General features: G+C 35.3%; 1 protein-coding gene across 2 annotated transcripts; it reads right to left on the bottom strand.

The window, feature by feature from the left end:
- Window positions 1–1233: 1233 nt before the first annotated feature.
- Window positions 1234–24351, bottom strand: CHORDC1 (cysteine and histidine rich domain containing 1). 2 transcript variants are annotated; one of them, XM_066248509.1, is made up of 11 exons: window positions 24125–24351; window positions 20606–20655; window positions 16751–16807; window positions 15662–15819; window positions 13114–13217; window positions 12397–12452; window positions 8821–8891; window positions 7786–7891; window positions 5226–5345; window positions 4727–4789; window positions 1234–4474 (listed from the first exon to the last, which is right to left on the bottom strand). In XM_066248509.1, the coding sequence occupies exons 1-11, from the start codon at window positions 24186–24188 to the stop codon at window positions 4328–4330; spliced, it is 996 nt and encodes a 331-aa protein (XP_066104606.1). In that variant the 5' UTR covers window positions 24189–24351; the 3' UTR covers window positions 1234–4327. The 2 variants fall into 2 exon arrangements, with proteins under 2 accessions (XP_066104606.1, XP_066104596.1); XM_066248499.1 differs by having other exon boundaries at window positions 12397–12455; window positions 24125–24350.
- Between the last annotated feature and the right edge of the window lie 36597 nt (window positions 24352–60948).

Below are 60948 nucleotides of genomic sequence, written 5' to 3'. Positions count from 1 at the left end.
TAAAATAATAGAAACATATCTTATAGGGCATGAGGAACAAGTTCATATTCATTGAAGTTCTCAGAATAGGTACTAGCCCATAACAAATCCTTCGTGTCTTGGTATTTATGAAAGCCAACCAACATACCAAGTACTATATTAGAAAATGAGGATAAAATTATTGGCCAAACATAAAGCTATCTATGGTCTATGAGAAGAAACAGACATTGGCAAATTAACCATAAAAATAAGAAATATGGAACTGCAAACGAATATAAAATAAAGATTAAGCGTTTAAAAAGCATTAGTACACCTACCTAGTATCATATCTGGAGGAGGTAGGTTTCTGTGTTCCAGGCTTAAACAGCACTTTTACTTAAATTATCAAAGCATTTAAAAAGAGACAATTTAATAATATAATCATCTAGATAGTAGGTTAGTCAAGAAATGAATGGCAAGTTAAATTATTTTGATACAATCTTTAAGCAACACAGAAATGTTTAAGGCCAGAGGTTTTATTTTACTTCAATAGATAATAAAAGTGGCCTAGAAAACTAAAAAGTCATTAATTAGCATTTCATAAAAACATGCTGTTTAGAAAAACTATTCTTGAAGGAATTCTTCACAACTAAGAATTATATAAAAACTTAACATCAAACAATAACTACACAGAAGAAAAACTTTGCAAGTCTAGTATTTTAGTGATAAATGCACATGTATAAAGCCCCAGGCACGAACTCTTAATTAGGCCATGTAACAATTTCAGTTTAAGTTGTAAGATACTTGGACAATAGGAATGCAATCAGGTATAATACCAACTTCCCAACAAACCAGTAATTTAAAATATGAAAGAAAACACCAATTAACAAAACAAGATGGACCCAGCTTGCATTTTAGAACTAAGGACAAGGAATGATGATAGAAGACAGTAGTTTTCAACCATTTTACACTTGAGAACCAGTGAAAATAGATGTTGGGGACCGCTAAGGCAGAAACCATCACCACAAGCAAATTCAACTGAGATCATTTCATCTTCACATAACATCAGGGTGGTTAACTCTTTCGTAGACTGGCACTTGGACCAGCAGTTGAAAAACAGTGATATAGGCAAATGAATCAAATACCAAATCTGAGTGCTAGATCAAAATAATTTATAATGACACAAGAAAACTTATTATTGAAAGAACCTGGCTTTTAAAAAAAGTTACAGAATACAAAATCAAATGCCCTATAACTGACACCAGACCTCATAAATATGCTTTTAAAATTTTTATTATGGGTGTATGCATGACAAGCATTTTCAGGCTAGAGGACTAAATTTTTCCAAAAGCAAGGTGTGGCAAAGCAACAATCCGAAGTCACTTAAAAATATTTGCAAGAACTCTTTAAGGTTTTTTTACCATTAGATGGCTGAAGAATTGTCTAAAGAAAATCAAACAAAAGAAGTTATACAGAGTAAAAATTAAAATCTACTGCATAAAATATAAATTCTAATAAAATAGATTACAGTCCTTTGCCAGTATATGGTCAGATCAAGAAATTACCTCTTTGGCCTATAAACATTTGTCTATGGTAGACTTGATTTCAATTTATATTTTTAATGGTTTATAAATTCCTGGCTTAAATTATTAGCAAAAGTTAGGATAGGTTTCAAGAACTACTCCTTAATAGTGTACTTCTAAAATCAGATAGTCAAAATTAATGTTCTACTTTAGTTAACAGTATTGTACCAAGACTAATTCTTAGTTTTGTAAATGGTCTATGATTATGTAAGTTTTAACATAAAAGGAAGATTAACCCTTTGAGTAGTGAGAGTTTTAACCCTTTGAGTGAGGATGTACATGAACGTTCGTACTACTCAAAGGGTTAATATGACATAAAGAACTCTGTACATTTTTTGCAACTCTTCTGTACATCTAAACTTACCTAAAAATAAGAGGTTGAAAAGAAATAAAAGCTCTACCTTACTTATTACTTTATTCTAACATACTATGCTAGGCAAGAAAAATAGTATGCTTCCCATGGTTAGTCTAACTATCAAATTAACCTAGCTTTGACTGCTTTGTTATAGTAATTACTCTGAATGCTGAGAAAGACAAAATATATTTCTAAAGAAACAAAGTTAAGCATTATTGTTTTTTTGACAGACCAATAAAAGTAAAACATTGTATCTAATTATTGATGTGTCTCTTTATGAATAAGTTAAAGTATCATTTAGATCAGGGGTCCCCAAACTTTTTACACAGGGGGCCAGTTCACTGTCCCTCAGACCGTTGGAGGGCCGGACTATAAAAAAAACTATGAACAAATTCCTATGCACACTGCACATATCTTATTTTAAAGTAAAAAAACAAAACGGGAACAAATACAATATTTAAAATAAAGAACAAGTAAATTTAAATCAACAAACTGACCAATATTTCAATGGGAACTATGCTCCTCTCACTGACCACCAATGAAAGAGGTACCCTTCCAGAAGTGCGGCGGGGGCCGGATAAATGGCCTCAGGGGGCCGCATGTGGCCCGCAGGCTGTAGTTTGGCGACCCCTGATTTAGATTATTCTCTGGGCAACAAATTCAGAGGTTCATGGAAATAAGAAAGAACATAGAAAAAAAATCACTAACATAACCAGGCTAAATACATAAGCTGTATCCAAAAACAGTAAAAAAATAAATAAATCAAAGTCAGTGCTTTGTAACTAACTCTTAGGTATATAATACATTTGCTTTAAATAACAGTTCAATTGCACATATTAAGGTACTGTTTAGGAGAAAAGAGCCTTGAAGGAAACATAAGAAAATAGTATATTAATCATTACCTCAAGTCAAAACAAGTAGCAACCTTTCCCCTAAACAATAAGGATTGCATGTGTCCAAATGAACCCAGGATCCCAAATTATAAAAGATAACTTAAAATTTTAAATACAATTTACTCTAAACCTAAATATTCTATTTGGGTCTAATTTTTCTTGTCATTGTGTTTTAGTGTCATTAGCCTGGTTGTCAGTTTTACATCTTTATTTGTAACACAGGTAAATCATTTCATAATTACAGAACTACATCTAATAGTTATTCGCAAAGGATAGTAGAATGAGATATACTAACTCTAAAATTAAACTTCTGCAAATTTTCCCATTAATCTCAAGAAAAGAAAAACAAGAGGCTTAGGAAATTATTACTTTAATCTATGAAAGCATAACTCATGCCCAAACTTATTAAATTGTGCAGTTTTGATTTCATAACATTTTCCATTTTCTTTGGACTCTGCACTCTCAGAAAGTAACCTATCCTTAATGGGTTCAATTAGCACAATCTAATTCTGTGATACCTATTTAATAAAGTACAATATATAATCAACACTGTATCACCAAATTGTCAAACTGTTCATGAAAACCTAAAAAAAATTATAAAATAAGCTATTTTTATATAACATGTAATAGACAGCTGTCTTAAAGCAGAGCTTAAATATTAGTTTTAGGAAACTCTAATATAGTTCCATAGCCTTTTAATAATCTATAATTTTATAGATACATTTTGCCATCAAGGAAGCCAGATATATATTTTCTTTATATGTACTTAAAGATTGAGGGAATAGGCTATAATTCAGATAGTTTAGTTTTAACACCGTATCAAGACCTTATAATCAAGAGAGAAATATTTAACATTATTGCTTAGTGTTAGAAAATAGTGAATTTTAACCAAATTGATACCTCTCATTTATAATGTTTCCTAAATTCTTAAATGATACTGCTTGGCAAGTAACATAGGTACTAATATAATTTTTTATTTCAATTAATTGCAAACAAATTCTATTTTGTTAATCAATGCATATATTTCTCTTTACTTACTAGACTACTTCTAAGTAACCGTGCCAAGTGGAAAAAACATTGCAGAGCCTTATCTTTTCCCTAAAGATTTTCAAGTATTATAGGAACATAAACTCATGAAAAAACTAATTAAAAATCTGACATTCCATCTTGCTTTACTAATTATGGAATAATAGAAAAAAAGATGTGAACAAATGTTACTTTTATTTCTCTGCTTAACATAACAATATACTAAGAACTACCGTAACTATTTTTGAGCTATTTTCTAGCTTCTTCAAGTATGTGACACAACTACAGTTCTGTTATGAGCAGAAGAAATGAATAATCAATTTTAGGTAACCTAAAAGAAAAATGGGAGGCACAAAAAGATAAACTGACTTTGGCTTTTAAGAACCTACTGTTGACCCTGAAATGCCAGATTCAGCAATAACAATAAAACAAAAGACTACAGCAGCAAGCCACTACTTCACCACATAATAAGAATTCTCAAATACGCAAATAACATTTTGTTCCCTCTCAATTCATTCTATTTTATCTTCTTTTTGTTTTTCCTGTTTTTTCACTGCAGGCAGTTCAAGGCTTGCCCATTGCATAGGTTCAGCTTTTCTCATGGTGATCTCAATCTTTGTTGCAGTCATAGTTACATAACTTCGCTTTACATCAATTACCTGCAATATATTAAAGAGAACGAAAGTAAATAGGGTGGTTTAATTAGTCTTAGAGGAAAATATTGGTCTTGCCTATGTTAACAAACAATAATCTAAGACTCTAATGTCATTTCTATACCTTGATTTCAACTTTTCAGATAGAACAACCAAAGTTATAAACCTACTTTACATCAATTACTAAAGTACTGCCTTTTGTTCTACAAATAGTATTTATATTTTAAGAAAAAATTCTGCTTGATTCATAATACTTACACCCCATAATTTCACATCTTGGTGAAATTCCTTCTCTCCTTCGAATACAATGTGCACATTTAACTGGAAAAAAAAAATATATAGAAAGCTGAGTAACTGATCAAATCTGGACTTAAGGTTTATGATATAAAACAATGATTATAAAAATATATCGATAAAAATAATTTATGCTATTTTAAACAAACTGCCAATATTGTATTTTTTTGAGAAAATCATTAACAGGAAAGGAAAATTAACCTGAAGTTTCTCATTGAGAGAACTAAGTACCATATTATTTGATACTAAACTACTATAGTATCTCCAGAATGCCTCAGAAATACCTATCATGTAGAAATTTTAATTTAAAATACTTTCTATGGAAGTGATTTTAAAATATTTTTTCAAATGGGAAAGATGAAAAGATCTTACCTTAAAATCAGTGCAAATAAGAACAATATTACATCAACATAAAGAATAAATCTGTAAGAACAGTTTTTACTCAGACATTTAGTGTACTTACCAATGTACTATTTGCTACAACTTGACTAAGCTCTGGCAGTGAATTCTTAGCATATACTGAAATGGTGACTTGTCCCCCAGTCTGATGCCAGTCATGTCTGCATGGAACAACTTTCTTCCCCTGTAATACAAGACAAACTTTATGAATTTACAAAGTGCCATGTAACCTCTAAAAAGAGGATTGAATCTGACCCATCTAACTGAGAAAACATTACCATGTGCAGCTAAGCCCTTAATGTTTATTTATAAAGGCAAACTGCAAACTTTTATAGTTCCCATCAAAAGTTAAGACAAAATATATAGTTTTGATTTAAGAACACTCTTATTCTGCCTGACCAGGCGGTGGCACAGTGGATAGAGCGTATGACTGGGATGTGGAGGACACAGGTTCAAGACCCTGAGGTCGCCAGCTTGAGCACAGGCTCATCTGGTTTGAGCAAAGCTCACCAGCTTGGACCCAACGTCGCTGGCTTGAGCAAGGGGTCACTCGGTCTGCTGAAGGCCCGCGGTTAAGGCACATATGAGAAAGCAATCAATGAAAAACTAAGGTGTCGCAATGAAAAACTGATGATTGATGCTTCTCATCTCTCTGCGTTCCTGTCTGTCTGTCCCTGTCTATCCCTCTCTGACTCTCTCTGTCTCTGTAAAAAAAACAAAAAAAACACACCCTTATTCCTTCTTTTTGATTTTTTCTTTTAAAGCTATAGTATTAATATACATTGAAAAAGGCAATTTATTAGAACTCCTGCAATACTTTATCCAATTTTAAAATTCTGCAATTTACTAAATACAGTTATAAAAACATTCTTTGAAGTAAGAATGACATTTGGTTAGTGGTAACCAGATAACATCTTAACCTCATGCATAAGAACATTTGGTTTATTTTTTACAATTTGAAATTTGGGAGAAATAATTGACTGTTTACAACTATTACTGTTATTAAATAATAATTTTCTTCTTATAATAACATGCAGAAAAAAGTAGGGATATGTGGAAGTAATAGTTTGATTACTATTATAGAAATTATTATCTACCAGCAGTACATTGCTCTATTAGCAACTATTTTAAAAAGACAAATTGTTATGTTTTGTAAAGAAGGATTAGGAAACCATGAGGCACTCTTGTTGTAAAAAGCAATTATTTATATTTTGGTACAAATATACTAACTGAATTTAAATTACTTTTATCACTTACATTTTTTTTGCCCTTAGGCTACTTAGCTTAGATACTTGATAAATGCATGCATTAAAAAAGAACAACAAAAACATTTCATCAAGGGTTAATCTAAAAACTTTTGCATATAATAGAAGACAAGTTTATTTTTTCAAATTAAATCTTTCAAACTTTTGGATCTTGGAGAAAATACAGGGAGACTACACTTTTTGCTAATAAAACATACTTGTAAGTTTTGAGGTAGATAAATTATAATTTGAGGGTTATACAGGCTGGGCAAAAGTATGTTTACAACTGCCCGTATGGAAAATACAATAATAATAAAGATTAAGCTATTTCCCATACTCACAACTGTAAAAACCTACTTTTGCCCCACTCTGCCTTTATAATCTCCAACCATGTTAACAACAGAAACTATAGAACTCAAATGCAGAAGAAATAAACCCCAATCTGAAAATTTACAATCACTTTAGAAGTTAAAAGACATCTATCTATACTGGAAAAGTTCACTGCTCTGGGTTTATTAGTGCCAATGCAGCACATAAATCTAATATTTCATATTATATAATAATACATTCATATAGCTATCAAACACTTATTTAGCAATAAATTGTTTGCCTTATAACTTAATGGGATTTGGGAGAATTATTTGCAGAAGCCCAAGTCTTTGTAAAAAGCTGTCCAGGGAAATAGAAACTGATGCATTCTTTTTTCTGTTGATAAACTTCCCTGTAGCAAGCAAAGGCATTCAAACAATTCCAATAAAACAAGTCTAAAATCTTCCTCTTTGGAAACCAGATCAAGTGTTTATCAATCTGTAAATTGTTGAAATGAACTTCTAAGAGGCCAAGAGAATCAGAGGTTTAAATGATCAGTAACATCAAATGAGCAGAAAAGTGATTTCTGTTAAACAAAATGTGGGAGTAGACCACATAATTACAGAAAAATAGGCTCTAATTCTCTAATTTCTCCAGGCTTAAGTATTTCATAAAAATCCATACAATTGCATCAACATACACAATGACTACTTTCATTACAGAGCATACTCTGGGTGCCTGACTCAGATTAATTTTAGCTTTTATGCCCATCAAAACTCAACTGTGTCAGAGATAAACTTATTTTTTAAATCTAAAAACAGCATAGTATCAAATTTATAAAATAACTCAGATAAACACTTTGTGTTATTTTTTAAAATGATTTTTATTTTTCAATTACAGATGATATTAGTTTCAGGTGTACACCCCAGGAATTAGACATAACTTACTATGCGATAATCTTGATAAATCTCCTACCCATTTGACAGCATGCTATTAGAATTTTAATGACTATATTTCTTGTGCTGTACTTTACATCCCCACCTAATGTGTTATTTTGAAAAGGTTACTTACAGCATCCTTTGAAGTCCACATGTGTTTCCCTGTTGTACATCCCTCTTGTGATAAGAATGTATTAAAATCAGAAGTTTTTCTTCTACAACAGCTCCAGTATTTCATCCTTTAAATTATCACAGAAAAACCAGAAATAAAATCTCATAACTAATCGAGTCCAGAAATATCAGTGACAAGTGTGATTCTTAAAAAAACAAGTAAGTGTGTAACTCTAGTATAAGTGTCTAAGTTATCAGTTAAAATGATTAAAACACACTAATTTTAAAACCAGAATGCTATTTATCTTGAGCTCCTGAATAAGCTTAAAATCACCACCAAATTCTGAATCAGCTTTTCATTGATAGCTCACATTCCAGTGTCCTCATAAAGCTACCAAGGTAGTTTGACCAAAAATATTATATCCTCACATTTTGATAACCCAGGAAAGTGAGAACCTGCAAACAAACTAAAAAATTATGTTTGAATCCCAAAGTAGATGAAATCCACAATTACATACTTGAAAAATATCTAACATGAGAAGACAAAAATTACAGTAAAACTTTGGGTTTGATTCCTGAACAATACTGGAAACAGAATATTTTAACACAGTACTGTGTTTCTATAAACTACTGGGTAATAAAGAAGAGAGGCTCTCAACTGTGAGCTGTAGAAAATTATGGGTTTTCTCGGATGCCACAATGTTGGTATCCTTAGTGCTCCAAGGTAAAAAACTGTAAGCGTTCTGCAATGTGCAGAACCAGCCCTACAAACAAAAAAAACCTTTTCAGTCTAAATAGAATATCACACTGAAATGTAATGGAATAAGGAGAAATATTAGGTTTGAATCACAATGGCCACCTAACTGTAATACTATTTCAGTTTTTTGTGTGTGTAAAAAAAAAAAAAAAAAGACAAAACCCATATTTCTAGGTTACTGTAAAGATTGGACAATATAAATAAAGTACCTAATTATGCTGCATGGCAAATAATGTTTAAAAAAGCACATTAACCTTTCTGACCCCACCAAAAAGTTTTAATTAGTCATGTATAAATTACCCTTCATGGAAAATAGGTACTCCAGAATGATATACACAGACTTCTTCTAGACTCTGTAGACCCTGATATGTCTAAAAGAAAAAAAGAAAAAATATTAGCTTCATCTCTCAAAGTTCCATTTCACATGTATTTGTAGTATTGGTGACCTCAATGAACTATTATAATGCTCAAGAAATAACATTACCTACAACAGTCACAAATTCACCACAATAAGAAATGAAAAATTCCTTTTTGAATATGCTCAAGTTTCAGTTTCCTATGAAAAAGGAAAACAGAAAACTAAGCAATAGGATGTATATTAAGATGCTTTCAGACTTTCAGGTATAAGACATCCAAGCATATTCAGGCATTTAAATTTACAGAATATTAACACCCTGAGATTAGTAATCTCAACAGAAATACAGTTACAGTATGGTTTATGTGCATAGTAAACTGTGTGGGCATTATGAATTAATATGGAAAATCTAAGCAACTCTGGAACGATTTCTTATCCCTATGAAGGGTAAAATGAGCTGCAGACCTATATATATATCCAGGATTTGTCTGGAAGATCCGGGCCCCATTGGTGCTGTAGGTGAAGGCTCTACAGATGAATTCACAAAAAGTTATGTTAATAAAACATAGATGCAGCCAGTATTATATTTTCTATTTGGTATTTATTGCAACCACCTACAGTACAGAAAATAAAATTCTGTGTATTTACTTTTCTGTCAATCCAAAGTACTAGGTGTGTGGATCTCTTAAAAGATATACCATAAGTACATGAAAGTCAGTATGTTAGATTCTGAACTTATTACCCTTGTCCCCCAAACCTTCTACTTGTCTTCCCATCTCATATGATGGCACCATATCTACTCAATCTTCCAAAGCAAAATTCTGTATGTTCTCTTTAATTTCTTTCCCCTCTCCACCCATATGTAGTCTATCACAAAATTGTCAATTTGACTTTAAAATATCTCTCAGTATAATTTGCAAACCATCTTCATGATCACCAGCAGATTTTAGGTAATGAGACTATACTAATAGATTCTGATTCATGACTTTGAAGTAAGCAGATTTCTTAGGACACATAAAACACTGGTCACAAAAAAAAAGATGGACTAATTGGATTTTACTAAAGTTAAAGAGCTTCTGTTTATTAAAAGCCATTATTAAGATAGTGAAAAATTAGTGGCTCTAACAAAGAACTTTTTTAAAAACTAAACAATTTCAAAAATCAGTAAGAAAAAGCAAATTTAAAAATACAGCTAAAAGATTTTGGACATTTCACAGAAAAGGATATTCTAATACAGAAAGGCACTCCATCTCATCTGGAAAGAAATCTGAACCACAGTGGGAACACTATACAATCACTAGAAGGCTAAAATATAAAAGACTATTAATTACAAAGTGTTACCAAGGTCCAGAACAAATGCAACCACCCTACCAAACTAATGGTAGAAGTGTAAATACAACCACTTTGGAAAACTATGTGGAAGTTTCTGTTAAAGCTGAACTTACACACACTCTATAATCCAGTAATTCCATTTCTACTCATATCTCTAATAGAAATGTGTACATCTGTCCCAAAACCAATGGACAAAAATGGGCATAGTAGCATTAATCAAAAAAAATCTGAAGGGCAATGGCAAGGATAAATCAATTGGCACAAACAATGGCATATTTTAAAGCAATGAAATGAACAAACTACAGCTACATGCAATAAAGATAGCTCTAACATTTTATTAAGCAAAGAAGACAGAAGGGTCCCTAATCTATAATTCTATTTATACAAAGTTCAAAAAATAGGCAAAACAAATCTATTTTGATAGAAAAATGTGGTTACCTTTGGGAGGGAATAATGAGAGGAGGCATAAGGAGGGACCTGCTTTGTGAAAATCCCTTATCTATAAACTTGTATTTACATGTTTTTAAATGATATATATTTCAGTAAAAAAAGATTAAACATTTTCTTTAATGGCCTCCGTGACCTAAAATCTAACTTTTGAGCTTTATAAAAGCCTTTCAAGGATTTGGCCCCTAGGGACCTCTTTTAAGCTCAATTTCACACCAGCAAATTCTATGCTTTATTGTTTTCTGTTTACTACTTCTGGCACCTCTGCTTGAGATACCCTTTCCTTGTATCAAAATTCATCTGGGATACCTTCCTTGTATCTTCTTCCACTACCCTACCACTTGTAACTGTCTCCCTTATCCCAAGAATGAATCATTCTCTTTTATCTACTACTTCAACTTTATACACATGTGAATGCATTTATTATTACCATTCCTAAATGAACAAGATAATCTCAAACTTAACATGAGGGTCAACTATATACCTCCTTCCCCCAACCCCATCTTCTTTTCCAGTCAATGTGTAACAATTACCTAGGCACTGTAGTCACAAGTCCCCTTCCTTCACTTCCAGTTCATTAGCAAGTCTTGCTAATATTTCTATTTATCATTCATTCTACACACATTTGCCATGTGCTAGGCACTGCTCTAAGCATTCAAAATACAGTAAAGGACAAACAAAATCATTTCCTTGTAAACCTTGTATGAGGGAAGGAAGAGAAGAGAAAGTTAGATGAGAGAGATCATTAGCAAAAAAAAAATATGCAAAGTGGACAGTTATAGGTGATAAGTGCTATGGAGAAAAACAGAGTGGAAATGTTGGAGGGTATGCCATTTTACAGAGTGGATAGGAAAAAGCCTCACTGAGATGTCCAATCACATCCCAAACTTAATCACTTCTCAAAAACATACTCTCCAATCTCACTGTCTAGTCTTCCACAATAGACAGCATCCTACCTGGTTTTCCTTCTTCAAATTCTATTTTTGCCCCATTCTATCTGCTACTTAGCAGCCAAAGACATATTTTTAAAACCTCTCCTTAATAGCTTTCCATTACACTCAGAATAAAGCCCAAACACCTCACTGTGGCATACAAGGACCTCCATGATCTTGCCTACCTCTTTTTCACTAACTTACACACCCCTGACCAAGCCCCAACACGACCTTGCTCATAATTCTTTGAATAGATAAGCTTTAAAGCCTCTCTACACATACTACTTCCCAAGTCTACTCCAAGGTTTACATAACTCATCCACTCATTATTCAGATTTCTGATTTCATGTCACCACTTCACAAAAGATTTCCCTGACAATCTGCTTTAAAGAGCTCGACTCTATTTCCTTGTCTTCATAATTATCCAAATTCATTTTAATGACCTATTTGCTGTTTTTCTCCCTAAATACAATCTCATACTCACAAGAACAGAGATTTCTGCTTTATTTAATACTACGTTCCCAGCTCCTAAATGATGTCTGGCACATAGTAAGCTCTCACTGAATGTTAACTGAATTAGAATTATTTAATCCCATGTTTTTACCTAATATAATTCAATCCCATGAGTCTATCAGATATAATGCTCCTGGAGAGACAGTTTCTTTTCCATGTTCATAACCCTAGCTCTTAGCATAGTGTCCATCCAACACATAACAGGCACACAAATGTTTGTTGACTTGATTCATAAATTGCACTTTTTCCAAAATTAAAATTTTACTTCCATGACAACACAAATTTTACAACATATACCTTTGAACACCCTCCATTTTTACATGAGGTCCCAATCTTAATTTCATCACTGTCTTCTTCTGAAACAAAAAAACAAATGGAAAAGATTACAATAGAACTTTACTATAATGCCATTCTTAAAAAGCAACCATTCCCATAAAATATTTAAAAAATATAAATACAAAAAAAATAACATTTTAAAACTAAGTAGCTTAAAACTAAAATCATTGTAAGTAACTAAGTTTTCTCTGTGATATTTCAAGTAATGTAATATATTTAAAAAACTAATAAGCCAACTACTGCAATTAAATTTTACTGATACCTTTAAAATGATATATGATACATATATGCTCTATAATATAATATATCAAAGATCTTAACCTTGTGAAAGCAAAATCATGTAAGAATACTTTCCTCCCATGGTATCGGGTATAGGTCAGAGAATACTGACTATGTTTTATCTCATACACAATGAAACACAATTATCAAAGAAATTTAACTCACTGTTAAAAAAAAGGTGAATTAGAAGAAAATAATGAATTTAATTAACAAGCTCTCATTCTGAATAAACCACATACCCATTCTGTGGTATAACTGGCATTTAAAAGACAAAAATAAGTTCTTTATGATAATGTGCTTTTTCATATTTATATTCAGTCAATTATATGGCTCCTCTCTCCTTTATATAATTGGTTAACTGTATAGAAAAAAATTACAGCATACAGAACAAAATCTTACCTTTCTTATTGTTTTCATTCCCGGATGACAGTTTAAGTTTATCAAGTGCTTGCTTTAGGGAAGCAGATACTTTTAATTCCAAATTTGTCATTGGTTCATCTGGGCTGGAGAATTTTGAAACTTTATTACTTACCATTTACTGATGTACCAAATATCTCCCTTTACTAAAATAAATACTCTTAAGAGCCTATTTATGGAAAGAAGCCAAATGACTTTTAAACTAAGTTTTTTCCATGAAAAAGTATTTTACAATTACTGCTATAAAATATTCCCACATCTAAGTTTTAAGAGAACTGGTTCTGATATTTAAATGTTAAGTCTCAAAAATGATGTTATTATCAACACATTAAATTATTAATCAGTAAAGCCAATGGGAAGGAAATAAAGACTAGCAATCCAAGTCTGTCAAGATGAGTATCTTCAAGGAAGGTACCATGATGTACTTTCATATTTTATGCCTAAGCAAAATGCTGAGCATACAATATGTACTAAGTAAATCCATATTCCTACTGGTGGAGATAATTCACTTTCTCATATACCAGATATTACACTGGTATATGCATCTATATTTCAGATATAATTATATAGCAAGGCAACTTTAGTAGAGTTAAGAAAACAGCTAACAGTGTCCTCCAACATTACATAACGGTGTGTGTCGTATGTACACAATCTGTTTAAGGCTCTTCAGTAAGTATTAAGAATATTATTAACAAATGCAGCAATTAAAATAGAAATCCTAGGTTATTCATTCTACATCCTTTAATAATTTTTTTTCCATTGATTTGAGAGGGAGGGGGAGAGAGGCGTGGGAAGGGAGGGGGAGATGGGGGAGAGAGTGGGAGGGGGAGAAGGGAAGAGGGGGAGAGGGAGAAAAGGGGAGAAGAGGAAGGAGAGAGAGGGGGGTGAAGAGGAAGGGGAGAAGAGGAGGGGGCAGAAGAGGGCAAAAGGAAAGGGGGAGAGGAGTAGAGGAAGAGGGGTGAGAAGAGGGGGGAAGGGAAGGGTGAGAGAAAGATGGGGAAGAGGAAGGAGAGGAGGAGGGGGAGAGCGAGCATCAACAACTTTTCTCCACTTAGTTGTTCCATTTAGTTGTGCACTCATTGGTTGTTTCTCATATGTGCCCTGACCAGGAATGAAACCCATGACCACAGCATGCTGAGACGATGCTCTATGCACTGAACCATCTGGCCAGGACCCATTCTATACCCTTAATGAAATAAAATCTGATTTAAGAGGCCACTACCAAAGTGCATAAAAAACTGATAACCTCATCTCTGCAATACCACCAAATGAATTTAGGATAAAATATTTAATTCCTCTTACTCCTCTTAAGTAAAATTATAAAGAAAATAGTAACTTGTATTGTCAATTATAGTATCACAACTACATTACACTGTAATACTTAAGGAGTCACACCAGAATTCATCGTCTTCTGTTAATTTTTTTAGCTGTCAAATCAGCAAGCAAGGCATCTGATAAAGTCTCTCATGATTATGAGTAAGGTGAAAATGGAATAAATTCATTCTAAGTAGTTTGTTTAAATAAACAACAAAAAGTCTCTTAGAGTTCTTATATGAGTCTGGTATTATTCAATATGGTATAAATTTATTTACGTATGATCAATAAAGGATATGTTGGGAAAACTGTTTAAGTCCATAGTGTGAGTAAAATATCAAAAGGAGCCATAGTTGAGGCCAAAACCCTGTTTTTTTGATTCCTGTATTTTGGTTCTAAAATAATTCAACACTCAAGTCCAACACGAAGAAGACCTCGTGTAACAGTGGTACTCAATATTCATCTGTAGGAATGTAAAATTAAAAGAGTCTACTAGATGATCAGGTGAGTATGGAGAGTATGTATAATTCTAATGCAAAATAAACAAGTTATTTTAAAGATCCTTTTACCAGATATGACATCTAAGTCAAATACATTAAAAATCAGTCAATAATAATAAGATTAAGAGTTTTCAGGCATCTGAAGTAAAAGTTGAGTCACGAGGCTTGTTCTAAGTGGCAAAATAGAGATAAAAAAGAGTATTTGGCTCACTACAAGGGAAAACTGTACACTGATTTAGTAACAATATAATGAATCACTGTGAAATAAAAGGAAATTCTTCTTTACTAGATTTGAAAGGGAACAAAGTAGTCTTCTGTCAAGAGTGTCCTAGAAGATAATCAACAAAACGTAAACAGGAAGGAAGACCTCTAAGTTCTTTTTAACTCAAACTGATTCCCTGACAATCCCTTTATAGAATTACACTATGCCACAGTGAAAAAGACACACGCCAAGGCCTAAGATGGATGTGTGGCTCCCCGACCCTACTGTAATTATAATGGTACAGTGAGCAAGTTTGCAAAGAAGTGGACTGTGTACATGACCTCAAGTTGAGAGAGAATAAAAATGAAAGATGTATCTAAAGGAAAATGAACTGGTAAAAAAGTTGGTGACCTGAGCAACTGTTACAAATGGAATTAGGCTAAATCATAAAAGAAAATACCAGGTACAAATGTTATTCAAGTGTGACAAAAATATGCAACTGTAAAAGGTGTACCTTGGCCTCTTTATTGCTTCTACTGGTTTAGGGGCTTGAATGATGTGCTCCTGAAATTTGGGTTTCAATTCAGATAGTTCTTTCTTCTCAGTAGTCTTGACTTCAGGCTTGACTGGCTCAGGTGGCTTTTCACTATTATGTCTACCTTTTGTACAGCCCTGTTAGTGGAAGGTATTCATTAAGAGTTATCCTCTCAATTTATTTCACATGCCATGACAAAAATACTATTTTTTAATTCTTTATTAATAAATCCTACTGTGGTTTCTCCACTTTTATCACATTGATTCATTTAAGAAACTGAAAATAAACTCCAAATTTGCTGTATTTGTTAATACATATGAATACATTTTTTTCCTTAAAAAAAGCCTCTTAATAACACTTCATTAATATCTTCTTAACTCTCTATTAAATGGGCAGCACAAACTTCTTATTTATAGGAAACAAATTCTGGAAATATCATGATGAGAATTCTATAAATTATATATTAAAAAAGAGCCTCAATTTGATCCCCAGTTCTGCTATTAACTAGCTATATGACCTTGAGCAAATTAATCTTTTTAAACCCATTTTCTCATCAGAAAACAGAGATAATGGCACTTAAGATTATTTTGAGAATTAAATAAAACAATAGCCTATCTGGCACATCTAGCAGGTGGCAAACATTCAGTAAACACTAGCTACCTTGACCATATTCATTGAGTCATTCATACGTTTCCATATCTCTGAAATCATAAGATCAACATCATGCCATTTAATTAACAGTTTTAGTTTCCTTTCTTAGGAGTATACAAAATGTTATATTTGATAAAAATATATTGTTCCTAACTGAAAATGCATTAAACTACTACCATCTTGTTCTTTTAGGATTACTAACATCAAGAACAAACCAAAATTGACAACTAGAACTTAATTTCCAAAACAAATAAACTCCTATTTTAAAGACTGCAGGAACAAGGTGAGCTCAATTTACAAAGAAAAGTATAATCTGCAAGTTGACAGGGACTATTCTGAAATCAGATTCCTCAAACCTGGAGCTTCCCAGAATATGTACTTTTCAGGATATCATCTAGGAAACAAATTAATACTTACTACAATGCTTAAAAAATCAGAAAAATCAGTTGTTCTTCTCTTGCAGCAAGACCAACCCTGTGACATATAAGAGAAAGAAAATTGAAAACGTATTTGCATGAGAACCACAGCCCAGCAAAACACTCTTCCTGCACTTACCTTCTTGAATCAGGATGTGACTTGCAAATTATACATATTTCAGTTTTGAAGTACTGTAAGGTAGTGGTCCCCAACCCTGGGGCTGTGGACCGGTACTGGTCCATGGGCCATTTGGTACTGGTCCACAGAGAAAAGAATAAATAACTTACATTATTTCTGTTTTATTTATATTTAAGTCTGAACGATGTTTTATTTTTAAAAAATGACCATATTCCCTCTGTTACATCCATCTAAAACTCACTCTTGACTCTTGTCTCGGTCACGTGACACTTTTATCCGTCCCACCCTAAAGGCCGGTCCGTGAAAATATTTTCTGACATTAAACCTAGGTCCGTGGCCCAAAAAAGGTTGGGGACCACTGCTGTAAAGGATTTATCTAACCAAGTGAAATGATTTTAGTCTGACTTTTTAAAAAAACATTGACCAATGTTAGAAATGATGTATGTGTGATCCATTATGAAACACCTTAAAAAACGTAAAACAGAAATTTCTTGTTTTTATTTATTTTTTAAGATTTTATTTCTTGATTTTAGAGCGGGGTGGGGTGGAAAGCATCAAATTATAGCAGTTGCTTGTATGTGCTTTTTTAAAAAATAATTTTTAAAAAATCTATTTATTTTAGAGAGAGAGAGAGAGAGAGAGAGAGAGAGAGAGAGAAGGGAGGGAAGAGCAGGAAGCATAAATTCCCATATATGCCTTGACCAGGCAAGCCCTGGTTTTGTTTTTTTTTACCCAGCGACCTCTATCCACTGTGCCAACCACAGGCCAGACCGAAATTGCTTGTTTTTAAGAATAGCAATTGCCTGACCAGGTAGATGGTGGCACAGTGGATAGAGCATCGACCTGGGACACCGAAAAATGGTTTGAAACCCTGAAGTCGCTGGCTTGAGTGTGGGGTCATAGACATGACCCTATCGTTGCTGGCTTAAGCAAGGGGTCACTGGCTTTGTGGAGCCCCTACCCCATCAAGGCACATATGAGAAAGCAATCAATGAACAACTAAGGTGTCGCAACGAGTTGACACTTCTCATCTCTCTCCCTTCCTGTCTGTCCCTGTCTTTCCCTCTCTCTCACAAAACCAAACCAAACCAAACCAAACCAAACCAACAACAAACAACACTCTGAGATATTCATTATAATAATTCAGCTTCTAATATTGTAGCTGTTCCTCAACAATAAGAGTTCTACCTATTTTCAGAACACCACATTAATTTAGCAGCCTAAGCACTGTTAGATTTTTGAAGGTTAAGTGATCTTTTCAGTCAGAATAAAACCATAGAAATTGTTATGCACTATGTAACTTCTGAACAAAACATCAATGGCTTATCGAAAAATGGCTTTAAATTTAATTCCAACATAGTACAAAGAATAATGGAATAAGATAGCACTTCAAGACTGGAGGTCTGAAATACAAATGAAGGGCCAGCTTTGCATATATCCATCTGGGCCTCACTGTTTCCCCCATACACTGCTTGAGAAATCTGGTAGTAATTTTTTTCTCACAATATGCACTTAGGGGTTGTTCCTTTTTAAGAAAAATTTAAACATGCTATAAATCAAAATTTCATTTATTTTGAAATTCAATCCTTTTTTATTCTAAAGTGAGATATAGATGAAAAGTTACTATCACCTTAGAGAGTTTAATTAGCATTAATAATAGTCATCAGAGAAATTACTCCATCCAAGAAAAGGCTTTATTATCTTAAATATGTATGAAGAATTTTATCAGGCATTCTGAGGATATTGGGATATATATACAATATAGACTAGGTGTTCCCAAACGCCAAGTTAGGGTATATGGTAATGAAGTGAGAAAAAACAAAGGATAAACTTAAGTATGTGATATAAGGTTGCCATTTCTAAGAATTGTCCTTTTCTCTAAATATGCTTCTTCTGACTGACCAGGTGGTGACACAGTGGATAGAGCATCAACTTGGGACTCAGAAGACCCAGGTTCAAACCCTCAAGGTTCTGGCTAGAGTACAGGTGCATCCGGTTTGAGCGTGAGCTCACCAGCTTGAGTGTAGGATGCTGGCTTAAGCGTGGGATCACTTGACATGACCCATGGTCACTGGCTTGAAGCCCATGGTCACCGCTTAAACAAGGGGTTAGTTACTGGCTTGGATGGAGCCCCCCGATCAAGGCACATATGAGAAAGCAATGAATGAACAACTAAAGTGCCACAACTACAAGTTGCTGCTTTTCATCTGTCTCTGTATTTCTCATAAAAATAAACAAACATGCTTCTTCTAATTTCAATATTAAAAATGTTTTTTCTTTTGTTAATGCGATTTTAACTTCTTACTTGGTCGAATAGAAAACTGGCAAGAATAAACAATAGATTGATTTATGTATTTTATCTAAAATGTAATGTGCCGTGAAATCCAATAGTCTTGTAAAGTCTAGTCCTTCAAGAAATATTTAGAGACAACAATAAACAGAATTGGAGAAGAAGAAAATAAAAATACTTCCAAGTAAAATCATTAAGATTAAACAAATAATTAACAGTTGTGTATTAAAAGAGCAACAAATTGAATGACTGGAAAACTAGTAGTATCATTACTAGCAGCAGCAAAGTTGAGAAGCAAGCTATTTTTGGAGTAAGAGTCTACTTTAGAAACTGCTTTGCAGTTGCCAATGACACACATAAATGAAAATATGTTGTAGAAGCTACGGAGATAAAATTTAAGGATAAAAATGAATTCACAAAATAAGAGAAAATAGGAAGTCAAAAACTGAGAAGTGAAGTATGATTATAGTTTTAAGAGATAGGAAAAAAATCATAGGAAAAAAACACAAAATAAGAAAAATAAACATACAATAAATGGCAGTCCAAGGAAAGATAAAAATCCCCCACCTCCTTGAAAAAAAAAAATTCCCACAGATCCACAGTTTCCACTCCCATAAGTTCATAAAGAGGCTAAAAAGATACAAGGAGGATTCAGGTCTCTTGCTGCTCTATTGAATGTTTTTTCCATTTTCCTCATTTTCAACTAACCAGAACATAAACTTGATATGTGCTTGTACAACTCATAAGTATTTAACAGATAAATGCCAAAAAGGTCCAACTACTTTCTGAAAGACATAATTAGAAATTCAAAGGGGATCAACAATATTTAAACATTTAATAAGACTGTCAATGTTTCTAAGAACAAGGAACCATACAGAAAACCACAGCATCCATGCTGCAACATTTTCTTATTATGATATATAATGGGAAAATGTACCATATCACTACAAATTTTAAAGTCAGTAAACCCATCATGAAAAACATGGTCAAACAACATTCTTTATTTCACTACTTCTCCAGAACATCAAAGAACAGGTGGGAAACAGGTGGCATCTCTCTCCTGTTTACTTTCACTCTCAACTTCCATTGGCAACATTACGTGTCTATAACAAGCTTTCCAAAAATTCAGAGCTGCTTTTATTAGTCAGCAGCTGACAGAGATTAGGGTTCAAATCAACTGCTTTCATTTCCCCCTCAAAATTAGGAAAGTGAAGAAATGTGAGGTATAGAAAATGAGACTTGGGACAGAAATGAACAATTTCATAACTGGAAAAAAAACCTCTCTGTATTCAGTGGAGTACTTGCTAAAATCACCTCAAAATGGTCATTAAGAAAACAAGAGTCACAAATGATGAGAAAATATTTAGTATCACACCTCGAAATTTACTATGTCAATATGAAGAGGCTGAAACGTATCCAGTTCTTACCTTTAATGCATCATGAAAGACTGGAACACCTGGGTGGTATGTGCAAGCATCTGGTCAAAAACAGAGAAGAAAAAAATTAACACTTTATAATAAAAAAATGACATTATTTGCTTCAGGTATTAACGTTTAATCTTCTTTCTAAATGCAGGTGACATTTTTCCTTACAAATTCACTACTGCTTGAGTATGATACATGGCATACAGTGCTCAATATAACACTGCATTAAAACAGTCATAAAGTTCTAATGCTAGTTTGTGATAGCTATAGATAAAAATAGTACAGAACACTTCAAGTATAACAAATTATATTCTGTATTCCTCTAATCTGTTTGGTTACTAAAAATTGTTTAGTACCAAAATCTTATGCTCTAAGATTTTGACTGTTATCTTTCAATTATTTAATACTATCAAACTTAAGTGTTCTTATGTTTATTGGTGATAAGACTACTCAAGAGTCCCTAACAAGATATTTTAGGGGTACCTGTTCAAAATTTTAAAAACTGATGTAATATCTAATTGCTAACTTAACTTTCACAGACAGGTGTCGATTCCTAGATACAAACTTCATTAAAAAGAAGTTGAAGTTCTACAAGAAGTTGACATTCTACAGTCTCTTTTCTCTGATTATTATTCTGTATTTCCTTATACCCTTCCTCATTACACCACCAATTTTTACTTACCTCTCCTATGACAATGAACTTATTACAGTTTGCAACATGGAATATTGCATTTTAAAAAATTAGTAGATACACTATTCCCTGGCTAACATAACCAAGAACTTGGGAAAAACAGGTCAGTTCCACACCTGTGTAATTTTCTTGTAAGGCTGCTTTGCTGAACCTTCAGTCTGCTTAGATTTCAATTGTTACAACCTGATTCCTGGCATTCCCTAAAATGATTAATTACTGTTACTTAAGGAAATCTCCCTATTCCTGCATTAACAGACAATATGGTTGCCCAACTTAGTAACCAGGTGTTACCTATATACTATTAACAAATAGAACAAGCAAGTTTGAAGTATTTTCATGACATAGTAAACCCATGGGTTAGGAAGAAATTGTTAATTGAGGGCAGTAATGGAATTAAGGACTAATAAAGGATGTTCAAAAGTATACAAGAATATGCAGAGAGATATAAGTTGAGTGGGGAATCAATGCAGAGAACAGAGACTATTTTTAGTACCAAATTTACAAAGAATCGGCATAAAATACTAAAAGACAGTTAAGAGGTATAATCACAACAATGGTCAGTTTTGGCAGAATGGCAGCAGCAGTGACTCAGGCCTTAAACACACAACTTGTGTGAACAAAATAGGAAAATCACCACTTTCAAAAGTAAATTACAAATACGTGGACACTGTCCTATCTAGCTTTTCTCTCTCGGGTTTACAGTTTTTCTCAAAGTAATTATTTTATGGGTAAGAAGCTACAACTATGGTAGTGGTTAAGAGCCAAGGGCGTTTAACACTGGATCTGCCAGTCTCAAATTCTGGCTCTGCCTCTTGGTAGCTGTTTCTTTGTAAATGCAGATTAAATAGAATACTATTTGTGAAGAAGTACTTTTTCCAGAGTAGCTGTTTAACATGTGTCAGTTGCCAATCTGGTTTCCTTTAAACACTCATTCAGCTGTGCTTCAAATTAAAATGTCCTATCAGCTCAGAAGGGAGTCTTATTTAAGTCAATACACATGAAACTTTGCCAATTATAGAACTTTCTCCTGACCAAGTCCACACAGTTTGCCCTTTGCTTTGAAATTTCCATTCTATCGACCAACTTTATTGGAGTATTTATTCTAAGTCTCTAAAATAACTCTCCTTTTCTAAAGCAAATAAACTTTCAGTAACCTTACTGGTATCGACCAACTTTATTGGAGTATTTATTCTAAGTCTCTAAAATAACTCTCATTTTGCTAAAGCAAATAAACTTTCAGTAACCTTACTGGTGCTCCCAGCTGAATGTGGTACTGTTGACCACACATCCTTGAGGCTGTCAACTCCTCTGGTTTTTCCTGCCCTTCCCCTCGACCCCCTCCAAATCTTTTCTAGGAATCGTCCACTTTGACACAGAGCTGACTTCCAAAAAGATGACAGTATCTCCTCTTCATTTTATGTTAACATCTATAAATAAACACACTGTCCCATACAACAGAGCATCAGCCCTTCCTCTTTAATATTAAAATAGAATATGTGCAGAAACTAAGGCCGTTTACTTTTTACATAAGCTGCCAATAGCAAAGGTACATCATCCACTGAAATCTCACAATTTTACTCCTTAATAACTTCATGTTAATACCATAAAAATGTCAATAATAGCTTGACTATTGTACAAAGACTGGAGTTACTTTTTACTTAGAATCCTGCCGACAATCTTATTTTAAATGTCACCAATTCACCTGCGCACCAAGATAAGTATTTCAGACACCTCAGAGGTGAAAAGGGATTTTAAAAGGCACAGAACTGAATCTCCTTCACAATGTGGAACAATGTTGCTTCTATGTTGAACTCCTCTTCGAATAATGCATACTTCACAGGCTTGAGATGATTAAAAAATGAGATAATGTAACAACGTCTACTGCTGACAGAGAAAATACACAGTAACAGGTGAATTTGAAAAAATGTTGTCATGTCCCCACAACATTCAAATAACTCACTTCTTTATCCCATTCCCCAATCAAAATTCAAGTTCATTGATCATTTTTCTCTTTTTCATCTAGTCTATCACTACTCTCACTTTACAGCCTGAACTCTACACCTAGGTGTTGTGGAGATAAATTCACTGTATCCATAAATTGGCACGTTATGAAAACAGGAAGGCCATCAAAAAAATACCCAGCCCAAATACGGCTGTACCGCCCACCGGGCCAGGCGGATCAGAACTTAACAGCTTAAGATACAGAATCCTAAGCAAGAACACCTTTGAAGAAGTTTGTAACAGTGGGTCTACGAAACAAGCCGACAGCAGGCTTTCAGCCAAATAAACATCTGTGCTAATACAACGAGGCCGAACGTAACTGCTAGGATCGCCTGCCCACTGCCTCCCGCGCGGAACACACGCACACGCACACCCACTGCCTCCCGCGTGGAACCCGCACACACACACACACACACACCCACTGCCCAACCCCCCGTCCCAGTCCGTCTGGGCCTCTCTCACCCCCCCCCCCCCCCCAACAATCACTGCAAATTAAACGCCCAGCGAGACGAGGCACCTGGCTGGCTGTGCCGCCCCCAGCCCAAGAGACGGGGACGGGGAGACCGATGTTCTGAGTTCCCGGCGAGCCGAGAGCGACCGGCCCGCGGGCACACGTGGGGCGCGGGGAGAGCAACCGGGTTCGGCGGGGGACAGAGGCGGCCTCCGCTGTGGCCGGGCACCTGCCGAGGGGCCCCGCGCCCCGGCTGGCGGGAGGGGCTGCGCCGGGCCAGCGCGGGGACGGCTCGCGGAGGCCCCAGCGCCGTCGGGCCCAAGGGCGTCCCGGGCAGGCGGCGGCGAGCGCGGGGCGGGCGGCGGCGCGCTGGTCTCACCGTCGCCGTTGGCCTCGGGGTCGAAGCGCTGGCCGCAGCCCCGGTTGTAGCACAGCAGGGCCATCTCCCTTCCCGCCAGCACGGGCCTTGGCCAACAGCGGCTCCGCCACACGCTGCGTTTACAACCGCCCCTCGCAATCAGCGATCAGAAAGCCGGGCAGCAGCTGGCTTCCGGAAACGGCCCCTTTACGCTTCAGGAACCTTCGCGAATTTTCCGGCCGCGCAGGCGCAGCGGCGATGGGAAGAGGCGGAGAAAGTGGCGGGAGACGGGGCGCCAGGAGCCAGGGAGGCGGAGAAGAGAGGGCCGGCATCCGCGGAGTGCCCAGCCCTTCCGGGTGTCACTCCTCACCCGCTGCGGGCGTCTCGCGCAGACACTGCCCTCTTGCGTTTGAGGCTATAATTGCACAACGTGCTGGACCTTTTATTTGCTGGGAGGCTTGAGAGTATCGGTGGAATCGTGGGACTACAATGGAGTTGCTTAGTAATTGATGATGATGCTGGTGGACGTGGGGTTCTTGTCTTTAAGTAAGGTGACCAATAGTCAGGGAGGACAGTCCTTCTTTTGTAAGTTGTGTCCTCCCTCAAAAAGTGTCCTCCTACATGTCCTCCTTTTTCATATTGGGAGACAAACCTGTAAATGTCCGTATTTGATCCATGCAGAATCCATCCATTGCATGTGATGTGATGTATTTGTATTTGTATTTGACATGACGTTTACTCAAGGATGAGTGCAGTGCAGCCACGCGGGAGCCCTTGAGAGAGGTGTGATATACCAGCCCACAAATGGCTTTGTGTACTTCTTACTGAAATACAACACAGCATATATGACATTGTAGACTCACAATTATTTCTTTCTCAGTGAATATTCAATCATAGGTAAGCACAATTCATGTTTTATTAATTCATTATCTATTTAATAATTTCCAAATACATATAATTTTATTTACAAGTATTTTCCCAAAATTCGAGCTTTAAAGTGGAAATGAACTCAAACCATATCTATTAATAACACATTTTGATTAAATAGTTGCATAAAACAGATGTTTTTTAATTAGAAAATGATAAATACACCTGAATAGCACTTCAAATTAGTGGTTTTATTTTATTTTAGTTTTACTAAATGAGTACTTTTTTCTTACAATTAATAAAAATTAATAGTCATGTAAGCATAATTACAATATAAAATATTACAAGTTTTTATTATGCATTATCATATTATAGTGTATTATTGCAATGAAGAAAATGTTTCTCTTATTTATGATATTGTTTTATTCAATTTATTTTTGTCCTTTTCATTGTAAAAAAAGTTGGTCACCTTACTTTAACAAAAAGACAAATAGTGATGACTCTTCCTGTGTGTCTCCATTATCTTGATTCTGAGGCACTGAAGAAATGTTGGCCTTTGGAGCAACTTTAATGATAGTAATTGCGGCCAAATGACTGTGAAAATACAAAGCATTTAGATATCAGGATATCAAAGCAAAGTATGGATTAAATATGGTGCAGGAAAAGGTCGCTATCACTCTAAGACTCTGGAGTAATTGTTGCTAATTCATGTCAGTCTCCATTGCATCAGTTTGTCAATGCTTAATTCTCCAACCTGGGAACCTCTAATAAGATTTCTTCAAATGAATTGTGAAAAGTGTAGTAATATACTAACAGGCACACACAAACGACACTACTTTCGGCTTACATACAGGAATGTACTTCCCAAAGTTGGAGTATTTGAAAATAAAAGCAAATGCTTTTAATAATATGTAGACTGAAAATCTTAAAAATCATAGTAATATTGATAGTTTTTCAGTAGAAGTAGAAAGCTCTACTATGTTTCTAGTGACCCCCCAAGTCTGTTAAAGAGAGGTCAGCTGACAATCATCTCACCCCAATAAAAAACACTTTTCCCCCCATGTTCTCTTATCTTTATATTTAGAAATATTAAATTTTTTGGAGTAATTCCAACATAGATACATACAATCTTGTATTTTTCATTTAACCTGAGTATTTTGCTATTGTTTCACAATCATTATGAATGATGAAGTAGTATTCTGTTGAATAACAACTATGTAACCATTTTCCCTTTAATCCCACCAATGTTATTGAACATAAGCTTCAGTAATCAATTTATTGTATGCATTTTCTTATTTTAGATTACCCCTCAGGATAATTATTGAGAAATACAGTACTGGAGTAAATGGCATAAGCCTTTTAAAATAATTTAAAGATTGTGAAAGTATATATTGCCAATTATTTCCAAAGATACAGCGTGCAATTTCACCAGCCATGGATGCTGAAATAATAAACCATAGAAATTGATATGATTCAAGTAGAAATGGAGATGGAAAAGCTTGAGACAGGTTTGCTTGTGGCCAAGTCCATTTTCTGATTATCCTAGCATCACTGTACATTATTAGGACTATTAGCAAATGGTGTTAATATTTATTATCAGTTTTTTCAACTATAGCTTTTTAAAATCAGGAAATTATAAATGCTTGTAGTTGATAATTTGAAAATGCAGAAATATATTAAGAACAAAATCCACAATGATTTTATCACCTAGAAGTAGGTACTAAATCACTAAAATAACTCATTGGTAAATTCAGTTCCAGTGTTTCTGATTTTTTTCCTCTCATTTTTTTCTCCCTAGGCATTTATTGGAATATCAGGAATATAGAGACTAAAGTGATAACATACATAATTTATATAGCCTTTAATTCTACCTCCTGATCCCTACCCCTACCCAATACACACATAGTATAAGTACTGCTACATAGTATCTTGACATTAGGCCCATATTCTGAAAGCAGCGCTATAGAGTAGTTAAGAGTAAAGTTTTGGAGTCAGACTAGGATTCAAATCCTAGTTCTACAATACAGAGTTAAAATACTTAAATCTAATCATTTTAGGACATCTCTCTGGGCTTAAATTTTCTCTTCTGTAAAATATAAATAATAATGCTGTATAGATATGTAATTGTTGCTAGTATTAAAATATGTAAGTAACTTGCAAAGCTCTTAATACACTAGCTTGCCCATGGTAGGAGCTCAATAAATGAAATATTCTTTTTTTGAAATGAAATCTTCTATCTAAGTAGTACACCTGAATGGTATTAACTCCTATTGCTATAAATGCCAATATTTTCTTAGACAACAATAGGAGATTCTGGTGCCATTGAAGTGGTTTCCAATGTTTTTCTTTTAGAAATAACATCTCTAAGACATTAAGAACTATATACAAGAAGGTTCAGACTAGCTTAATAGTACATGTTGCTATAAACAGTACATGAGATTATTAATACTTGTCAGAAATATAGTAAAAATATATTCATTGCTTACCACTAGTCTTGTGGCTAAAGTTTCTCATTGTTTTGATCAGATGAAGTTTGTCTTCTAGTAGAAGCGTCAGGAATAGCTGTGAAATCAATAATCTCTGAGTTCTTACATGTTTAAAATAGCTCTTCTATAGACCTGATACTTGAAGGAAGGCTTGAGTGGATATAAAATTCTTTGTTCATACTTGTCTTCTAAATATTTTTGAAAATATTGCTTAATTATTATGATTTCTGTGTGTTTTTTTTGGTAAAGATCGGACATCTGACATTAGTTACATGCTAATGTAAATTCAATTAAAAGTACTACATTGAAAATAAAATATTTGTTTTTATTATAACAATATGAATACCAATTTTATTGAGGCACAACATCAGAACACAAACAATATTTTTACCAAATTAAGAAACTTGTTAAACAAAAATGTACTTGGGATTAGTGGTGTTGCATGTATAATTTTATTTACTTAAGCTGTAATGGTGTACTAATTAAAATAGAACTGTGAGAATTTGCAAATATATTTTACATAGAATGACTGGACTGATTTTTTTTGGGTGGAAGCTATTTTGAATAAAAAACAAAATTAGAGGGGAAAAAGAAAGTAAAACCTCATCAGAGCAGCACAAGTTTTCTTCTAGCTTCCCTGCATCAATCAAACTTTTAGAAATGTCCTGAAATGATTTCACTACTCTAGAAATCAATATAAATATCCTACAAATAGCACTGTATATTTTGTATAATTCTCCCAAAACTTGGTTACTTTTTTCAAACTAAGCTGAATGTCTTCAACCAAATTAGTTCAATACTTTGGATTGCTTAAAACCCTTCAGCTTTTGAAGTTCTTATTGAATTGAAATAAAAAAAAAAAACAAATTATAGGTGAGTGGATAAAAAAAGATATGGTACATTTACAAAATGGAATACTATGAGGCCATAAAAAGAAGAAAATCTTGCTATTTGCAACAGCACGGATGAACCTGGAGAGCATTATACTAAGTGAAATAAGTCAGTCAGAGAAAGATAAGTATCATATGATTTCACACATGTGTGGAATCTAATCAACAAAATGAACTAACAAGCAAAAAAAGACAAACTGATACATAGAGAGCAGCTGACAGTTGTGAGAGGTGAGGGTTGGACAGGGAGGTGGGGAAATGGAGCAAAAAGGACAGAAAGAAAAAATGCGTGGACCCAGAAAGCAGTGTGTGATTGCTGGAAGGTGGAGGAGGTAATGGGAGGGATAAATGGTGATGGACAAAGACTTGACTTGGAGGGGGGCAGTCAACACACAATATGATGTACAGAGATGTGTTATAGAATTAAGCATCTGAAACCTGTATAATAATGTCACTCTAATAAATTCAATAAAAACAAAAAAATACAAAATAAACAGACAATAATACACTAAAACTTATTTCTAGAAAGCCAAGGAGAAAATAAAACATAAATAAGAAGTACTGATAATAATTTTTTAAATTAAAAAACATACATTTTTATGTTTATACTCTTTAGTACATACACACATACACAATTATTTGAAGAGTCAAATTTGGTAATGTTGTTACTCATATTTGAATTTCTGTAGGCTGTAATCCCAACAGAAGCAATTTATTAAATGCTCACATCAAAATTATAAAGTACGTTTTCTTACAACAAATAATCATTTATTTTTACTTCTAAAACTTTTGATTCTAAGCTGGTATTTTTATTAGTTTTAATAGCATTACAAAATGGGAGGTGAGCATCATACACAGTTTATCCCTGCTTTACATTCTCTTGGCCCACTATTTCACTTCGGCCATTGTGGATGAGCCTGAAAACATCTCATTCAATTGGCATCACATACCTTTTGCTGTCTAGGCTTCTCTGGTGCTATTGTGTAAAATGCCCAATAAAGTCCAGTCAGCCAATCAAATGTTTACCAAAACTGGAAGAAGTAAATATTTACTGGTGCAACTTTTTAAAATGTATTTTTATTTTTTTATTTACTTATTGAATTTATTGGAATGACATGGCTCACCAAACTGTACAGGTTCCAACTGTACAACTCAATATAACACCATTTACACAACACATGGTGCACCCTCCATCCCAAGCAAAACCTCTTTCCATCTCCATTTTCCCCCACTTTGCCCTCCTCCCCCTACTTCCACTCTCAATTTCCCTCTGGCTATTGCCACCCTGTTGTTTATATCTATGTGTTATGTATATAAGTTTTCTGGCTAATCTCTTCATCTGATTCTGTCTCAGGTGGACAATTCTAAGGTACAGTCTATAAGGCTTCTTAGAAGAATTGAGCCCCAGCTACTTACTGCCGTAATAATACTGCTCAATAATGTATCCTAGAATCTACTTTTTTCCTCCCTTCTCTTCCCAGTGTCCCAATTCTCTCCTTTGGAATCAATTTCCTAAAATAAACTATTTACTAGCTTTTGTCTCTTACACTGCTGTTGGAGAGGATCAGATGAGATAAATTGAAATATGTGCACTCTTACTGAACAAATTTCCCCCCCCCCTAAATTAAAGCTTCAAAAAATGACATTTATCAGGGGGCAGCAAGATGGTGATGGAGTAGGCAGACGTACCAACTTCCACCTCCCAGAACCAAAGTGGATTACAACTTAATTTTAAGAACCATCATCTGGAAAAACCAACTTTGGACTAAACTAAAAGGACTCTTTAACCAAGAAACACCAAAGAAGCCACACTGAGACAGTAGGAAAAGTGGAAACACAAAGAGGGCTGCCCAGCTTCCTGGAGCGAACAGCAGCCTGAAGAGACTTGTGTGGCAGGAAGTGAGTTTAGCGGAGAGGGGAGGGTCCTGGGCCCCAGGAATAAAGCCCCAGTCTGCAGCCCCAGAACCTAGAAGAAGCATATGGACAGTATTTAGTTGTGAAACAAGGCAGGATACTGTTTGTGAGAAAAAGACAGATTTCTCAGACCCAGGATTCTTCTTAAAGGGACTGTGTAGAAAACCTCTTTTACAACCACTCACCCAGGGCTCTGGAGGACAGGGAGAGATGAGAGGACCAGAGTAGCAGGAAGAGAGTGTAATCTAGGAGGCACAGGAAGAAACACTTTGAGGGACAGCCACCCTAACCCCTGGGCTGAGTCACACCACAAATCTAAAGTGAATATTTCCCCTGGAACCAGCAATACCAGCAAAGGGAAGCAGGACACCAGCCAAACAAGCTCTCCTGCGGCACTCAGAGCAGAGTTGCTTAGAAGGAGGGAGCCTTCAGGAATACACTATTGAGTGCTAGGGTCTGAGCTACAATACCCCCACCCACACTGCTGAGAGCTCACTGGAGGGCGGGTAGCGGCGGGACACAGAAGCACAATCCCATTGGTGGGAGCAGAAGCCGGCCCAGCCACTACTGAGGCCAGGTGTGAGCTCAGTCTCATCTGGAGGGGGCAGAAGGGGCACATGAAAGCAGTCTGACCTGGCTGTGGGCCGGGTAGGCAAGAGTGATCCTGCCTGCAGGAGAAAGGCAAAGGCCAGGGAACTGCAGGGACCTGAGGCTGAGCACGGGCACACAGCCTCGCCTGACCTGTGGAGCTGGGGCTTGCAGCCTGACACACACAAGCACAGCTCCACCTGTGGGGGCTGAGCAAAAGCCCGGAAACAGGCAGAGACCCATGGCTGAGCATAGGTGCGCAGCCCTGCCCATGGAGCCAAGGCCTGCAGCCCAGGGTGCAGTGTGCAGCTACACCTGTGAGGGCGGGTTGAAGGCCAAGGCTGCCGGAGGCTTGTAGACCCAGACACATGAACACAGCCCCTCCCATGGAGGAGAGGCCAAAACCGCAATGACAGCAGCAGCGACCTGGTGCCGGCAACGCCCATATCCAAATTCCCGAGGCAGTGACAGAGTGGGTGGCGGTCCTGCAGACAGACCACACCTACGGAACACAGAGGCCACACCCATTGGATTCCGGTGGCAACACCCTTCATATACACAGACAAAATGGGGAGGCAGAGAAATGCAACCTAAAAGCATCAAGAAAAATCCCCAGAAAAGGATTTGAATGAATCAGATATAGCCAAATTACTGGATGCAGAGTTTAAAATAATGATTGTTAGGATGCTCAAAGATCTTAGAACAACAATAGACAGACATAATAAACATCTAAATAAAAAGATAACAAGTATAAAAAAGGGCATTGAAATAATAAAAAAGAATCAATAAGAAATGACAAATACAATATCAGAAATGAAGACCACATAGAAGGAATTAAAAGCAGGATGAATGAAGCTGAGGATCAAATCAGTGAGTTAGAGGATAAGATAAAGGAAGGCATGGAAGCAGAGCAGCAAAAAGAAAAGAGATTCAAAAAGTCTGAGGAAACTCTAAGAGAGCTCTGTGACAACATGAAGAGAAATAACATCTACATCATAGGGGTTCCTAAAGAAGAAGAGAAAGAACAAGGGATAGAGACTTTGTTCAATCAAATCATAGCTGAACACTTCCCTAAATTGATGCAGGAAAAAGTCACATAAGTTCAAGAAGCACAGAGAATTCAAAAGAGAAACCCAGAGAAATCTACACCAAGACATATCATAATTAAAATACCAAAGCTAAGAGATAAAGAGAAAGTATTAAAAGCTGCTAGAAAAAAAAAAAGGCTATCACCTACAAAGGAGCCCCCATAAGGATGACATTCAACTTCTCTACAGAAACACTTGAGGCCAGAAGGGAACAGCAAGAAATATTCAAAGTAATGCAGAACAAGAGCCTACAACCAAGACTACTACAACCAAGACTACTTTATCCAGCAAGGCTATTGTTTAAAATTGAAGGAGAAATAGCTTCCCAGACAAAAAAACAGTCAAGAAATTCATTAGAACCAACCCAATGCTGCAAGAAATGTTAAGAGGCCTGTTGTAAACAGATCAAAGGCAGAAAAGAATATAGCAAAAGAGAAGTACAGCTTTAAAGAATAAAATGGCAATAAACAACTACATATCAATAATAACCTTAAATGTAAATGGATTAAATCAGTGATAGTCAACCTGGTCCTTACCGCCTACTAGTGGGCATTCCTGCTTTCATGGTGGGCGGTAGCACAGCAACCAAAGTATAAATAAAAAGATAGATTTAACTATAGTAAGTTGTTTTATAAAGATTTCTTCTGCCAATCTTAGCGAAAATCTGACATAAAGTACTTGGTAAGTAATTATTATTATATGCTTTAACTTGCTGTACCTCTGCTTTATAAATTTTATAAAGTAAAGTTACTTCCCAACTTTATAAATCACCATTACTATGGAATTGGTGGACGTTTAGAAAATTTTACTACTTAACAGAGATACAAAAGTGGTCGGTAGGTATAAAAAGGTTGACTGTCTCTGGATTAAATGATCCAATCAAAAGACATAGGGTAGCTGCATGGATAAGAAACAGGACCCATACATATGCTGTCTACAAGAGACGCACCTTAAAACAAAAGATGCACATAGACTGAAGGTAAAAAGATGGAAAAAATATTTCATGCAAATGGAAATGATAAAAAAGCTGGGTAGCAATACTTATATCAGACAAAATGGACTTTAAAACAAAGACTATAGTAAGAGATAAAAAGTCACTACATAATGATAAAGGGAGCAATTCATCAGGAAGATATAACCATTATAAATATCTACGCACCTAATATAGGAGTACCTAACTATATAAAGTAGACTTTGATGGATATAAAGGGCAAGATCAACAGCAATACTATAATAGTAGGGGATTTCAATGCCCCACTAACATCACTAGATAGATCCTCAAGAAAGAAAATTAACAAAGAAACAGCAGACTTAAAAGACACACTACATCAACTGGACTTAAGATATCTTCAGAACCTTTCAGTCTAAAGCAGCAGAATATACATTCTTTTCAAGTGCTCACGGTACATTCTCTAACATAGACCACATGCACAAAAGCAATCTTAAAAAATTTAAGTAGATTGAAATCATATCAAGCATTTTCTATAATCACAATGGCATGAAACTAGAAATCAACCACAACAAAGAAACTGAAATATACTCAAACACTTGGAAACTAAATAGCATGTTATTAAATAAAAATGGGTTAACAATGAGATCAAAGAAGTAATAAAAAAAATCCTAAAAATGAATGATAATGAGCATACAACAAATCAAAATCTTCATGACACAGCAAAAGCAGTCCTGAGAGAGTATTTCATAGCATTACAGGCATACTTTAAGAAGCTAGAAAAAGCTCAAATAAACAACTTAACCCTGAATCTAAAAGAACTAGAAAAAGAAAAGCAAATATAGCCCAGAGGCAGTATAAGGAAGAAAATAATAAAGATCAGAGCGGAAATAAATGACATAGAGGCTAAAGAAACAATACAAAGGATCAATGAAACCAGGAGCTAGTTCTTTGAAAAGGTAAACAAGATTGATGAACCTTTAACCAGACTCACCAAGAAAAAAGAGTGGACTCAAATAAATAAAATTAGAAATGAGAGTGGAGAAAAAACAACTGACATAACAGAAATAGAAAGGATTGTAAGAAAATACTATGAAGAACTGTATGCCAAAAAATTAGACAACCTAGATGAAATGGACAAATTCTTTGAAACATAATCTTTTAAAAATCAATCTGGAAGAATCGGAAAACCTAAACAGACCAATTACTACAAATGAGATTGAAACAGTTATCAAAAAACTTCCAACAAACAAAAGTCCTGGGCCTGATGGCTTCACAAGTGAATTCTACCAAATATTCAAAGAAGAAATAACTCCTATCCTTCTCAAGCTATTTCAAAAAATTCAGGTGGAAAGAGGACTTCCAAGCTCCTTTTATGAGGTGAGCACAATTCTGATTCTAAAACCAGGCAAAGACAACACAAAGAAAGAAAATTATAGGCCAATATCCCTGATGAATTTAGATGCTAAAATCCTCAACAAAATATTAGCAAACCAGATCCAGTAATATATGAAAGAAATCGTACACCATAATCAAGTGGGATTTATTCTGGGGAGACAAGGCTGGTACAATATTTGCGAATCAATCAATGTGATTCATCACATAAACAAAAGAAAGGAGAAAAATCACACGATAATTTCAATAGATGCAGAAAAAGCATTTGAAAAAATCCAGCACCCATTCTTGATCAAAACTCTCAGCAAAGTGAGAATACAGGGAACATACATCCACATGATGAAGGCCATCTATGACAAATTCACAGCCAACATCATACTCAATGGGCAAAAATTAAAAGCAATTCCCTTAAGATCAGGAACAAGGCCTGGATGTCCCCTTTCACCACTCTTATTCAACATAGTCCTGGAAGTCCTAGCTATAGCAATCAGACAAGAAAAAAAGTAAAAGGCATCCAAATTGGTAAAGAAGAAGTAAAACTATCATTAATTGCAGATGATATAATATTGTAAATAGAAAACCCTTAAGTCTCAGTCGAAAAACTACTGGACCTGATAAATGAATTCAGCAAAGTGGCAGGATATAAATTAATACTCAGAAATCAGAGGCATTTTTATACACTAACAATGAACTGTCTGAAAGAGAAATTAAGGAAACAATTCCCTTCACAATTACAATAAAAAAAATAAAGTACCTAGGAGTACATTTAACCAAGGAGACTAAAGACTTGTACTCTGAAAATGATAAAACATTGATAAAAGAAATCAAGGAAGGTACAAACAAGTGGAAGCATATACCGTGCTCATGGTTAGGAAGAATAAACATCATTAAAATGTGTATATTACCCAAAGCAATTTATAAATTCAATGCAATACCAATTAAAATATCAATGACATACTTTAAAGATATAGAACATATATTCCAACAATTTATATGGAACCAAAAAAGAACGCGAATAGCCTCAGAAATCTTGAAAAGGAAGAATAAAGTGAGAGGTATCACACTTCCTGATATCAAATTGTACTACCCAGCCATTGTACTTAAAACAGCTTGGTACTTGCATAGGAATAGGCATATAGATCAATGGAACAGAACAGAGAACCCAGAAATAAACCCATACCTTTATGGACAACTGATATTTGACAAAGGAGCTAAGAGCATACAATGGAGAAAAGACAGCCTCTTCAAGAAATGGTATTGGGAAAAATTGGACAGCTACCTGCAAAAAATGAACCTAGACCACCAACTTACACCATTCACAAAAATAAACTCAAAATGGGTAAAAGACAAATGTAAGCCGTGAAACCATAAGCATCTTAGAAGAAAACGTAGGCACTAAGGTCACCGATACCTCTCACAGCAATATATTTGCTGATTTATCTCCACGGGAAAGTGAAATAAAAGACAGGATAAACAAATGGGACTATATCAAACTAAAAAGCTTTTGCACAGCTAAAGACAATAAGAACAGAATAAAAAGACAAACTACACAATGGGAGAACATATTTGATAATATGTCTGATAAGGGGTTAATAACTAAAATTTAGCCCTGGCCGGTTGGCTCAGCGGTAGAGCGTCGGCCTAGCGTGCGTAGGACCCGGGTTCGATTCCCGGCCAGGGCACACAGGAGAAGCGCCCATTTGCTTCTCCACCCCTCCGCCGCGCTTTCCTCTCTGTCTCTCTCTTCCCCTCCCGCAGCCAAGGCTCCATTGGAGCAAAAATGGCCCGGGCGCTGGGGATGGCTCTGTGGCCTCTGCCCCAGGCACTAGAGTGGCTCTGGTCGCAACATGGCGATGCCCAGGATGGGCAGAACATCGCCCCCTGGTGGGCAGAGCGTCGCCCCTGGTGGGCGTGCCGGGTGGATCCCGGTCGGGCGCATGCGGGAGTCTGTCTGACTGTCTCTCCCTGTTTCCAGCTTCAGAAAAATGAAAAAAAAAAAAATAACTAAAATTTATAAAGAACTTGTAAAACTCAACACCAGGAAGATAAACAATCCAATCAAACAACGGACAAAAGAAATGAATAGACACTTCTCCAAAGAGGGCATACTGATGGCCAATAGGCATATGAAAAAATGCTCAACATCACTAATCATTAGATAAATGCAAATTAAAACCACAATGAGATATCACCTCACACCAGTCAGAATGGTGCTCATCAACAAAACATCACAGAATAAGTGCTGGCGAGGATGTGGAGAAAAGGGAACCCTCCTGCACTGCTTGTGGGAATGCAGACTGGTGCTGTCACTGTGGAAAACAGTATGGAAATTCCTCAAAAAATTAAAAATCGAATTGCCTTTTGACTCAGCTATCCCACTTTTAGGAATATACCCCAAGAACACCATATCACTGTGATACTGTGAACAATGTGAATTGGGGGACAGAATTGAGACAGAGGAGAGATCAAAGGGACAAGAGGAAAAGAGGACAGAGGGAAAGGGGATGATTGGATGGGATAAACCTGAAGGGAAGGGGGGAGGGCAAAATAGGGAGGGGGGCCAGGGAGTGGTGCAAGGGAGATGTTGAGGGTGGGGGGGATGCATTTGGGCAACACTAGAATCTATCTAAACACAATAAATTAAAATTAATAAAAAATGACATTCATCATATTTCAGAGTTTTATGGACTAAATGCTCTAATAGAAAAAGGGAAGGCAATCCTACAGGTTGAAAGTTTGAAGCTGTTGTCAATTAGGAAGAATGATTTCCTTGTGCAATAGGTACTTCCTTAAAATTACATTTTGCTTATTGTCCAAAATGCCAGCTTTTCTAAACAATTTCAATTTCCAGAAAGCTTAGGTTCTTTTTATGGTATATATGAAGGCTAAATGACTCGTTTTATAGATATGAATAAACTAACCAATATTTTAAAATGTGTTGACTCAATTATTTGAAGCCGTTTTTCTTTCTAATTTTTTTATTGATTTTAATTTATTGTGCTTACATATATTCAAGTGTCCCACCAAATATATCTCCCTCTCCCCACCCCCATGTTCCCCTTGATACTCCCTTTGACTCCTCCCCCCAATTCCCTTCCCCCTTCCCTTCAGGATTTGTTGTCCTGCTCTCTATAACACTGTGTTACATATATATAATTTCACTAATCTCTTACCCTTCTCTGATCCTATCATCTCCTCCCCTTTCCCTCTGACCGCTTTCCTTTTGGTCCCTTTGATCCTACCTCTACCTCTATTCTGTTCCTCAGCTCATATTGTTCATTGGATTCCTCAAATGAGTGAAGTCATATGATATTTTTCTTTCTCTACCTGACTTATTTCTCTTAGTATAATAGTCTCCAGGTCCATCCAGGTTGTCGCAAAAGGTAAGATTTCCCTATTTTTCATGGCCACGTAGTATTCCATTGTGTGTATGTACCACTGCTTTTTAATCCACTCATCCACTGATGGACACTTGGGCTGTTTCTAGATCTTGGATATTGTAAACAATGCTGCAGTAAACATGGGGGTGTATTTCTTCTTTTGAGTCAGTGATTTGGTAGTCTTAGGATATATTTCTGCAAGTGGGATAGCTGTATCAAAAGGCATTTCCAATTTTAATTTTTGAGAAATCTCCATATTGTTTTCCACAGTGGCTGTTTTTTGGGTGTGTTTTTTTTTTTTTTTTTTTTTTTTTTTTTGTATTTTCTGAAGTGAGAAGCAGAGAGGCAGAGAGACAGAATCCCACATGCGCCAACTGGGATCCACTTGGCAAGCCCACTGGGGGTGATGTTCTTCCCATCTGGGCTATTGCTCTGTTGCAAACAGAGTCATTCTAGCACCTGAGGCAGTACCGGGGCTTACTTTGCTTAAATGGAGCCTTGGCTTCGGGAGGGGAAGAGAGAGATAGAGAGAAAAGAGAGGGGGAAGGGTGGAGAAGCAGATGGGTGCTTCTTCTGTGTGCCCTGGCCAGAAATCAAACCTGGAACTTCCACACACTGGGCCAATGTTCTACCACTGAGCCAACCGGCCAGGGCCTGTATCCCATTTTTATAATCTTATAAATACTGAAGCAGTACATGTGTTTCTAATTTTGGATTATTCTAGACTAATTTTTTTTTCTAAAAAGAAATTCTATTTTAGTGATAGTTTTTTCTATATCTTCCTTCCCAACAAGAAACTTTCATAATTTTTATAGGATGGAAAAATATTGTTTGAAAGACCATCAAGATATAAAATTTTACTTTATATATCCAACTAAAATGTAGGATCCTTGAAAGCAAGTACTTTAATCTCTTTATTCACTATTATATCCTGAATGCTTAGAACAATGACTGACATAAGATAGGTAGTCAATCAAATATTTGATGAATATAGTAAATTAGTGAATTTATATGTACTTAGTAGGAAAAGAACTAAAAGATGGAAAATTCACAATTAACTTATCACTAAAATTTTTCTTTAGCTTGTAGAATTTAGAGCAAAATTGACTCAAAAATTAAATATAGAAATTAATTTAGAGATATTTATATTACAATTAACAAAACAATGTTAACTCTAGAAAGATAAAAAAAGTCTGTATGTATTGGAAAGTAAGTTTGCATGAAAGAAGTAGAAGGAATACTTTTAAATGTTCAAGGGTTTGGTTGAAAAAAATTTTTAAACAAATAATATAACTGGATAATTATGGATTCAGTCTTGCAAAACTAAAATATTATTTTACAACATAAATGTTTTTATTTCTTCTTTTTTAAACCACAAGATGGTAGCAAAGATTTATTTTAGAATCACTAGACATCTTCAGTCATAAAAGCTATACTGTATAAAGGACTGTAGGGAATATACATATATATCAGGGGTCAAGTCAACCTTTTTATACTTACCACCCACTTTTGTATCTCTGTTACTAGTAAAATTTTCTAACCGTCCACCGGCTCCACAGTAATGGTGATTTATAAAGTTGGGAAGTAACTTTACTTTATAAAATTTATAAAGCAGAATTACAGCAAGTTAAAGCATATAATAATAATTACTTACCAAGTACTTTATGTCAGATTTTCGCTGTTTGGCAGAATAAATCTTTATGAAACAACTTACTATAGTTAATCTATCTTTTTTATTTATACTTTGGTTGCTCCGCTACTGCCCATCATGAAAGCTGAAACACCCACTAGTGGGCAGTAGGGACCAGGTTGACTACCACTGATATATATATTTATATATTTATTGTTCCTTGGAAGTACCACTTCATCGAAAGATTCTCTCATTGGTGCCTAGAGTTTCTACGACTCTTTACACTTGCCCCTTCTCCTCTAAACTTTCTATTTCTATTGCGTTTTGTACAATTTCAGATTAAGTTTACATTACCAATCTGAAAATGTCACCCTTTAACTAAAAATCTTCAATAATTCCCTAAACCATACAGAATTAACAATATTTTATTCACCTAACCAATTCAGTAACTATATTCTATTTACAAGGCATTAGAAATAGAAACATAAATACATGAAGCTTTCCATTTTAGAGATTACAAACATGTAAAGACATAGCTGCAACAAAGCACTTAGAAAACGTCTGATTTGAGGACTGTTGAGGAGCAAAAGAAGAATCAGGATGAGAGGTGAGATTGAGTATGGACTTCTGGGTCTGGAATTCAGGGGAAAAACCTGGGCTGGAGAGAGCAGTGTGAGAACCATCATTATAGAAGTATAATTGAAGAGCATATAATTTGTGAATTTATTATTGACTCTTCAATGTTAAAATTTACACATGATAAATGCCAAAAGATTTAAAAACTATAGAAATGATTAATGCAAAATTGACTCAGAATGCCTTTATTTTCTGCTAACATTTTGTTATACATATATATTTTCAGACTTATCTCACACATAAATACAACTTATATATGTGTACTCTGAATATCTATCTTTATCTAGGTTATAATACATAGATCATAAATTGGGTCATTGTACACATCCTGATTTTGTAACTGCAATTCACTTAACAGATGGTCAGAAGAAGGAGGTGGGGAGGACAGCACATAAGACTAAAAAGAAATGCCAGGAAACTGTATGAGAATCAGGAGAATAGCCATGTATGACAAGAATTGAACCACTGTTAGGAACAGAATAATTTAGTGTCAAATTCTGCAGAGTGATTAAATAAGAATAGAACGAAGAACAGTCAACTGGATTTGGCAGTTAGCATCCTGGATGGTGACATCTGCTCAAACAGCTTTAGCTGGACAGCTTTGGGACAAAGAGGTATGAGAAGCTACTTGCTGTAGCCACCAGTCAAGGCACATATCAGAAAGCAAAGTAGTGGTGGCAGTGATCTTGAACTTTTCTTGTTAGAATATTCCCTAAAAAAGACAGGATGGCAGCTCCATAGAAAGTCTGAACAGAGGAATAGTGGTTTTTTTTTTTTATTGATTTATTTAAAGTAGAGAAGATTAAAGCAGGAATACAATTTTGGAAAAAAGAGCTGTAGACAAAGAGATCTAAATGTAAGGAAAGTAAAGAATAAATAGAACAAGATTATAGAAATGGTCAGATGTGGTCAAAAACTAGGTGAAGCATTTGTTTACACGTGGAGAAAATTTTCTCCCCATCCACTTCCTACCTCCAAGTTAGAGGAAATCAATTGAAAATGAGTGTAAGTATAGTTCAGTGTTTAGGCATAGGGGTGAAGGGTCATATTCAAGGATCTTCAAAAGATGGTCTCAGTGCATTGTTAATTCACTTCACATGGTTTATACATGAGTCAAATTGAATAACTTCTTATTGCCCCAATATGTACCATGATTTCATTATGCTTTGTTTACTGTATTCTCTCATTTCCGATCTCTTCTTGTTTAAAGCTTATACATTCTTCTGGGTCCAGAACAAATTACATCTCCTACCTGGAGACCTTCTTACCACATAATCTAGTTCAAGTGCAACTTATCATTACCTGAAATTTATAGGTTAACTAGTGAACACTATCTCCAAAATAAGAACCAGTATGAATACTGGAGGGAAATAAAATGAGTGTAAGTGTAGTAGTGGTTTAGAAGAGAGCTTTCCAGACCTCTCACAGCATAACATCAGAGAATATTAGGGATAGTAAAGGGGTTTCTTTTTTTTTAAAACCTGTCTCAATAGTTTTTTAAAAAATATTAAGTTCTGCCTGACCAGGTGGTGGCACAGTGGCTAGTGCATCAGATTGGGACACAGAGGACCCATGTTCAAAATGCCAAGGTTGCCAGCTTGAGCACGGGCTCACCAGCTTGAGCATGGGGTTGCTGGCTTGAGCGTGGAATCATAGACATGACGTCATGGTTGCTGGCTTGAGCCCAAAGGTCACTGGCTTGAAGCCCAAGGTTGCTGGTTTGGGCCCAAGGTTGCTGGCTTGAGCAAGGGGTCACTTGCTGTAGCCACCCGTCAAGGCACATATCAGAAAGCAATCAATGAACAACTAAAGAGGCACAACAAAGAATTGATACTTCTCATCTCTCTCCCTTCCTGTCTTTTTTTTTGTGTGTGTGTGTATTTTTCTGAAATTGGAAATGGAGAGGCAGTCAGACAGACTCCCTCATGCGCCCAATCGGGATCCACCCAGCATACCCACCAGGAGGCGATGCTCTGCCCATCTGGGGCGTTGCTCTGTTGCAACCAGAGCCATTCTAGCACCTGAGGCAGAGGCCATGGAGCTGTCCTCAGTGCCCGGGCCAACTTTGCTCCAATGGAGCCTTGGCTGCGGGAAGGAAAGAGAGAGAGAGAAAGGAGAGAGGGAGGGGTGGAGAAGCAGATGGGCGCTTCTCCTGTGTGCCCTGGCCAGGAATTAAACCCGGGACTCCCGCACGCCAGGCTGATGCTCTACCTAAGCCAACCAGCCAGGACCTCTCTCTTTCTGTCTTAATATAAAGTTCTTCTAAAATTTAATTCAATACGGTACTTTTTGAAAACAAATTTCACTTGTATTAAATGTAAAATGTATATTAGACTTGACTTTTCAGTAATAAATGTTTATTTAATTTTTTTTGTTTCTGTTAAGTTTTCCAAACTTAATTCTAAAATTATGTTAGATTATTTATATAATACATGATGTTTTATAAATATATGAGAATAAAATTAAGAAGAATATAAGCAGGTGGATATTAATGTAATAATCAAAAACAAGTAATGAGAAAAGCCCAGATTTGGATTAAGAAGAATTGACAATGAGTCCACATATATATAAAATCGAGGGCATGTCACATGCTTTTTAACTTAAAAATAGGTTGTTAGGAGTATCAATTGAAAAAGTTTCTGTAAAAATGTGTTGTGGACCCAAGAGTTGTTCAAGTATTAGTGAAGTTGTTTTAGAAGTATTCATGTAAAAGTATGTCATGGATTTATTTAAGAAGCTTTATTATAATTATACTATATAATGATAAGTTTTACAGATTTTAATATTCAAATTGAAAGCAATTTGGTTCTTATTACTAAGCACAGTTTGACAATTATGTCCTTCAGCAAATGTTTGTTAAATCAGTAATATACAGCTGGCTGTATCCTGAATCCTTTCAAAATAATTTATTTTGCAGTTTCATTTTTAATTTTTTTGTTTTGTTTTGTTTTTGTTTTTGTTTTTGTATTTTTCTGAAGCTGGAAACCGGGATAGGCAGTCAGACAGACTCCCACATGCGCCCGACCGGGCTCCACCCGGCATGCCCACCAGGGGGCAACGCTCTGCCCCTCCAGGGCGTCGCTCTGTTGCGACCAGAGCCACTCTAGCGCCTGGGGCAGAGGCCAAGGAGCCATCCCCAGCGCCGGGGCTATCTTTGCTCCAATGGAGCCTCGGCTGCGGGAGGGGAAGAGAGAGACAGAGAGAAAGGAGAGGGGGCAGGGTGGAGAAGCAGTTGGGCGCCTCTCCTGTGTGCCCTGGCCGGGAATCGAACTCGGGACTTCTGCACGCCAGGCCGACGCTCTACTACTGAGCCAACTGGCCAGGGCCCATTTTTAATTTTTTGAGGTAACACCATACTGCTTTCTACAGTGGCTGCACCAATCTGCATTCCCATCAACCGTTCACGAGGGTTCCCTCCTCTTCTGGGAATATATCTGAAGAAACCCAAAACACTAATTTGAAAGAATATATGCATCCCTATGTTCATGGCAGGCAGCATTATTTACAATAGCCAAGATCTTGAAACAGCCCAAGTGCCCATCAGTAGATGAGTGGATAAAAAAGTTGTAGCACATTTATACAACTACTCGGCCATAAAAAGAAGGAAATCTTACCTTTTGCAACAGCATGGATGGACTTGGAGATTATTATGCTTAGTGAAATAAGCCAGTCAGAGGAAGACAAATACCATATGATTTCACTTATATGTGGAAACAAATGAACAAAATAAATTAACAAACAAAATAGAAACAAACTCATAGATACAGAGAACAGACTAATAGCTGTCAGAGGGGAGGGGGTAAGGGCTGCGTGAAAAAGGTAAAGGGATTAAGCAAAGAAAAAAACTCACAGACACAGATAACAGTATGGTAATTATAAGAGGGAAAGGGGGATTGAGGAAGGTAGAAGAGAGTAAGGGGAGGATAAATGGTGATGTAAGGAGGCTTGGGGTGGTGAACACAGTGCAATGTACAGCAGATGTATTATAGAATGGCACACCTGGAATCTTTATAATTTTATTAACCAGTGTAACCCCAATAAACCCAAATAAAAATAAATTAAAAATTAAAAAGAATACTGGGAGGATAAAAAATAATTTGTTTTTAAGCATAAGAGGTCTTTATTACATTTAAAAATACAGACACAGAATATTTTGTTCAGTTTTTAGCTAATAGGTATTTAACCTTAGGATTTATTTTGTTTGTTTTGTTTTGACAGCGATAGAGAGAGTCAGAGAGAGGGACAGATAGGGACAGACAGGAAGGGTGAGAGATGAAGAACATCAGTTCTTTGTTGCGGCACCTTAGTTGTTCATTGATTGCTTTCTCATATGTGCCTTGACCTGGGCGCTACAGCAGAGCTAGTGACTCCTTGCTCAAGCCAGCAACCTTAGGTTCAAGCCAGCAACCTTGGGCTTCAAGCCAGTGACCTTTGGGCTTAAGCCAGTGACCTTTGGGCTTAAGCCAGAGACCCTGCACTCAAGTCGATGACCTAGGGGTTTTGAACCTGGGTTCTCCGCGTCCCACATGCTTTATCCACTGTGCCACGGTCAGGCTAACTTTGGGTTTTGATTCTAAGATCATTTTGCCTTTTGCTCATGCATATAAAATATTTTAATTTAATCACTACAAAACTGATTTTTGTGTGTGTGTGACTACATTTCGAGGAATAGATTTCATTTTTTTTTTTTTTTGTATTTTTCTGAAGCTGGAAACGGGAGAGACAGTCAGACAGACTCCCCCATGCGCCCGACCGGGATCCACCCGGCACGCCCACCAGGGGCGACGCTCTGCCCACCAGGGGGCGATGCTCTGCCTCTCCGGGACGTCGCTCTGCCGCGACCAGAGCCACTCCAGCGCCTGGGGCAGAGGCCAAGGAGCCATCCCCAGCGCCCGGGCCATCTTTGCTCCAATGGAGCCTCGGCTGCGGGAGGGAAAGAGAGAGACAGAGAAGAAGGAGGGGGGGTGGAGAAGGAAATGGGTGCTTCTCCTATGTGCCCTGGCCGGGAATCGAACCTGGGTCCCCTGCGCGCCAGGCCGACGCTCTACCGCTGAGCCAACCGGCCAGGGCCGTAATAGATTTCATTACATTGGTTTAATCTGTTGATCACTCTTCTTTACACCGTTAACCATTCACAATTTTACCATTTTCAGTTTAAACTTACTGAAATTATTTTCATTAATATAATTTTTTTAAGTTAACAAGATTTGATCTATTGTTTTTGTTTTTAGCAAGAGAGAGAGATAGAGGCAGATGAGAAGCATCAACTCATATGGTAGTTGCAGTACTTTAGGTGTTCATTCATTGCTTCTCAAATATGCCTTGACTGGGGGCTAGAGCGGAGCCAATGACCACCTGCTCAAACTCATGACCTTGGCTCAAGCCAGTAACCTTGAGCTTCAATCCAGTGACCTTTGGGCTCAAGGCAGCAACCAGAGGATCATGTCTATGATCCAATGCTCTAACTGGTGACCCCGTGCTCAAGCTGGTGAGCTGGCAGTCAAGCTAAATGAGCCTGCGCTCAAGTCGATGATCTTGGAGTTTCGAACCTAGATCCTCAGCATTCTAGGTCACCAGTCTATCCACCGATAAGGCCCATTTCTTTCTTTCTTTCTTTTTTTGCATAAATAAAATATTATCATTTGTAACATGCTATTGGGGATTTTCTTTGGAAACCATTATTTCTACCAGATCGAATAGGCTTGCATTAAATTTTATGTCATAATGTTATCCTTGGAATTTTATCTATTTTCAAATTTATTTGACTTATTTGTACTAGTCATAACTATTAAAATTTTAGAGACTGTATCTCTCTCCCTGTACAAAAATTAACTCAAAATGGATCAAAGATCTAAACATAAGACCTGAAACAATTAAGTACATAGAAGAAGACATAGGTACTCAACTCATGGACCTGGGTTTTAAAGAGCATTTTATGAATTTGACTCCAATGGCAAGAGAAGTGAAGGCAAAAATTAATGAATGGGACTACATCAGACTAAGAAGTTTTTGCTCAGCAAGAGAAACTGATAACAAAATAAACAGAAATCCAACTAAATGGGAAATGATATTTTCAAACAACAGCTCAGATAAGGGCCTAATATCCAAAATATACAAAGAACTCATAAAACTCAACAACAAACAAACAAACAATCCAATAAAAAAATGGGAAGAGGATATGAATAGACACTTCTCCCAGGAAGAAATACAAATGGCCAACAGATATATGAAAAGATGCTCATCTTCTTTAGCTATTAGAGAAATGCAAATCAAAACGGCAATGAGATACCACCTCACACCTGTTCGATTAGCTGTTATTAGCAAGTCAGGTAATAGCAAATGTTGGAGAGGCTGTGGAGAAAAAGGAACCCTCATTCACTGTTGGTGGGAATGTAAAGTAGTACAACCATTATGGAAGAAAGTATGGTGGTTCCTCAAAAAACTGCAAATAGAACTACCTTATGACCCAGCAATCCCTCTACTGGGTATATATCCCCAAAACTCAGAAACATTGATACGTAAAGACACATGCAGCCCCATGTTTATTGCAGCATTGTTCACAGTGGCCAGGACATGGAAACAACCAAAAAGCCCATCAATAGATGACTGGATAAAGAAGATGTGGCACATATACACTATGGAATACTACTCAGCCATAAGAAATGATGACATCGGAACATTTACAGCAAAATGGTGGGATCTTGATAACATGATACGAAGCGAAATAAGTAAATCAGAAAAAACCAGGAACTGTATTATTCCATACGTAGGTGGGACATAATACTGAAACTAAGAGACATTGACAAGAGTGTGGTGGTTACGGGGGGGGAGGGGGGAATGGGAGAGGGATAGGGGGTGGGGAGGGGCACAAAGAAAACAAGATAGAAGGTGACAGAGGACAATCTGACTTTGGGTGGTGGGTATGCAACATAATTGAACGACAAGATAACCTGGACTTGTTATCTTTGAATATATGTATCCTGATTTATTGATGTCACCCCATTAAAAAAATAAAATTATAAAAAAAAAAATTAAAAAAAAAATGAAAAAAAAAATTTTAGAGACTGTAAGTTTATATTTGTTCACTAATCTTAAAAATAATATAAAGTTACTATCTTCAAATAGTTTAAATAAAGCTAGTATCCAGGGCTTCTTGCATGGATGAGCCAATGTTTTTCATCTTGTCAATCATTCTGTGTCCTAGCAATGTTTCTAATTCATTTTTTACTATGTTTAACATGTACCTTTTTATCTTAAAGTCTGCAAACTGAATCAGCTTAGTAGATATAATTTAAGTAGACATTTAAAAATCATGTATTTGGTCAATTATCTGTGGTTCTGAATAATAATACATGATTAGGCTTTTCTCCATTTCTTTGAATAGCTAAGTTAATACAAATTATTTTATGGGAAATGTTATAATAAAATACTCATTAATTGGTCATGAGAAAATTTAATGAGTATTTCATAAAAACCAAATCAGGATGTGTTGAGAGTACTAAAGAAAAGAAAAGATAATATTGTAATATAATAAGAGAAATTTAAAATAAATATCATTTCAGGGTAAATGTTCTAATAGTAAAATCATTCTGTGAAATATCCGCCCATGGGAAGCGTGAACACTTCAGTTATTCAAAACCAGTCTGGAAACAGCATTTAAAAATATACCCTTGGGAGTAATTTTATACAGTGGTTGAGTCCATTAGGAGCCTAATAGGCCTTTACCATATCTACTTGTTATGACTTAAGTAAAATAGCAACTTTCACATAGTATTTGCCATTGAAAAGTAGAAATTAAAAAATAATGTGACCAGTGCAGGTAACATGATTCTTTTAATAAAATACAGTCACATTTTACTAACCTGTCAAATAATAGGAGTAAATAATTTTCAAAGAATTTTAAAAATAAAAAATGTTATGAAGTGTTTTCAGGCTCCATTACATATTTTTATTCACACATATTACTTCTCTGGAAAAATAATTATAAGCTGAAAAGTAAAAAAGAAAGGGGGCTATGTAATGAGAAGAAAAACAGAAATAGGAGGGAAAGCAGAAAGTATATACTAAGCACTCAAGGGGCATCAGGTATTAATGGGACCAATTCAAGAAGTATTTATTTATACTAAACTAAAAAAGAGCCTGACCAGGCAGTGACACAGTGGATAGAGCATCGGACTGGGATGCGGAAGACCCAGGTTTGAGACCCCAAGGTCGCCAGCTTGAGCGCGGGTTTATCTGGTTTGAGCACAAATAGCTCACCAGCTTGGATCCAAGGTCATTGGCTTGAGCAAGGGGTTACTTGGTCTGCTGAGGGCCCATGGTCAAGGCACATATGAGAGAGAGCAATCGATAAACAACTAAGGTGTCACAACAAAAAACTGATGATTGATGCTTCTCATCTCTCTCTGTTCCTGTCTGTCTGTCCCTATCTATCCCTCTCTCTGACTCTCTGTCTTTGTAAAAAAAAAAAAAAATCCAGATGTTTCTGTTTTGAATTTATTAAAGAAATAAATAATTGCTCTCTCTCTTTTGTTTGTGTGTGAATACACTTCTTTACTTCTTTTACTGGTAGCATTATCATTTTTAAGATCTTATGTAAAGAATATTTCAACAGTTAAGCCTTTGAAAATCTTTTTCACAATATTTCAGTTAATTTTTCTTCACTGAATGTTAAGTAAATATGTTGAAAGATAGTGATGTAAACTACAACTCTAGATACACAATATTTATAATGTTGCATACTTATTTAAAAAAATGAAAGTCTAGGGCTCTTTGAAAACAACAAAAGCCAACTAATTAATGTCTAAATATGTGCATGGCTATGTTTCAGTTGAGCTATGTAAATATGATTTCTTAATTTAAAAAAATTACTGATTTATTTTAAGCAGAGAGAGGAAGGGATACGGAGAGTCAGACTAAGAAAGAGAGAGAAAGAGAAAGAGAGAGAAAAAGAAGCACTCACTTGTTCCACTTCATTGTGCAATCATTGGTCACTTCCTGTATATGCAATGACCCAGAGATTAAACCCTGCATCCTTGGTGTTTCAGGACAATGCTCTAACCAACAGAACTAACCTGCCAGAGCCTTAATTTTTAATGATAGTTGAGAAGATGGGATTATTCTGTTCTTTTACATTCATTATAACTACATATGACAACAAAACACTTCAGCATTTACTCTGTTCCAGGCTCTTTGCATTATTTAATCCTCACAGAAACTAAGATAGGTACTTTATTATCCCAGTTTTTCAGATTAGGAAAAGAGGGCATAGAGGAGTTAATTAACTTGCCTAAATTAGTATCTCAGCTGGTAGGTAGAAAAGATGTAATGCAAAGCCCAGCATTCTGAATCCAGAGCTCATGTCTGGAGCTCTGTCCAAAGCATTTAAAAATAAGCTTATTCTATCATATCTGTGAGTTATAGAACTTATATAACAGAGTTTAATATATATTTTGTGGTATTTGTATAATTAATTGGAAGACACTTTCAGGTAGAAATTGGCTGTTATCTTCTCAGTAAGTGTTCCATTGTAGACAAAGTTAAGTTTTACTTTTATTCCTAAGTGCCTAGTACAACATTGTTATTAATTTTGTGATTACCTAATGCATATTTTTTGAATAAGTTATACATTAAAATTTCATAGAGAAAGTTGCTTAAAGCACAAATGATGAGAACAATATTTAAAAGCTACTTATATTCTATGGAGAAGTTTTAAAAAATGTAATTAAAATTTTTATATGGAATTTATTGAAGATTCACATGCAGCTTTACCATCATAATACTGAGAGATCCCATGTCCCTTTCACCTAGTTTCTTCCCATGGTGACATCTTGTAAAACTATCATACAAGTACCATGATGAGGAAATTGATATTGATACAATCCATTTATCTTTTTCAGATTTCCCCGTTTTCCATGTACTCATTTGTGTGTATTTAGTTGTATGCAATTTTGCCACATGTATCACCACTTTATGTAATTACCATCACAGTCAAGATACAAAACAGTTTCATCACTATATATTGATAGTTACCTGTATACCCTTTAAAACAATGCCTTCTCAGTCCTCCACCTTCCTTAATCTCTAATAATCACTAATTTGTCTCCATTTCTATACTTTTGTCACTTCTAGAATGTTATGTAAGTGGAATTTTATAATTACAAAGCCTTTTGTAATAGTTAATTCCCTGGAGACTTATCCAAGTTATTGAACATATCATTACTTCACAGTTTTTTATTGCTGAATTGTATTCTATGGTATATAGCACATATGGTATATATGTGCTATAGTTTAAGATCTCACCCACTGAAGGACATCTGGGTTGTTTCCAGTGGTTAGTCAGTGCAAATAAAGCTGTTATAAACATTTGTTAAAAGTTTTTGCATGAATGTAAATATTCATTTCTCTGGGATAAATAGTCAAGAGTAACTGCTGGGTCATATGGTAGTTGTATGTTTAGTTTTATAAGAAACTTTCAAAATGTTCCACAGTGGCTATACTATTTTATATTCCCACCAGCAGTATATGACTGATCCAGTTTCTCTGCATGCTTGTCAGCATTTGGTATGTTACAATTTTTAATTTTAACCCTTCTGATAAGTGTGTAGTCATATCTCATTGTGGTTTTAGTTTAGGTTTCATTTTTCTAATGGCAAAGCTTGTTGAACATCCTCTCATGTGCTATCAAATTATCCTCTTTGGTGGTACATAAATGGCCAAAAAAAAAAACAAACCCAAACAATAAATTTTTCATTTACATGTCTTCTTTGATGAAATGCCTCTTCATCTTCTTCCTGTTTTCTACTTGTATTGTCCTTTATTGTTGCATTTTAAGAGTTTCTTATACAATTCAGATACTTATTCTGGTTCTTTATATAGTCTAGATACTAGTCCTTTGTGTGGTTTGCAAACATTTCCTCCCAGATGTAGTTCATTTTTTAAATCCCTTAACAGGTCTTTTGTAGAAAATTTTTGATTTTGATGAGGTCTAATTTATCAATTATTCTTTTATGGATTGTGCTTTTGGCATTAAGGATAAGAATTCATCTTATATACTTAGATGCTAAAGATTTTTTCTATTTTTTCCCCTAGTTTTATATTTTACATTTAAGCTCAGGATTCATTTAGAATTATTTTAAAGTTTTATAGAACATGTGAGGTCTAGGTTGAGGCATTTTTTATGGAAAGGCTATCTTTCTTCCATTGACTACTTTTTGCACTTTATATTCATAAAAATTTGTCATGCTAACTCATATAGGTATATTTATTCTTCATTTTGTTCCATTGATTTATGTAAAGATATTTTAAGATATATTTAAAACCAAGAAAAAAAAAGAAAAAATTCTATAGCAGAAGTCAGCAAGTATTTAAAGTTTCAGATAATACATATTTTGGGCTTAGAAGCCTTTCTCATAGCTACTTAACTGTATTGTTAGGCAAAAGTAGCCACAGACAGGACATAAATGAATGGGTGTGGCTGTGATCCAATTATGCTTTATTTACAAAATGCACTGTAGATTGGATTTGGCCCATGGGCTATGGTTTGCCAATTCCTCTTCTACAGAAGAGAATAATAATTGAGGTAAATATCTAATTGTCCAGAAAGTATTTGTTTTTGTTAAATACTGCTAAATTTCTCCTTATACTATAGTGTTTAACATGCTAATGGCCTTGTTTTCATCTTAATATTTCTCACTTGAGTAATGTATGAAATCATTTTAAAAGGAAAGCATCTTTCTATATTGCTAATGGTTATTAAATTACTTTTTACTATGGTATTACTTAAATATGTAAAAACAGAAATAAGTATAATTTTCTTTTGTTTATTATTCTTGTGTATTTATATAAGCAAAACTATGAAACAAAAAAATTAGCATTAACAATTAATTTGATGTAATGAATGTATGTCTTGTTCAACATAAATAACTTTTCTCAAGTTGAAAATGGTACTGACTCTTTGAAAGCAAAGATTACTTAATTTGAAATGACTATGTGATGACTCAATTTCCTATAACATTTTTGTATTAAATTGATTTTAATACCTTGTTCATTCAATATACTGATATATTTGGCTGTCACCTGACAAAACTCTTCAGTTATACATAAATGGTTATTTTCTTGTCAGACTCTGACAATTAAAAACTCTTCCTTATTACACCATTATCATAAACACAAACTGTATACTGGATTTATGAAGCAGTTCTTAGGTTTAAGATAATTTTCAGATGATCTAGAAAATACTTATAGTAAATATCATATAAATTAAATCATAAAGTTAGAAAATTTTATAGACAATAACCCCTTTACATATATACATAAAACATTATTTAAGGAATGCTGATCTTGTATCTTTCTATTTAAAAGCTGGCAGAACAGTCTCATGATAATAATATCTGCCTAAACATATCTGTAGACTTCTGAAAAACAATGTGTATATGTAATTTACTTGCAGGTATTTGCTTTGGTATAATTAATTTACTTTGAAGGACTCACATGGAATCATTGTCATTGGAATCTAAATTCTAGTCAGTATTATAATGTTCTTCTAAGATGTATCATAAGATACTTTTATATTATTATTTTTATTTTATTATTATTATTAACAGGTATCCCCTAAATACTTACTGCATCCTAGTATTAGATGTGAAAGTAAAATTAATGTTTGGCTCCTAGGCTTGAGCAGTTTTTAACCCGTTTAAGAAACAAGCCATTAAAATTAAATTTATAGTGTCTGTAGCCAACACTTATCAGAATATTACTATTTTCTAGGTTTTACACTGCGATCTTTATAAGTCATTTGTTCATACAGATAACTTCATAAGGTAGGTATTATTATTTTCCCTTTTATGAAAGTGACTAAATGACAGAGTTTAAGTAACTTGCCCAAGATGCCACAGCTAACAAGTGGCAAAAGTGACCATTTAAACTAGGGAATCTGACTCAATAGCCTGTACCTTTAATCATTACTCAGTATTGCTTTCTCCAGAAGGGACTTCTGAAGAATATCATCAGGTTGGTTAATCAGGGACAAGTTTTGATTCAACTGATTCTACAGGTTGTGTTTTACCATTTCATACCCCATATCAATCCAACCAGTAGATTAACACAATAATTTTTGAAAATTATATACTTGGGGAAATTATTTGGTCATTTTTAATGGCCAACATTTTTAGAGAAAGCCTCTACCTCATAAACACCTTCAACTTTTTTCTGTGAGATTTTTTTCAGAATGACTGTCTGTTTTTTACTCCCCTAGGTTGGAATGGTAAGGACACTGAATTTAATGTGGAGATTTTATTTCTTGACTGGCCATGTTAAAACATAAAAAGACTTGGGATAACAATGTAGTATGATCAAATAAGTCTACTATAGTTGGAAATCATTTGGTTTATATTGATATATTTTAAAGGGTATTTCTGTACTCAAGTCAATTTTGATTATTGACACTTTTAACATTCATAAATTTGTCCAGGAATAAGAGTAGTATTTTCTTTTAATAACTTCAATTATAATGTTAAAAGGACTTAAATTTGACATAAATATTTTTTAATAAGTGCATTATTATTATTTAATAAAATATTCCAAATATAAAAGTCAGTTCACCCCTTTTCAGTAATGGCTTGATAACTTGGACATTTTTCCTTTTAAATATAAGCTATTTAATTAACAACACATCACTATAATTTTATAATTGCTTGTCCATATATTAACTAAATCATACAAATCAAATGTTAGTAGAATAGTATCTTAATTTCTCTAGTAAAATTTTTACAGTTTTGCTGTTTTTTGTGTCTCTCCAATTGTTAATGTAACCATGAAGATATACAAATATGATTTGCTTGGTTGTAATCCTTAAGGAAGAAAGCATAGACTTAAAAACACACCTTATTTTAGTCATTTTAAAACCAAAAATAAAGGTATCCTGGGGTCAGTAGAAATAATCAAATTAATGAAATTAGAGGAGAAATAGAATGAGTTTTAATAAAAGGTGAACATTGATTTTCTGATAGATATATAAGTAGCCTTATTACATAACTAATGTCCAAAGGCCTCTAGCCTTTAAATATGATATCTAACTTGTCCCCTAAAACGATATGGTAAACCCAACAATGGCAGTAAGAATGAGAACAAGAGGTAAACCATGAGAAAGAGATGATGAAATTGAAGGTAAAATGAATAGATGTCCTCCAATACTTGAGAGCCTAACAGAGGAGTCAGCAGAAAGAGGCTGAAAGAAGGTAGGAAGAAAGAAGGGAGGAAAATTGATGGAATGTCTGTCATGAAAGTAAAGCCAAAGTAATATTTCAATAAGGAGGGGGAGAAGATATTGAGTAGGATGAAAGCTGAAATATGTTAATTGAATTTAGTTACAAGAGCTAACTGAAATTTAAGGAGAGTGGTTTTCATGGAGTAGTGAGGCAGAAGGCAGATTAGATTGGTATGAGAAGTTAATGGGATAAAAATGTGGAGACTGAAATTGAATAACTTTTCTGTTAAGTCTAAATGTGTGGAGGATATGAACTGAATGATCACTTAGGCTGAAAGCTCTTAATAAGTTTTTAGATGAAAGAACTCAAAGTTATAGGGGAATAGAGTAATTCACTATGGTTGAAACTGCAAGTTATGACTTATTAGTACATAGCAACATCAGTGTAGTGAGTGGTGACCAGAATTTAAAAAACAAGAAAAGAAGAAAAATATCAGTGCATCATATGTGATAAGCTAATATTTTATGAAACTTTGTTTAGGTTATTTGTATAAATTGTCTACTGCAATTCATAGTAAGAGACCTACTTTGTATATTCATACATACTACCTGTATGTAGTATATATATTACATATGATGTTTATATGTACAGTAGTACATATACAAAATATGTACATATTAGGTTGCAATGTAACATATATTTCTTACTGTGGGTCATAGTATTAAAAAAAAGGATACTCTGAAAGCTGAAGCATTCCATATTAGCATAAATTCTAGATAATGTGGGAGGGGCTAGGACTCATTATATAATGAAGAATTGGCTTTCAAGAGGTTGGAGAAACATACTGTTTTAAAATCAGGAAGGCAGAAGAGTAGATTTGGTTGCAGAATGTTGAACAAGACTCCTATTTGATGGCTCTAATCATTTAAGAACAATGCAGTTATTGGCTGAAAGTAGAGAGTATGGTGAGCTTATCATGATTTGTAAAGAACAGAGGAAGTTTGAACTATTTGTTACAGAAATTAGATAAAGATGACTTGAGAATTATATTTATAAAAATTGTGGATTGTTGACTGAGTTTGTAGGAAGACCCATTCATTTAGGACTGTTCAACTGCCTTAGTGTAGACACAGACACAGTTAACAAGAATTGTTGAATTCAGGATTATTTTCCTGTTTTTGCTTTTTTTAATTGAAAGCTTTGGAAGAACTAATGGAATGGAATACTAGTTTAAAATACATCAAAAGTGTAAGAAATTTAACACTTTGGAAGAGGGTAGAGAGATCAATGGAGTTGAAGGCTCAAAGAAAGTGAAGAACTATGAAAGTTAATTTTCCTGCACAGGCAAATAGGAATATTCATAAAAGTGAAATGTTTGTGATTTAAACATTAAAATATTTTTGGTGATATGTTATAAGGAGTCCGTGAAAATGATGTAAAATATACCATTAATGATAAGAAGGTCAGGAAGCCTTTATTATATAATACTGAATAGATTGTCTATGTGGATGTTGAATTTTCTGAGATGATGGCAGGAATTAAGGAAGAAACAAATACCCCAATATAGATATCAAAATCTTTAGTGAATGAAATGAATCAGCCAGGGCATTTGTAGATGACAACAATAAGAAACAGGAGTCTTTAAAAGGAGCTAAAAGAGGTTTTGTGGAGCAAGGCAGCAAAGAGACTCAAGCCTTACTTCTAACCCATGAGCTATGAAAGAACATACAACCTAAGGGCACCAGCTCTTGATTCAGATTGCCTGGATTCCATTGCTGGCTTCATCTTTCTACATTTCTGTGACCTTGAGAAAGTTACTTAATCTCTCTATGGCTCAGTTTCACATCTCTGAACTATGGATAAAAGGATCAACCTCATAAAATTACTGGGATAAATGAAATAAATCCATGTATAGTATAGGTATAGTGCTTGTATATAGGAAGTGTACAATAAATATTTGCTATTATGATTAGCTATTATTCCAGAATTGTTTCTGGAGGGAAAGGAAGTGTGAGTGAGATGGCAGGTCAGGAAACAGACGTACTGAGAATGATAGAAATGAGAACAGAGCTAGGAATAATTTATAGAGCTTAATCTCCATAGTGCTACTGCCATGTGGCACAGTGATCACAAAAACTACACAGAAGCTGGGTAGAAAGAAGGAATATGGGGCAAATAGTAAATTGAGTACCAATAGTTTTTTGAGAAAGGAAGTCTACTTTGACTCAGAATTCACACATATGTAATATGTAAGGGAGGTTCGGTAGGTGTGGGATGGGTATGATACTTTCTTTTCTTCTGGTGTTAATAGCTACAAGAGTACCTGTAATTAGCAACTGTGAGTAAATGAATATAAGCCACACTGTCTCACATGGAAGTGAGAGAGGATGCACATTGGACGAATTCCCATATATACCCAGTTGGCATGGTTACCCCTTGCCCCAGTCAGTATTGTTGCTCTCTTTCCATCAAGGTCATTGTCATGATCTTAAACTACTACATACCTGTTTAGTTAATTTTTGTTTACTTTAATGCTTCTAATTAATTACTTATTGATTAATAAAAGCAGTGAATCTATCTTTCTTGTTTATCTTAACATCCACAAAGCCTAGATAGTCATCATTATTTATTAAATGGAGAAGATCCTTTATTCCTTTCAATCTAGGGGACTTACATAATTCTGAGCATGATAAACCTTATTTTAATATGTGGAATTACTTTTCATTGTAAAAATATATTGCTGTTAAGTGCCTACAACTTGATTTAATTTACCATTTGAATGTCTTTGCTGTGATACAAGAAAATGGAGTCAAGATGAGTCACTAAGCACCAACTAATGCCTTTGCTGTGCAATGGTAAAAATAATTATGTTCCTGTCTAAACTTAGAACTACTTCTGTGAAACTTCACACATTTTTTTTTATTAAGTCCTCAGTGGGGCAGAAAATTTGGTTCATCCTGATGCTCACCTCACTGCGTCAGCCTCTGCTTTGGGAAAGCTCCCTTGACTTGGTCTCATAACCCTCAAAAGGAATTGAAATTAGCTTTGGAATTGGAAAGATCCAGTAGCTTCATTAAGAATTCAGAATCTATGTCATGTTTTTTTTTTTTCTGGGAGCAAATGGTCGACTGGAATCTTTTCTTCTGTGCAAGTGGACAACATTTCAGAAAGCACAGTTTTCTAAAAATATACTAGTAAAGTTGTAACTTCATGTAGACATTTGTTTTGATAGTCCTAGACACTGCAGCTGCTTTTTGATAGCAAAGAGCATATTTAGCATTTTTAAATTTAAGCAACTGCTAAGATTCTTTTATATGAATCAGTTTATGAAAGGACTATAATGAACACTAACAATTCCTATCTTTTATCTTACACTCTGCTCCTATTCAGTCTGCTTTGTTGGAGCTCCTTAAGACTATCTGGACCCTGTCAAGTTCTCTGTCTGCACTCACTCCTTACCTGTATATATGTCCAAATATGCTGCTCACAAAATTAGGGGATATTTCATAATGAATATGCAATAAAAAAGAAGCATTTGATTTTTTTTATTAAACAAGAACATCAGAAAAACAAATGACAAGTCAAAAAAGGTTGTTCAATTATGCAAATGAGATGCAAAACCAACTTTTATTTCATTGGCGAAAATGCACTATACAAAAGGCTGAAAGTACTGGAGCTTCTGCATGTTACATGATCCCTTAATTTTTGTGAGCAGTGTATACATAAACACATACACACCACACATATGCACACATATATAATTTCATATCTCTCCTAACATTCAGATTCATATATCTAAAATGGCCAAAGTTGTCTCAAATTTAACAAGTTTGTCTTTTCTTCAGTTTATTTGGCACCACCATCTAACACCATTTGGCAAAAGTTGAAGAATTTTTTCTTACTTATTTCCATCTATTCCATTAGGAAGGCCAGTACAATCTAGTTTAAAGATATATTTACAGTGTACCCTTTGCTTTCTATCTCCTTTCACTCATTGAAATCAAGTCACTATCATCTCTTCATAGATTACTTCCAGTGTCTTCTAATTGCACTGATTTTAGTACAATAGCATTTCTCTTTCCAATTATTTGCTCAGTAAAAATCTAAAGTAGGCTCTCATGAACCTGGTCTGAGTCATCTGAGCATCCCTTAACCAAGTACTGGACCACTGGGAAACATTGCCCTTACTTATCAAGAACAGTTACATGAAAATCTGGGGTCATCCCCACCCAAACCATGGGGACAGAAAGAAGGAAAAGATTATTCATTCCCTAAAACAACATCAAGGCACCATTGCTAGGAGATGAATAAATGGATGTTAAGAAGGCAAAAAGAATGAATGTTGCCACCTCCATAGGTGTCCCCTACAAATATTCTCCACACATCAAGAAAGTAGGCTTATCTTAAAAACTTAAATTATATAATTTCACTACCTTCTAAAACTCTGTTTGTGGTTCTTGTTGCAATTAGAATACATTTCCAAAACGTTTAAATGGCCACAAGGTCGTGAAATGTCAAAAACCAGCATACTATTCAGTTTTATCTCACATCATGTTCTCCCTCACCCACGACACTCTTAGATAAAATTTCTTTTTATAGCAAAATTCTTGTTCAGCCTAGGGCATCGGCACTCACTGTATGCTATGCCCAGAGATCTTTTTGGCCAATTCTTGCTGTCCTGTTATTTATTATCCTTCATGTGTCAGTTCAAATGCCACTCCTCAGAGAGGCTTTCTCTGCCCACTCACAACCACATTTTTAATTTTCAGTTATAAGTTCTATTTCTTTCCTCCTTAACCTTCTCACAGCCCAAACATTAGTTGTTGTTGTTTTTCTTCCTTAATTGCATATGAGCTCTATGAAGAGAGGAGCTATCTTACCCTTTTTTCATCACATACCCAGAATATACCACAATTTATTTGGGTCGACAAAATCTGAGTCACTGAATACTTTGGGCTATTTCTGCTATTGTTCATTTCTGATATTTTCTTACATATCACTGAATATCTGTGATGCTATGTAAGCTACTATAATATCTAATTGCTTTTACTGTTAATGCCTTATAATTCTTATTCTATATCAGCATTAACAAAGTTCTTTAGTCTGTTCCTAATATGAAGGAATTCTTTTCTTGCTTTTAAAAATGTCTTTTTTTTGCATTATTATAAATTTATAATAAATTACAGAATTATAAAATAGCACAAAGACAATGGAGGGCACAGGCCCTTCCACAAAATCAGGTAATCACAGAAGGGTGTTAGATAATACCCAGCACTCTACTACAAAGACACTTCAGAAATCATTTTTTGTCCATTTCAAAGTCTTTTACAAAATCTCCTGATATATGGCCTTTATTTCTGCTGAAAGACTAACCTATTTTCTTCAAGAGTGGAACTCTGAATTTTGGCAGGGAAAGAGAACGTGTTTTCCGGCCCAAGAAACAGCCTATTGCCAACATTCTGGCTCCAAGAGTTAATAACATTCCTGACACATTCATTGTAAAAAATACATGTCTTTAAAATGCATATTACTCTTATCTCTTCCTCCCTGCAATATCATATTACATCCTCTCCCTGCAACAGCATAGATAGATTTTTATCCATTCTTAAATCAATATATCCTCCCGTTACTGTGTCATGTAAGCTTTTATTTTTCTGTTTTTCTTCTTATTTTTTTCTTTCTTTCATACTTTCTTTTTCTTTTTGGTCAAAATTAACTTTAATTTTCAGCTTTACTTCATTAGAATGTGGTAACAAAATTGACATGTCCAAAAATAATACTGATATTGGGCATTAGTTAAAGAAAATGGCTTTGATTAAGTGGTAAGGAAATGGAAGTAACAAAGATAAATGCAGAATTGGAGTTTTTCAAAACTCAGTTCAAATATTCATTCTGCCACAATCTGTGACTGGATGTGACTTGTCCTAGCTAAGCCTGTTTTCTCATCTGTCACTGGATTTGAGATCATTCATGTTCCCATTGGAACAGTCTGAGTCTTTTGTCACTGGTGTGTCCCTTTTTGTCCATGTGAGACAAGACTGGTCTAGGCCACTTGTTTGACATGCTTTGAAGAACTGAACTTGGCTCAGTAAATGTCACTGGGTTTGCTCAGCCTGGGCACAAAGCCAGATAGCTTGACAGGATGGTGTCAAACACATCCAAACCTGAGGTGGCAGGGAACAGAGGAATGGGGAAGGATCTATTCTGGGTGAGGAAGCCAATGAAAATAAAATTCTTCAATTCTGTTTCTCATTGAAACCAGATTCTGCCCAACTGAAAAATATCTGAACTCTTCTGCAACCTGTCCTCTCCTGTGTATTTTTTTTTTAAGTTTTTAGTTTGCTTGTTTGTTTTGACACCAGAGTTGGTATTTCTAGCCCCATCCCAACATGCCTTAGGACCTTCATCTTCCTGATTGCCCTTCTTTCCCAAAACTAAATGCAAACTCACCTAGGGCTCTGCTTTGTCCTTCTAGTTTATGGTTCCCTCTTCCCAGTGTCCCATATGCTTACAGTGCTGAGCAAGAGAATAACCCCCTCACCTGAACTGCACGGCCACGGATGTGAGGAGGGAAGAGGGTGTGAATGCTATGTCAAGCCCTGGAGTTAAGGTCATATTCTTGGGGCACATTCCTGTTTGCTCTCCAGAGATGGGTTAAGCTGCAAAAGCAGTTTAAAAACTTGGAGATAAAAAAAAATTGCTTTTCAGTATTAGACTGATAAGAGATTATCTTGAATTCCTCCCTGGTCTTCAGCTGAGAAAGACACTCAAACAGAGTTTAAGAGTAAGATACCCAATGACAGCAACAAATGATC

Source organism: Saccopteryx bilineata, chromosome 1 (assembly GCF_036850765.1).
Source record: "Saccopteryx bilineata isolate mSacBil1 chromosome 1, mSacBil1_pri_phased_curated, whole genome shotgun sequence".
In the NCBI taxonomy this organism is placed as follows: domain Eukaryota; kingdom Metazoa; phylum Chordata; class Mammalia; order Chiroptera; family Emballonuridae; genus Saccopteryx; species Saccopteryx bilineata.
This window is presented reverse-complemented; position numbering and strand designations above follow the sequence as displayed.

Bases quoted from the DNA above. Each gene is read 5' to 3' on its own strand.
- CHORDC1 (XM_066248499.1), bottom strand. From the start codon at position 24,188: ATGGCCCTGCTGTGCTACAACCGGGGCTGCGGCCAGCGCTTCGACCCC. The intron at 13,218-15,661 runs GTACACCTTTTA...AAAATTCTCCAG, and splicing joins GAAGCAATAAAGAGGCCAAG to CCCAGATGAACCAATGACAA. The intron at 12,456-13,113 runs GTAAGATTTTGT...TTTTTGTTTCAG, and splicing joins GAATGAAAACAATAAGAAAG to AAGAAGACAGTGATGAAATT.